This window comes from Myiozetetes cayanensis, unplaced genomic scaffold (assembly GCF_022539395.1).
Source record: "Myiozetetes cayanensis isolate MyiCay16 unplaced genomic scaffold, myiCay2020 scf31, whole genome shotgun sequence".
NCBI lineage: Eukaryota > Metazoa > Chordata > Aves > Passeriformes > Tyrannidae > Myiozetetes > Myiozetetes cayanensis.
This window is the reverse complement of record NW_026087533.1, coordinates 6,379,470-6,442,989: the sequence shown is the minus strand read 5'-3', so window position 1 is coordinate 6,442,989 and position 63,520 is coordinate 6,379,470. Positions and strand designations below refer to the sequence as shown.

The 63,520-nt window shown below is 51.4% G+C and overlaps 3 protein-coding genes across 3 annotated transcripts; 2 read left to right on the top strand and 1 right to left on the bottom strand.

Annotated features, from left to right (window-relative positions):
• The first annotated feature begins 15,378 nt into the window (after positions 1-15,378).
• Positions 15,379-39,941, top strand: EPHA10 (EPH receptor A10). Its single transcript, XM_050326336.1, has 17 exons — positions 15,379-15,476; positions 16,519-16,583; positions 17,800-18,469; positions 24,786-24,941; positions 25,676-26,017; positions 29,474-29,598; positions 31,000-31,162; positions 32,258-32,366; positions 32,458-32,513; positions 32,954-33,079; positions 34,244-34,429; positions 35,111-35,172; positions 35,260-35,463; positions 36,185-36,334; positions 36,536-36,729; positions 36,814-36,978; positions 37,330-39,941. Exons 1-17 carry the CDS (start codon positions 15,383-15,385, stop codon positions 37,442-37,444), a joined length of 2,982 nt encoding a protein of 993 aa, XP_050182293.1. The 5' UTR covers positions 15,379-15,382; the 3' UTR covers positions 37,445-39,941.
• A 6,311-nt stretch (positions 39,942-46,252) lies between these two features.
• Positions 46,253-49,966, bottom strand: CDCA8 (cell division cycle associated 8). The gene is made up of 10 exons (XM_050326380.1): positions 49,885-49,966; positions 49,647-49,775; positions 49,398-49,438; positions 48,837-48,912; positions 48,347-48,486; positions 48,001-48,074; positions 47,590-47,688; positions 47,254-47,380; positions 46,719-46,805; positions 46,253-46,384 (listed from the first exon to the last, which is right to left on the bottom strand). Exons 1-10 carry the CDS (start codon positions 49,964-49,966, stop codon positions 46,328-46,330), a joined length of 912 nt encoding a protein of 303 aa, XP_050182337.1. The 3' UTR covers positions 46,253-46,327.
• Positions 49,967-50,449: 483 nt separating this feature from the next.
• On the top strand, positions 50,450-52,400 carry CUNH1orf109 (chromosome unknown C1orf109 homolog). Its single transcript, XM_050326106.1, is given in 5 exon segments — positions 50,450-50,565; positions 50,567-50,716; positions 50,788-50,982; positions 51,056-51,174; positions 51,546-52,400. Coding segments are annotated over 5 exon segments (648 nt in total). The 3' UTR covers positions 51,614-52,400.
• The last annotated feature ends 11,120 nt before the right edge of the window (positions 52,401-63,520 follow it).

The window sequence follows — 63,520 nt, the reverse complement described above, 5'->3', positions numbered from 1 at the left end:
GGAGTCCCTGGGGAGGGGACTCTGGGCAACGCAGGCCAAGGTGGGACAGGGGTGTGAGGGGGTCTCACCACTGCTGGAGCCAGGAACAGCCCCTGCATGCAGGGAGGAGAGCTCCAGAGGTAAAGGGATTTTCACTGTGGAATTGTTAAATTAACTATTACTTGAATTTTTATTAAATTAGATGCTCTTTTTGTTTTGTTTTTAATTTCACCAGCAAATGATTCTGCATAATTAATGCTGGCTGAGCCTGCTGATTCACTTGCTGCTGCTGCAGGACAGAGCACTTGGTTGCAGCCTGAGCCACATGCTGGTTCCAGGAGCTGCCCTGCAGGAAAGCCACACGTGGCCCTGAGGAGCACTCCTGGCCCTGGGACAGGGAAAGCACTGCATCAGTGCTTGCAATGAAACTGTTAAGTTATATTGACGAGCCTGCTCTCCCCAGGTCTGGGTTGATGCTCCCCATTAACTCTGCCCACAGGGGCTGGGAGTGCCCTGGCTGCAGCTCTGTCAGGTGCAAGTTCTTCATTACTCCATGATGCAAATTGTCATCACATACAACTTGTTTGGATGAGCTTTCTGGAGAACCAGGAGCTCCCGAGCCTGTGAGAGCTGCCTGCCTGACTGGAGCAGAGGAGAATTTTCAGGCTTTTTTCCTTGGTGTATAGTTGTATACTCTGAACACCCTTCAGATGCTGACAGGCTTCCTGAGGTGTGGAGAGAGCACTTCCCTTCCTCCAGGTGTCTAAAGGCAAAAGAAGTGGTAAGTCCACAGGGATTTGGGGTTTTAATCATGAAACAGCATCTTTTAAAACCTACACTGTGAGCAGGGCAGTTGCCTTTATTATTCTGACCATGTTTGGCCAAAATCCTGTGCCTGTTACCAGCTGACCATTCCCCTCTGCTGTGTGGCTGCAGTTGTGGGGAGACAAGTGGAGGGGCAGGGATGGTGGTGGAGCAGTGACAGAGGTGGGACAGGGATTGCTGACAGGGCAGGAACCACCATGCCTGGCTGACTTGGGGACCCCAGGGCTGGCAGGAGGAGCGGCTGGTGGAGCTCTGCAGTGCCTGGCTGTGGATAGCTGGATTTGCAGAAAAACTAAACTCGGCACCAAGCACGTTTCTGAGGGGCACTGTGAAGGTGCTGGCGGTGTTGGGACAGGCTGGTCCTGCAGCCAGTTGGGAATACTGGCAGTGCTGGGCAGCTCTGTTTGGTGCAGAGACTGTGTTTGCTCTACTTGTGCCCTCCGTGGTTAACACTCTGCAAGTAACTTCTTGGCAATGACTCCAATTAGGCCAGCACATCTCCCTGTAATCTTGATCCCTGTTGTGCTGCCAGACTCAATTCAAATTTAATTTGTTGAAAGTGTATATCGGGCAGCTTTTTTACTTAGCACAAAACTGAGGGGAAGGTATCATTGATGGAAAAATAATACAAGTTCATATTCTTCTTACCTTAAGGAAGGAAAAGAGGTGCCAGAAAACTTGGCCAAATTTACATTTTAATGGGAAATGTTCTGACTGCCTGCTCTGGGAGATATAAATTGCTTTCTGGATGGGACCCTGACTTTATATCAAAGTGCAGGGAATTAAATCCAGCAGCCTCTGATGAGATGAAAGGGATATCTGTGGATCCACAGCCCCTTGTTGCCAGCCAGTGGTGAGGGCTGGCCAGGTGCAGGTGGCAGGGTCAGGCCATTGTCCCCATTCTACTGGGGACACAGGCAGGGTGGCTGCTGGGACTGATGGCTCCTGGCTCCAGCAGCTGGAGGTGTCATGCTGGGGGCTGGAGGGCTGTTTGCAGAGAAAACCTGCGTGTTTCAAACCCTGGAGAAACCCTGCCCTGTCAATGTACCCTAGCCTGATAGAGGGAGGACCGGCTCAAAGGGGTCTGTCCTCACTCCCGTGTGGTGAGATGGTGTCTCAGCAGCAGACTACACTGGCACAAGCACCACTCAGGCCATTCCCTCTGGCAGCTGTCCCTCAGGCAGGAGTCCCTCGAAAGCCCATGTCTGGGGCAGCTCTCCGGGGTGTCTCTGCCTTCTTGTCCAGTTGTTCTTCATCAGAGCAGCTCTTGCTTACAGACAGGCTCCAGCAGTGTCTCTGTGGTGCCAGCCTCGTGTCTCAGACCCCCATGCAGCTCAAAGCTGTGCCCAGGAGAAGCTGCTGTTAATTTCTTTGCATCTTAAAGCTCTTTGAAGATGAAAACGTGGTGCAGTGCTGCATAGTCTTATCTCTGGTATAGCCTGTCACCTGCAGCTGTTTCTGGCATATTCACGAGCACAGCAAAGACTTGTCCCTGCTGGGACTGAGTTCCTGGAGTGTGTCCTCTCCCCACACGGTGCTTTTGCAGTTGTCAGAGCAGTTGTGTGCACTGGATGAGATGTAAATTCAGTGTCGTACGGCAAAGGCATCACTCAGACAAGGAGACAACATGCTTATTGGGGATGCTTCCAATCCAATAAAACAAGCAAAATCATCCCTGTTAGAGGCTCAATCAGAGCAGATGTGCTGGCACTCATGAGGCTGCTTCCCTGGGGGAAACAATGTCACTGTCTGGAAAGCAAAGCAGTGATAAATTGTAGGTGACCTTCAGTAATTTGTTGCTGTCTTGTGTAAAACACTGCTGCTCCTCTGGGCCAGTCCTGGGCATCTGCCTGGGATCACAGTAATTCCAATCTTTACCATCTTAATGGGTTTGTTGTGGGTTAGATAATGACAAATGGCTGGGGATGCAGGGGAACACAGAAGCATGTGCTGGGTAGTGGTGGGCTGCACCAATTGCCCTTGTATGGCAGTTTTGGGCGGTGGAGCAGCTGCAGGTGGGTCCCAAGCTGGGATGGGGTCCCTCAGGAAGTGTCTATGAGCCCAGCACTGGAGCCATCCCAGACTCACAGGGCTCTGCAGGTGCAGGGCTCTTTGCCAGCACCAGGCCTGTGCTATGATGGGCAAATTACCTGTAGAATGCCTTTTTAATCCCGAGAGAAATAACTTGATTAGTAATTATTGGTGCAGAACACTTGGGGAGGCTCTGCAGAGGGTGAGGATGGCTGGTTTCACTGGAGCTGCCTGTCAGTTTTGTCACCTAATTATAAGACTGTTCCATGCCGCGATTCTGGACAGACAGAGGAAAAACCCCTCAGCGTAATTGCATTGGTCATATTTTGTAGCCACTAATTACTTGCTTTGCAATTAACATTTTCTCTGGCTGGCTGGGGAGCTGTCACAGCCTTGGCTCATGACACATAGCTCGGAGCTTCCTGTGGCACAGCTTCCAGGGCTCTGGCAGGGAAGGGGATCAGCCCCACAGCACAGGAGGGAGGGCAGGGCTGGCAGTCACTGGCGCCCAGGTGAGGGAAGTGATGGTGTCCAAATCTGTGACAAGGTGCTGGGCCTGGGGCTGATGGCTCCACCTGAGCTCAGTTTGCTCATAAATCAAAACTCTGATGCGAACTTTAGCAGCGTCCATAAATTCTTCATTTATCATTATTAAAGAAGCGTCGATGTTCAAAACCTGATTTATAGCTGGTAATTTAGATTGTGGATTGCCTCTGATACAGTAAATATTCCTGTCCAAAGCCTATCAGGCAGTTTTCTACTTATTGGGAATTAATGACTCATAAAACAGAGCCAGAACAGGTTGTTGGTGTGAGTGAAGGGAAGGCTGTATTTGTTGGGGTTTCCCTCCTGAGGAAGCATGAAGGGACCCCAATAAATAGCTAATTGGGTCCATCCATCCATCCAGCAGGCCCTGGGTTGGGCTGTGCATCACGGTGGGTCCTGGCCCTGTGTGGGATTGGGGGGGCTCAGCTGTGCCAGCCCAATCAGGCTGCACCACCAGGTACTCTCCTCTTAAATCTTACAATACGTATGTTAAACCTCTATTCAGTTCTCTCTGCACTGGCAAAGCTTTGAAATCCCTTATCTCCAGGAAAGACCATCTGCTGCCTCAGCACCATGGATACAGCTTTTGGCAGATGAGAACTTTGGTTTATTATTTTAATTCAGCCCCAGTGCCACAAAGTAATCTATCATGCTGTTTGCAAGGTGTTTCCCTAAGCCTCTGTATGGCTGGTGTTCATTTGGGATGTTGCAGGGATTTTGCATTTGTGCAAGTGCTGCATAATTGTCATGATATGGTGAGAGAGCTCATGCCGTCTGAAACAGCCCTGAGCTGATGTGCTGTGCTGACATTCCTCCATAAAAAAGACATTAAGCCCTAAAATAAAACTCTTCTAACAACTAAATTAATTGGAATCAAAGGTTAAATCAGCAGTTAAATGCAGTTGGAGGCGTGGTGCTGCCATGGGCAATGGGGCTGACTCGGTGGCAGGAGCTGCAGCTCAGATGGCTCAGAGGGGACACAGCTCTGAGAGGGGTTGTACTGAATCATTTGCCCATTTGTTGGTTCCTTTTGGCTTTGCAGATGAAGTTTTGGATCTCAGTGCCTGATTTGTAGGGCTTCTGCTCACCCACTGGGACAAACTTGTAGTTTGGTTAAAACATTACAGAGTGATACAGGTGTGATAGATTGTGCAATGTTATCTCTAATAAGCAATTATACTTCATAATATGAATTAATTAAAACTTTACACTTAAAGCAAATAGCTAATTACAGACCTTTCAGCTTAATAAAGATAGAGTGTGGGAAGGGATAATATAAATGGTAATTATTGAGTTAAGCAGAATGTAATGTGTATCTGTGGCTCGCCTGGGACATCTCAGTCAATACTCAATTACTTCACTGTTCTCTGAAGTCTGCATGGGACCTGAACGCTCAGCTCATGCTCCCCTCCTGTGGCATCATCACCACTGAGATTTGCCCATGGCTGTGGTCAGTGGGTGAGCAGGTTGCAAGGCTGGAGGACACATTTTGTGGGGCCAGTACACTGTGGCAGGTGGCAGCCAGCTCTTGTCTGCGCCTGTGCTGCACCAACCTGCCCACCCTGGCCCAGCCACCCGTTCTGTAGCATGAGCTGCTGGTACAGCTCTGGGCTCCAGCCGTGGACTTTCCTGGGTGCTGCTTCCCAAATCTGCAGAACTTCTTGGGGTTTCTGCCATTGTTCTGTTCTGCAAGGAGGCAGAAGTGTTTGTGGTGTGGGTCTATGCCGTTGGCAGAGCCTCCAGCCCCATGCAGCCTGGCAGCTGGCCGTGCCCTGTGAGACCCTGGCTCCCCTGGCGTGCCTTGATTGAATGTTGTTCCCAGCATCACACAGCCCTTACGGTAATACAGAGGAGAAATTAATTTAGCAAGGCTTGAGGTCAGGTTCTGAGAGTTAACAGTTACGAGGTCAGAAACAGAGAGTTACAGGAGAAAACAAAACACAAACCACAGCCCTGCATGGATTGCAGGGGCCAGGCTGCTGCCTCGGCTCTGGTCTCAGTGCTGCAGGGCTGTGGCAGCTCTGGCCCCATTTTAGTTATGTTTGTGGCCACTGAGAACAGAGGCAATGCCTGGGATGGATGGGAAGCCATCACAGACCCAACTGCCACATTCTCTTCTAGGGATGTCTGGTGAGACTAAACCTTTCTGCAGGCATAGGAGAACCCTGCAGAGGTGACAGTGCTGACCACAGCCATCCTGGCACTGCAACAATGGGCTGACCACTGATGTGAACTTAATGACTGGATGTGAACGTACTGACTGGCAGGCACTGGGACTTGCTGGCTGGGGAACTGGAACTTGATGCAAAGCCAGAGATTTCCAGCTGGAAAATTCTGGCTTGTCTGGGAAAGGCCACTGCGATGCTGCAACACTTGAGCTAGCTGGATTATGTACGGCTCCAAAAAAACATCCGTAAATGGAAAGTGGAATAAAATGTCCCGCAGGTTCCTCAGCAGTGATCTGGGCAGGCCAGAGGAGAGCACTGCAATGAGGCTGGCCCTGAGATTGGGAGGGCAGGATGCAAACCCACTCCAGTCAGATGTGAGACAAGCTGTTGGCCAAAACAGTGAGCTGAAATGAGAACAGGGACACAGGGCAATGAAGGGCTGGGTAAAGGATGGCAGCTGTGGCCAGCTTGAAAGCCTTTGGGTTTGCTGTGTTCAGGGCTCTGTCCTGTCCCTGGACACAGCTGTGGCAGGGAGAAGTGTTGGAGAGATGGTGGCAGAAGAGACATGCCAGCTGCTGACATGGTGGGAATGGGTTCTGCTGGCCCCAAGCCCTGCAGCAGGAGGTGGCACTGCCTCTGTCCCTTCAAAGGCAAAATGCTAATTTCTATCTGAGCAAGAAAAGCCACAAATTGTGTGTCAGTCCCTTCATTTGTGTCCTCCATGCAGTACCCCTGTGAAGGCTTTGAACAGGGATGAAAACTCCCTGTTAAGAAGACACACTGGTTAAATACCTGAGTATGGCATCGGCTGGCAGCTGCTCCAGGCCTGCGGTGGGTATGTCAAAGCCTGGGGTGCCATCAAGGGACCCCAACCATCTGGAGGGGAAGAGCTTTTTTAGAATTACTAGCAAAAAAAGGGCTGTGAGGGAGAATAGCAGACAGGGATGTTTCTGAGAATCTTCTTCAGTCTTTGCTTTCCTTTCCTGGCAATATCAGCAAGCTCTCCAGCACCTCTGCTCTCTAATCTAATCAGTATGAGGGAAACAGGATTTGCCGCAGTGTCTGACCACTTAGATACCCATCAGTAGAGTACATACCAGACATGTTTGTGAGAATAGTCAAAAGCCCTCCCTGCCTGTCCTCCCTACTAGCCTCTGCCATGTACCACCCTCCAAGGGCAAAGTAAAGCACTGGAGTCTGCTGGATAATCAGAGCTATTAGAGGCACTCTTGTGTGCAAGAGGGTGTGAAATGCAGATGGATGGAGGGCCCTGGGGAGCAGGAGAGAACAAGTGGGGATGTGCCCATGTCCCTACTGAGGCTGGGGTGGATGGAGCACAGGCTATGGGTGCTGGCCTGGGGGTCCTGGTGTTCCTGTGCCCTGCTGAGCCACAGGCATCTCTGACTTGCACAGAGCAACTCCCCAAGCTGCGGTCAGTCTCATTGTATTAACAAGGCACTATTGCTGCATTTTAAGTGTGTGCTCCTTGATGTTCTCCTGCCTCTAAATGATCCTGGAAATGTATTGTCTACTTAACTACTTTTTAATTAAAAGTCAGGGATATTAGAAGAAAGAAATCAATTTCTGTCACAATTAAGACTTGGTTTGAACAATTGCAGCGTGTTTCAGAGAAGAATCCTCTCTGGGCTTATTGATCTGTATTGTCATAATGTCTGCATTATTGCCATGGCTCAGACGGTCTTAAATGAATATTTCACCTGAATTATGTATGCTATCTGGCAGGCAGAGGAGGCTGCCTCGTGTCACTCAGAGCCTGAAATGTTCCCTGAGGCCCCATGCCTGCTGATTGGGGCTGGGATGAGCACGTTGTTCCCTAAGGCTCCTCTGTGAGGGTGATGCTTGTGTCAAGGGCCTGGTGGCTGCTAAGCAAGTCGGGCAGTGTCAGGGTTTGCAAGCCCAGGAACCATCTCAAAGCTCAGAGGCAGTCATGGGGCAGCCAGAGGCACCAGCTGAGCAGGAATTGGTAAGTGGCAGTACCCACAGAGCATCCTGCAGCCAGCATGGTGCTGCATTTCCCTAATGGGAGCAGGAGAAGGACCAGGAGTGCAGGTGGCAGAGGCGCTAGAGCCTTCCCCAGCCACAGAAAGCCTCCCTCTCCTTCTCCTTTTCCTCTGCCTCTTCTTGTTCCTCTTCCTCTCTCTCCCTCTGCAGAGAGGGCTGCCAAGAGGTCCCCAGTGCTCTCCACTGTAGAAGTGATGGGAGAGTAGGAGGTTGATTAATCAAAATCTAACATGATGAAGGACCTTTTTAAAGGTAGAAGATGTCCCAGGTATGGTTTCTCTGTCCTTTAAAAGGTCTTGAAAACTAGAGGGTCTTGGAGGAAGGAAAATTGATTTCGCATGGTTTCTCTTATACCTTGGGGCAGAAAGTAAATTCAAAGGGGCCCTACCATGAAAGGTCAGAGTCTGCTGCTGTGGCTGATAATGAGATCTCTCACAGATAAATCCAAACCCCTGGATTTCACCACAGAGGAGCTACTGGTTTAACCCAAGATTTGGGATTAGGAAGAAGAGAAGGCATGTGCTAACCCTTGCTTGCTGTGGAAGCAGAGACAGCAGCAGTAATGCTGCAGTCCCTGTTACCCTGGGCCTGGTGAGCCAGAGAAAACAGGGAGAGAGATGCTCAGAAAAAAAGAGAAGAAGCAGAGAAAAGTGACTAGGATGAACTCTTTACCTCTCTATCCCATTAGCACATTCACCACGGATTGCAAAATCCTGTTAGGCACAGGCAGCCTGCAGAGCTGGAGGCAGCACAGGACCTGTGGCACCAGTGGTGGCTTTGGCTCTGCAGCGGTGCCCGGGCTCTCCCCGCATGCCAGCTGCCCTCAGGATGTCAGGGAGGGCTCCAGCTCAGCCTGCCCCCAGCTCCAAGTGCCTACCCCTCACTCGTAGCCTCTGGCTCCAATCTTTGCTGCTTTTGTGTTTGGGTTCAGTGACCCTCAGGCTCTGTGTTCCTGCCTTTGCTGTGTGACTAATTGGAGAACTGTCTAATCCTGTCCTCCACCGATGTCACCTTTATGCAGCCTGTGATTAAACATGCTGTCAGCTGCTGCTGTTTACAGATAATAATGCTGCTTTCTCTCATTCCTACACTATCAGACTCATTAGGAAGGCTTATGGATAAATTAGTCAGTCTGGGATTGAATAATATCTGAAATGCATGCAACTGAGAACTGCACCCTCCTGCTATGGTTGGTCAGATGTGACGGTGACCTGAACCACTACAAGGGGCAGGGACCCAGCCCCACACCAGGGTGACCCCCAGATCCTGCTCCTAACTGCTGTCCCCATGTGGGCTCTCTTTATGGAGACCTTTTCAGGGGTGAGTGTTCCACTTCTGGTACCAGGCTGGAGACAGCATTAAGTGTCTGATTGATAAAAGCCTCTCTGATGCTTCATTACAGCAGAATCTGCAACACACACAGAAAGAGGCTCTTTTCCCACTCTTATTGCATGAAACAGTTATCCATTCCCAGACAAGGCTCCTGGTAGCTTGGTGCACGGCTGTTTGGATACAGTGGGAACAAACAGCAGCTGCAGATGGGAACAGGTTGTTTCTGCCATTTGTTATTCTTTTCTCTAATTATGATGCAGATTTGATGCTCTCTCCAGCAGTTCTTCCTTTTCTGTTTATTTAAGCAGGATTTTTGTGAACCCAAACCGCAATCTTGCCCTAGGCTTCAAGTGCACCTTAGAGTGGAGCAGAATTTATTGCTTCCCTGAGCTGCAGCCATTTCCCCAACCCCTTTCCACCTCTGGTCAGTACTGAGCCGGGGTGGGAGTAGGACTGAGAGGTGCCACTGAGAAGGGTCGCTCTCTCTATCATCAGGACAGAGCTGGTGGGAGCCCCATGAGAGGTGTCCCAGGGGCTGCTGTGACCAGTGTCAGGCAATCCCTCTGCAGGGTCTGCATCCCGCCCTGGCCGGGTGGTGGGGTAGCAGAGGCACTGCAGGCATGGAAAGCTATCCAACTCTCTGCTGTGCACTGAGCACTCTGTAATTACTGGAGAGCCCTAATGGAGCTGGACACACCATGCTGGTGCCTTATTTAGAGTCCGCCCGAGTGCCAAGTCCTGGAGCGCAAAATGCATCTAGGAATTAGCCCCAGCTGGAGTAAATTGCTAATTATCATTTGCAAAGTGTATTCCCCTCTTCTATCACGGACAAATGAAAAAGACTCACTCTGTGTGACCTCCCTGTCACCCTCACCCTGTGACTGGGGAATAATTGGTAAATGTCTTGTGGTGATTGAGTTATGGAGCGTGTCCTGAAGTGTCTTTCCTCATCAGCATGTCATGCAAGTTGCATCTCTGATTGCCTAATGAGTAAGAGCCAGAACAGCATCACTCCACGGAAATCCACGGCAGCTCAGTGCCACAGCTTCAGTGCCTTCATTGTTAAAGGGCATTTACTGCTAGATTATTGAGGGGCCAGAAAGTTAGAAACCTTGGTAATTTTAAATAGTGATCAGCACAACGACTTAAACATAAAAAAAAGCTCTTAATGAATAGGGGAAACACCATGAAACTGGGGAATCCAGGCCTGAGGTGCACTGGCACTTTGGGGTTCCCCTTTGGCATGTTCACCTCAGGAGCAGCATGAACCAGTCTTTCACTTAGTCTTCAAATTAACCAGGGTTTGGGTTGCAGATTCAGCACAGTTCTGCTTGAAGCCACCAAAGGAGGCCTGGGAAGAGCTCAGGATGTGGGGGAGCCTGGCACCAGGGCAGCCACTGATCTCTGCTGTGGCCACTCTGGAACTTCTTCCCTGGTGCTCAAGGCCAGATGGTCACCTCATCAGCCACACGACCAGCAGATCTAACCTGTCTGAAATGCCTCCGATCATGAGTGATGGCCACACACTGCAGATCCCTTCGTGAAACGTAACCAGCCTGTGGTAGGATCATTTCCAATGCCACTGAAAATGAAAATCCTGATGACAGCACTTCAAACAGAACTGCTGCAAATCTCTGTAAGTGGTTTTAATGAAACCAGACAGGAAAAAAGGGAGAGCAAATCAAAAGTAGGACAACTCCTCTGTTCAAATTCATATCAAAATTACTTTAGTGGTTGTTTGCACCGTTATACTTGAGGTACATCCTCATTCCTCCCTCGGCTCTCAGAGGCTCACTCTGAGCTCTCACTCTGCACCTCTGCCCTTCAAGCAGTGTAAGTGAAGCCACAGAGCAGAGGGGCAGGCTAAGGGGGAAGAAGTCTGCCAGGATGCTGGCATCCTGCCCTATGCTTAGCAGTGCTAGCAAAGCATCTCTGCAGGGCAGGACCTGCCTTCCTGGAGAGCTGGGGCTCCCTCTGGTCAGGCCCCCCAGCACGACTCTGCTGTGCACGTCTCCATCATGAAGGTCTGCCTGTGCTGGCTGCCAGCAGTGAAGGGGCAGAGCAGCTCCGGAGGCTCTGGGTCCCACTGGGGATGGGGTGGAATTGGCCCAGGTGCTTGTGCTCACTGGCCATGGGAGCATAGCAGGTCAGTGTTTCTGGCCATGCTGCTCAGAAGTGACTGAATGGGGAGAGTAGGACACAGTCCCAAATTCACTATGTTTACTTTAAGTAATAAGACATTAATTAGCACTGGATTACCATTGGATTCCTCTGGAGCTCTAAATTACTTTTCTATTGGCACCAAACAGCTTCCTCTTGCTCAGTGCCATCCAGGCAAACATCAGCACTGTGGTCACTGGCCTGTCAGTAGTGACTGGGCCAGGGCACTGGGGGAGACCCACTCCTGCAGAGTGGTCCCTCTTCCCTCTCTCTCCCCTTGGGCAGCCTCTGGCTTACTGTAGTGGGAGGCACAGCACGGCATCGACCCCGGCCCTTCCACTGCTCCCAGGACATGATCCGCTGGGGGAGATCCCACACATGCTTTTCCACACAGTGCATGCTTCAATGTGCCCTTCAGGCTCTGTCACAAGACTGCAGTGCCTGGATGCCTTCTGTCTGGTTCTAATTATTAGTGTATGGTAATTTGTCTCTGGTTGAGTTGGAACTTAATGTCGAGTGGATCCATGCCCCAGCCAAAGGGTGGGTTCATACTGATGATGACAGAATGGGGTATGACTTATATAAGTGTAATGATCTTATGCTGCCTGGAGCTCTGAATTTTCTCAGTATATGACGAATGTGAGGCATTTAAAAAAATTAGACAGTTACTCTATTTTACATTATTTTCTGGAACGTGGATCTCTGTGGGCTGCCTGGAAATCCGTTAGCAAGAAACGTAAAGACACTTAAAGGCATTTACCCAGATTAGCTGCCTTTATGCAATTGAGGGTCTTTTATGTGATTACCTTAAAAGCTAAAGAGCTGCTGAAAAACATTTATAGTGCAGAGATCCTGAAGCAAAGAGTACACATCTGACAGAAAGACTGAGCTGTTAAAAACAACTCTACAGCTCTGGTTGCTTTGTATTTGGAGACAAACAACCTAGAAGGTAGAAGGGTTTTCCCTTTGCAGCTATGAGGCTGAGCTGTGCAGCTTTGAACATGAGATTTATGGGGAAGCTTTACATTAGCTTTCATTTTCACTGATTTCTGCCAGGTTGCAGGAGAGCAAGTGAGGGATCGGCTGGCACTGGCTGTGATGGAGCACTGTGCCCCTGGGAAGCGGAGTTTGAGCCCTGGGATCAGCTGGGAGTGGTGGGCTGGGGAGATGCCAGTGGGACCAGGTTATCTGAGCCACTTTCCTCAGCAGGGTATTCCCTAATGTCGTACACACTTGTGCTGTAATGCTGTTGCCTCCTCTGCTCTGGCTCTGCCTATGCCACAGCAGAAGCCACGAAAGTCCTGGAGCATGCTTCTGTGACATGACCAAAGAGTACAAAATTGTGCAAATCTCTTGTTTTCCATTGTAGGAAAATCCTTTCAAGTGTGGAAGAGAAAGGAGAAGTGCAAAAGCTTCCATGAGGTTTCTGCCTCCTTTGTCTTTTTCCAAGGATTGCTCTTCCAGCCATCCATTAAGGCCTGCATCCGCCCAGCTCCTTTGTCCTTTCGCATAAAAAGTAATTTGTCAGCAAAAGAAACAAAGTTTTGTTTCTCAGTCCAGATCTGGCTGTCCTCCCACTGAGACTTTCAGCTCTTTATCTCAGGAATTGATGGTCTTGGATTCTGATTCTCTTTCCTTGGTGTTTATATTGATTTTTTTTTTCCCAGGAGGGTTATTTTCACTGTGGTGTCAAAACTACCTTTCTGTCTCTACTTACAGCAGGTAATATCTCAGCTCAGCCAATTACATGTTTTCTGGGCTGGCCTCACTCTTTCTTTGCACAAGTTCTCCTGGCAATCTGGAGCCTGGATGACCCGGTGTCTTTGCTTTCCTGTTTGTCTCCACAGTATCATCCTGTAGTTATGGCAGCACCTGGGAGTAGGTCAGGGCAGCAGCACAGAGCTGGATGTGAGCAGCAGAGGTGACAAACAATCTGAGTATTCATCTTCCTTCACCTGCAGAAACTGGCCCCTGTCGTGCCACTGGTGCTCTAGGAGCTGTCTGCTGTGCCATCCCAGGGACAGCACCTCTCTGCTGTGTCCCCTGATCCCCAGGTCCTGCTCCCTGGCTCATCTCTGGGCTCAGACGCCTGGCCCTGCTCATCTCCTTTTGTCTGATAGTGAAGAAATCCAATAGTCTCCATTAAAGGCTGCTCTGTTTCCTTCACCCCAGCAATGGCTTTTAGTCATCTGGTGTTGCCAAAGAAAAACTCATGAGATAATTTCCCCAAAACAATATGATACTTCAAAGTCTTGATTAAAATATCTCTGGCTCTTCTAAAATGAAGATTTTATAAGTGCTTGGAATAATATTTCAGATAAGTGGAAAGGCATGTACTGTGTTTGCATGACAGACCCTTCTTCTAGTGAAACATATCTAACAAACATCAAATCCTCCATATACATCCAAAATCCTCTTTCCTGCTTGGCTCCTCACTGACAGGAAAGTGTACAAGCCTGCGGGGCTTGGCAGTGAATGGAGCTGTCCCAGGGGCTTGGACCGATTTGCTTCATGGCATTGATACCTTCCACTGTCCCAGCATCGAGACCCAGCGTGTGAATACAGGAGCTGCTGTGCCTGAAGGCGGGCAAGCAAGATCCTTTATATTACACTGTGAGAGTTGTGTGTCATATTAGAGCAATCTGGCTTTAAAGGGCATCTTTCAAGCACAAACTAGCTTTTTCCCACACTTGACTGATCACACAAATAACCGTGATTAAAGGTCAAGTGCCTCGGTTTTTCTATTTTACTCCTTAAAAATTTATATGCGAAAGAAAACCTAGAAGTTAACATAGCATGAAATTGTTATGCAGTTCTAAGCCTTTAACGACAACTAAATATCACTTTTCTTCCTGGGTGGCTTGAGAAATCTCCAGTAATAATGGGTCACTTCTTCTGGTTTCCACTTGAGGAAGATTATAAATAAACTCTGTCTTTTGCTTCCCTGCCCTGTAACGTGATGGAGAGAGAGTTTTGATCATATGAACCTGTGCCCCCAGCCATCAGGGCTGTTCCAGGAGCTGATGGGCTGTGGTCGCACAAGGGGAGCAGATCAGGCTCCAAGGGCTGCTGCAGCAGCACCCAAAGCATCCGGCCCACCTTGACCTCGCATAGATGGGAAAAGCATTGACAAATGGGGACTTTGTCACCAGTCAGGTTAACAGGGAGAGAAAAGGTAGTAACTCTCTGCAGAGGGGCTGAGAAATGAAGGGAGGGCTGGAAATACCCTCTGGCTCCAGGTGTCCAGCTGGGCTTGGCCTGTGGTCTGAGCATGCACCCCTGTGAGCAGGGGCCATGCACAGGGTGCCATAGCCCGACTGGGCTGAGTCAGATGCAGGTTCAATATTTTTACTCCAGACTTGCAATGTTTTATATTTGACAGCACATAATCACAGCAAAGGGAACATCCCACAGGAACAAATGTTGCCACATAAGCAAGCTTTTGTGTCACGGTATTCACCATCAGGTGGGAAGCTGGCAGGCGTTCAGCCTGACTAAACTTTGCAGGGACCTGCAACACCTACAATTAGCGGTAATCAAACCCTGTCAAGTTCCTCCTCCAGAGCAGGAGGCCGTGGGCCTGGTGGCATGTACCTAGGCTGCAGTGAGCCAGGAATTGCCACCCCCAGCTCAGGCAGCATTCCCGCAGCCTCCTGGTGCCGCGCCTGCTGCCACAGCACTGTCCTTGGTGCGGGTCTGGCAGGACCTACTCTGCCTGGGTCTGCCTTTTCCCAGGGTTTCTGGCCACTTCTGCTTTTACAGCAGCTGCTGGGTTTGAAGGACCTCGAGATGAAGCTGTGAATCAAATTTCAACCCAGAAAGGCAGGATAGAGGGCTCCATATAAAACTGACATTCCCAGGCATCGTTTGCAGGCTAGGGCAGGAATGAGATTTACCCCGCTGCTCTCCTGGGCCCTGTGCTGCAGAAAAGAACTGCCACCATCAGGGAGCAAATAATTTGGGGGTTGGGGGCGGCCCAGCACTGCTAATTGTGGCCGCAGCGTCTCAGCATCAGCAAGGGCTGCCCGTGCCTCGCAGTCCTTTGGTTTCCATGGGGCGGGAAGCCTCTGCCCTGGGCAGCAGCTGCACGCAGCCCAAAGCTCTAGCCCGTGGCGTGCCGCCTGTGCCGGCAGAGGCGACCCCGGAGCCGGGGCCGGGGTCTCGTCCGCTGGGACCGGACCGGGCCGCCGGCCCCAACCACGCCCCTTCCCGCCGATTGGCCAAGACGGACGAGGCCCCGCCCCGGGGCGGGCTCACCTGGCGGGGGCGGGGCACGGAGCTCGGCGGCGGCGGCGCGGGGGGCGCGGGGCTGGGGCGCCATGGAGACGGGGCTGTCGCTGCTCCTGCTCCCGCTGCTCCTGCTCCCGCTGCCCCCGCTGCTCCTGCCGCTGCCCCGCGCCGCCGCTGAGCAGGGTGAGCCGGGCGGGGCGAGGGCCGCTCCCGTGTCCCCGCTGCTCCGGCACCGCCGTGTCCCCCGTGCCCGGCGGGCTCGGCGCGCGCGTGCCGCCGCCTCGGACCCGACGTTGTTCGCCCTCGGCGGGTCGGGCTGCGCGTTGCGGTACCGGGAGAGGCCGGCTCGGCTCGGTGGCGGGGACGCTCCGGGACCGGCCAGCCGGGTCGTGGGGCGGATGTGCCGCCGCTCTCCGGGGCGCGGGGACCTGCGGGAGGAGCGGGAGAGGGCGGGCGGATCCCCGCGGAGTGGCCGGGTCAGCCCGGGCCGTCCCGGTTCCCGCGATCACCGGAGGCGCTGGGCGGAACCGGCAGCGCGGCGCCGCTGTCGGTACCGCGACAGGCACACGGTTCGAGCCCCGCGGTCTGTCTGCGCGGCGATGCCCTGCCACGGACGGACCCGCCCGGCCCCGGCCCCGGCCCCGGGAAGAGCGTCCCGGAGCCCTCCGAGCGAAACGACCGCCGGGGACGCACTGCTGCGCCCCGCGTTACTGGTGTCGGAGCCCGAGACGAGACTCAATCTGCCGGTCCGGGGCTGTGGCTGTTTGCCGACTGGCAATGTGGAAGCATCGTGAAGCTGTGAATCGAGGGAAATAGCTCTTCCTATCAAAGAAAGAATTGGCTGTTTCGTGGAAAAAGGGTGTCGTCTGCCAGGGAGATCCCTTTCAGAGCAGCCGGCGATACCTTTCAGGGCCAGGATCCACACACTACAGACACGGCACAGTGGCGAGGTTGGCTGTGGTGTCAGAGGGCTCATCCCTGGGATGGCACCCTCGTTGGGGCACTGGTCAGCTACCTGCGAGGTTGTTCTGGGTGTGCAGTGAGAGCTCTGCAGCGTATGGTACTAACACGGTGACGACATGGCTTGTGGAGCCAGGGCTGTAGTTGCTCCTGCACCCTGGGACCCAGGACAGCATGGCACTGATCTTCGCAGTGGAGTGACTGGGTGGGTTTTACCGGCGTTTCTTGTGTCAGTGGGTTTGCTTACATGTTGTCTTCCCTGCAGTTGTCCTGCTGGACTCAAAGGAATCTCAGGCAGAGCTGGGCTGGACCTCGCACCCGTCGAACGGGGTAAGCACAATGGTGGGACTGTCCCCCTGCACCACCTGAGAGGGTCTTTTGGCCTCTTGGTGCTCAGCAGCATTTGAAGTCCTGTAGTATGAGCACTTCGCTTACACGGAGCTGGGGCAGGGACTGGCAGCCCTGGGGTCTCTGCATTCCAAGAGCAATGGGCAACTTGCCATGATCAGCACCAGGCAGCCTGGGGAGCAGAGAGGTGTTGGCTGTATGGGTAATGCAACTGGTATGGAGTCCCTCCTCGAAATGGATTTTACACTCCTAAGACAAGCAGATGAACACCGACCAGTTACAGCGTTGTGTTGTGGTTTGCACACCAGCATGAGGTCTTGGGATCAGTCCAGGCCTTGGAATCTGAGGGCTGTGGCTAGGGGAGTTGTCAGGAGCTCTGTGTCACGTAAGGTTCATTTGATCAGACCCTGGCTTTGCTGCTGGTGTCGGTCTACAGCTGCTTTTCTGGAATGAAAACAAAGTGTTCAGAGGGAACAGTGATAGATCCTGGAGTCATCTGTGTGGCCCAGCTGTTTGTCTGCAGAAGAAACTCTGTTTTGGGTACATTTTGGCTATTTTGCATAAATTTACCCCCAGAAAGAATTGCTTTGGGAAACTGCCAGGTCGTCATTCAGGCTGTGAGGGTTGAATCATCATTTCACTGATCAGAATCTCTGCTGGTAGCTTTGGGGAAACACCATTTCACTTGCAGTCAGACGATTTGTCCTGTTCCAGCTAAAACTTCTTCTGGCAGAGAAGCTGCTACTGCTGTCCTCTCATATGATGGTGTGACTAGTGTCACATCTTCTTGGACATCTTGGACTTCTCTGGGTGGCCCACGTGGCATTACATTGTGTAGTAATGCTGTCTGGATGTCCCCTTCCACAGACAGAAAATCTAAGGAGCCTGTGGGAGATGAAGGCCTCTGGCTCCTCAGTGGATGATGTATCCAGAACCAGGCTTTGTTTTCCAAGGTCTGCTGGCAGTGCTGCCTTTCTGGTTATGTCTTTGTGTTTGCATCTCTGCAGAAAGCTCTGGTGTTTAGTGGTCCAGCAGCTGGGTTACTGCAGCTAGTGGGTTTGGCAGGCTGAGGACTTCCAGTGCCTACGACATAATGGCCTGTGGTTGGGAGGCTTGTGATGGTGATATTTATATGGGTTGGTGTGTCTCTGCCAGGGCAGCTCCTGATCTGTTACAGCCCTTTGTGTTTTCTCCCCAGTGGGAAGAGATCAGTGGTGTGGACGAGAACTACAAGCCGATACGCACATACCAGGTGTGCAATGTCATGGAACCGAACCAGAACAATTGGCTGCAGACAGGCTGGATCGCCAGGCGCGATGGCCAGAGGATCTTCATCGAGCTGAAGTTCACCCTGCGAGACTGCAACAGCATCCCTGGCGTGATGAGCACCTGCAAGGAGACTTTCAACTTGTACTATGTCGAGTCTGACTCTGACCTGGGCCAGAGCGTCCATGAGAGCAAGCACACCAAGATCGACACCATCGCTGCTGATGAGAGCTTCACGCAGGGGGACCTGGGCGAGCGCAAGATGAAGCTGAACACTGAATTGAGGGAGATAGGGCACCTGAGCAAGAGAGGCTTCCACCTGGGCTTCCAGGATGTGGGCGCCTGTGTGGCGCTGGTCTCCGTGCGGGTCTATTACAAGAAATGCCTCACTACCGTGCAGAACTTGGCTGTGTTCCCAGACACAGTGGCAGAGACGGCCTTTGCAACGTTGGTGGAAGTTAAGGGCACTTGTGTCGCTCATGCTGAAGTGGACGTGGATAATCCCCCCCGGATGCACTGCAGCACTGAGGGCGAGTGGCTGGTCCCCATAGGGAAATGCACATGCAGCCCTGGCTTTGAGGAGAAGGACGGGGGATGCAGAGGTAAAGGTGGCTGTTGGTGTCCTCTGGCAGTTTTTTATCTGTGTCAGTCTGTGCTGCTGCCAGACCACTCAGTGCCTGAGCACAGCTTGGACAAGTGGAATTGCCTATTGTCAGCAATATGTTTCTTTAGGCAATGGCAGCTCCCCAGCGAACCACCAGACCTTCATTTGGAGGGTGGTGCTTGGGAACGTGGGACAGGCTGTCTGGGGCTGCTCTGCAGCACCGTGCTGGCTGGGCAGACGTGCCAGAACTCTGTATGCCATCAGGCATTTCCCACAGCTTTATCTCTAATGTTAAAATTAATCTAGAACATTAACATCGCTGTTGTCGTGCTTTGGACACTGTTTAATAATTTGGTGACTTTGCAGCTCAGAAGGTTACGTTTAATAACAGCTGTAAAAATGGATATACCCATGCCTTAATGGGTGTCCCACTAACCAGCCTGGGTCTGTGACTGCTGCTATCTCACTTTTGAAGGCAGGTGAGAGCCAGGTGTGCGATCAGCCCTGAATGTGGGATACTGGCTGCTGTGCTCCTCCTTGGAGTGTGTGAGTTCTGAACAGAGAGAGTTCCAGGGCTAATGCTGTCCATGGGCACCTTACTGCCAGCTGGGACCTGGCAGAGGGGATGAGTTCTTCAGTAAAACATGGCACAAAAGACCCTTTGCTGCCCATGCCTGGTGTCCAAGTGATACCTTGGACCTCTCCTTTTTCACCTCAAAAAAAAATTGAGAGAAAACAGCTAAATAAATCCCAGACAGGTAGAGTTCCCCTGCATTTAAAGCGGATGGTGCAGTAGCAGAGTGAGCTTTTCCAGCAGAATCGGGTCTGCCCCTCAGGAACAACTTGAGGCTTTTCAGTTTTACACTGTACTGATGGTGCCTCCTTCTTCCAGGCAGTGGGATGCTCTTCCCAGAGCTCTGGACTGTGGCTTCTCCTTAAGAAGACCTTATTAAAGCTATCGAATTGAAATCTCTGCTGTTGATTGCTTCAGTGGCTGCATGGCAGCTTGCCATGCTTTCCCCATCTGTTTCAAGTGGGGATTTACGTAGCAAGTCCCAGAAGGCTTTTGCTAATGTTTCAGGTTTCTCTGTGTTGAGTTTAAATAATTCATATTCTCAGAGGAAAAATATTTGAAGTAATTTAATGGACATAATTAAGTTTTTCTCCCCTTTCACAGAAAGCAGGTCATTAGTCACTCTCTGTGGAGCAGCATCTGATGTCTGCTCAAATATCAGAAAATAGTTTTTAAGGGTTGAAAGTTTTGTGTTTGTTTTACAGCCCTGTATTAGCACAGTGCTAAGTGAATAGCTTTAAAAGCTTTCTGATGAAAGCAGCTAGGGCTACGGAAATTCTTCAGTGAGGACAAAAGCCTATGAGCTGGAGGCAGGTGGATACAGTGGGAGTTTGGGGTAAGGCAATGGCACAGCACATCGGGTTCCACCACTTTGGTCTCATAGCTGTGGCTTTGGAGAGCTCAGCAGGTATGAGCCTTCTGGCCCGTGAAACTTCTTGGCCACAGTCTCTGTCACAGCTCTTGTGGGCCTGAGAGGTCTGGGTGGTGGACCGGAGGTGATGGGGGTTTTGCTGCTGCTGGTGCCCATGGCATGGCAGGGCCAGGGTCGCGCTGGCGGGTGGTGGTGGCAGCAGGGCTGCGGCGCTGACGGCAGCTGCAGCGCAACTGGGGGATGCAGGAAGTGAACTGGTGAAGGCATTTGAACTCGGTCAGAGCTGGCATCCCTATAACCCTGATTTAAGTGCCAAAAGCATCCTGGGCCAAGATAACGTTTGTGCCCTCACTGTGAAATTAGGAGATGAATTAAAACTAATAGGCCTTCAGACCCTGCTAATTCCTGCTGCAGGAAAGCCAAGCTTTTCCCTGTCCATCCTCCTGTCCTGCACCACTGCTCCAAAGGGGCTCTGACAGGTTTGCGTGCTCTGATGAATCATTTTGGCGGTCGGTGGAGCGCAGCCATCTCTGGGGTGGGACTGCACAGCGTTAGTGTCTGTTTAACATCCACTCACGAAGAAGAGGAGAGCTTTGTCACTGTAAATGCACTCAGGATGCTTGTCTCATCTGACATATCTCTGTAGCCAGATGCTACGCTTACTCTGACCAGAAAACCCATTCCCAGCATATGTGCTGCAGGCGAGTGGGCAGTCCTGATGATCCCCTGCCCATCCATGTTTTGTTTTTTCTTGGCTTCTTGGCTTTGATGTCTTTTTACCCTTAATTTTTCCAGGTGAGAGCTGTAGTCCTTTTGAGCCATTTGCTTTGTGGTGTGTTGCAATACCTTTTGTGTAAATGAAACAGTGATGTGGACAATCTACCTGATGTTTGCCTGTAGTCTCCTACTTCATCTTTTCCATGCAATTCCTAGTAATATCTGCAAGGAGAATTTCAACAAAGCCTGAGCTTAATATTTACCAGCCAGTTGTTGCAAATGAGACAACTCCAACCATGAATTAACATGATAAAGGCCAGTTACCAGAAATAGTTGCCAGCCACTCTTTTTTGACAGAAACATAAATTGGAGCTGGGGACATCACAGGGGTTGTGAGGTGGGATCAGGGCTGCACAGTGAGCAGGGACTGTGAGAGGCAATCTGTGCCTGTCGCTGGAGTAATAATCACCATGGAAATTTGTACTTCAGTTTCCTGTCTGAGCTACATTTTGGCTTTCTCCTCTTGAGTGTCGTGCTCTAGTAGAACATGGCTGGAGCCCCTTTGTGACCCGGGCAAAGTGACAGTCCAAAGGGGTGGAGAGCTTTCTGCTGAATGAATCTGGAATATCTGTCCGCCCTGCCCATCAGTGACACCTCTTGCAGCAGCCATAATACTGGATGGTGGGTGCTGTTTCCCATCAGCCATGCTTGTGGAACACCTGTGTAAAATAGGCTCTCTCTTCAGTCTCTGGGGAGTAATTATCAGGCTTGGAGATATTTATCATTTGGGATTACGTTTTACATCACTGGTTCACAGTATGTCTGAAATAATTATGGCTATGGAAATCATGGCAGAGCCAGACACAAATTGCTCCGTGACAATTTCAGAGCAAACTACTCCAAAAATTATAAGCATCACAAGTAGATTGCAGAATTCCAGTCAGGTGAAGGCTATGGATACCTAACTGCTGGATGTACATACTGGATATGCTGTTGTAATCCTGTGGGGACGTGTCTTGCCCTCAGCTGAGGTGATTTGTGTAAGCCAAAGTGCTCGGCAGGTGCGGGGTGTCCTGGAGAGGCCGGTCAGCCAGTCCTTCTGTGGGAATGGTTTAGTGGATCCATTAGGGAACTGAGAGAGACAACAGTAAATTGCACTTGGCTCAGCGGATGTACCTGCTTCAGTGTGTCCTTGAGGAACACTCCGGCATAAATAGCAACAAGGTTCTGTCAGTCCTGGCTGGATTCAGCAAATGCACTTTGTTAGATATTTCAAGACTGTTTTACTAAACATTCTTGTGTATTTAATTTTCTTCTGGACTAAATCACTGAATTTAACTTCAGCTGGTAAGAGTTCACTGTATAGAAGGTGTAAAAGTAAATTGAGCCAGGGCAAAACCACGACAGGGATGCACAAAGATCTTGCCACTGGACACAGGTTTTCATTTTAGTGCTCTTCAAGTTATTTAACAAGGGCAAAAATTACAGAGTAGCACTGTCTAAAGATGTCAGAGTTACTGGGAACATGTTGGACCATAGGCTACTAGAAAGTAATATTTAAAAGCACTTATTAAAAACCCCCAAACTGCGTGGAAGACAAGGTGCTTTTGGATTCTCTCAAGTGAGACAGCCCAAAATTCCCATTCTGGCAGGCATGGAACCAAGGTGAGAGAAGCCAGAGACCTGACTCAGTGCTCTGATCGATCATTCCTCTTGCTGACTTTGTTCCTCTCGCACTGGTGTGGAGATTGGACATGATTGCTGTCCCTCCTCTCCGCAGGGCTGCGGGGCATTGCTCTGCCTGCGGTATTGATCACAGCTGGTGCAGTGAGACCAGGCAAGATCATAAACCCAGCGTGGAGAGGGCAGGATGTTTGTCAGTAAGGCTCTTTGGCAAGCTCAATACACCCTGAAACTCTGTTCCCCCAGTGTTTTACAAGGTGCCCTGTCTGGTTTGGGCAGTGTGTCCTTATCCGCAGGTGCTGGCTGGCAGTGTTTGTCCCTCCTTCGGGCTGCTGCCCTGCTCCCTGTCCCTGTCCCTGAGACACCTCTCCTCTGAAGCACTGATGAAATATTTGGAACATAATAAACAGTGACTTGCTTGGCTTGAGAATGGAATTAAGATAGATGAAAGCTGGCTGTGCTGGCCCAGTCCGGTGAGGGGTCAGCAGGAACCAGGGCTCTTGGGAGAGATGTGTTGGGAACAACTTTGCTGACAATGGTGAGGTTGCAGGTTGGAGTGTTGCTCACTGAGGGCTGGATGCAAGTCTGAGAGCTTGGAGGGACCCAGTTCTCCCAGTCTGCCCTATTCCAGGAGGGCTTGTCAGGCTGCTGGGGCACCTCGGCCCCCAGGTGCTGTTCTAGTTCTCACTGTGGCACCCTCCAGTGCTGGCTGCGTGTTCTCCCAGGTGTGGCTTTTCTAAAGATCCTTTTTATGAATGCCTACTTCGACAGAGAAGATTAACACACATTAAAGCAGATGAACTTTGTCAAATACAATTCCATGACAAAAACTAGAAAGAAATTGATTTTGGAAGACAACCAAGTTGTAGTGTTAATTATAAATACCAGTATAGGTGTTTTGAGTGAGGCCACAGTCGTTATTGATAGACGCTGGCACACACAGCAGTTCTACTGCTGGCAGGACTTTGCTGGGGAGGGAAAATGAAAACTGTCCTGTGCCACAGGAGTAGGAAACCATACATTCTCCAGCTCTACATCCTCAATTGTCCCTGCTCTCCCTATGGCACAGGCTGGAAGTCAAAGAGGACGTTGCTGTTTCTTGACAGAGACATCCACTCCTATCTGAGGAGCCGTGTCAGATGAAGTGGTAAGAGGAGCCCTTCACATGGTTGCTTTGTGCTGGGTAATCAGTCAACCTGCAGCACAAATCAATGTGGATGGTTCTGCTGCTGGTTTGACTGTGTGTGCAGTGTTACATCAGAGGGGGAACATGCTCTCTCTGTCAGTCATGTGGATCAGGCACGCCTTGAGGAGCTTCTGTGGTCAGCAGTGGTGGAGCTGGAGAGAGATGATTGATCCGTCTGACCCATATGGCTGCTTCTCTTTGCCTCTGGGAGAATGAATTATTGAATTTTATTGTTTAACAATTTAGTTGTGGTAGTACCAGAGGACAAGGAACAGGATAGAAAATAGTGTACAAAAAAGAGAATTTCATTCTATAAATTGATGACCTGATCTCTCGAAAGCTGTCATGAACCCACTGCAGAAATGAGCGCTGTAAAATGACAAGGAAACCTAAACCAGCTGGAGACCAAGAAAAATACTCGTAGGACGAGGTGGAAGAGGGTGGGAGTTTGTCTGAAAAAAGAAACGGAGACACACACATGATGCATCACATGGGCTGGGTGCCTTTGTTCTTCTCAAGGGCAAGTTTTGGACAGCCAAGGAACAAAATTAGCAAGTAAAGCCCACGACTCCTTGTGGGATGTGCTTGCATGGGGTTGTGGTGCCTGTTCCTGGGACGTGCAAATCAGGGCATTTTGTGACATTATTGATGACAGATACTTAGGTAAAGTTACTTCTGACTGTTAGAAAAGAGGGAGTAACAGTCTGAAAGATGCTTCTAAATGGAAACCTTCAGATTCCTACGATGAAATGTCAGAATTGTGTGACAGGCACATCTGAGGGATGGGGGCTCTGGGCTTAGCACTTGAGTCCCATCATGTTTGTAAACAGGATTGATTTTCCTGTCCTGCCTGGCGCAGTGATATTTCTGCTCTGTGTTGTGGTCAGTGCTGCTTAACTAAACGAAAAAGCACACTCTGTCTCCATTCTATGAATGTAATATTAGTTTTGATTTGGTTTCTCAAGTCTAAAGAGGGAGCTGGAAGTTTTGGGAATAATTTTAATGGTTGATAGGTTTTCCTGGTTTGTCTAGTGCCCTAGGTAGGGAATGACATTTACTATGGAAGTCAGTGCAGAGCTACCCAAATGTCTCTTCTGGCTCAAACCATTGCACACCTTGCTTGGTGCCAGAATCATGTAAGTGCTCAAGGAAAGCTTAGAGGGTGGTGTCTGCTGACCAGTGGCAGCAAAGGATGTCCCAGGAAACAGGGAAATGCAGTCATCAGACATGTTCCCAGTCAGACTGTGGTGCTCTTTCCATAACTCCCTCTCTCTCTCTTTCAGCTTGCCTTCCAGGATTTTACAAGGTCTCCCTCCATCTCCCTCTCTGCTCTCCATGCCCTGAGCACAGCTTCACGCATGAGGAAGCCTCCACGTTCTGTTCGTGCCAAAAGAACTACTCTAGGTCTCCATCAGACCCACCATCTGCATCCTGCACACGTACGTCTCACCGGAGCGGCCACTCCTTGTGGCGAGGGAACAGGGTTCAGGCACTGTGTCTGTCCTACAGCACGGTGTCCAGGGCTGTCCCAGGCTGTCCCCCACCTGCACTGTGTCCTCCCCTGTGGGAGCATATCCCTGGGGATCCTGTCTGCACCAGAGTGCTGCTGCAGTGGGGAGGAGGTGGAGGGGCTGTCCCTGTGCCACAGAGCTCGCAGGCTGAGGCTGCAGTCTGATGAGACAGGTGCACGGTCAGGTTCTCAGACTCCCTGGTAAAACTGGGGCACAGTCATTTAGTTGCCACAGTTCACAGATTTTAATTAAATGGCCTCTAGTTAATTGGATTGGACTCCAGCTGCTTCGGTGATGGATGCTGTCCAGCTGCTGGCACAGCAACGAGGAGCCCTCCAGCTCTGCTGAGCGTGGCTGGGCAGTGTCCGACCGGTGGTGCGCTCCTGGGCCCCTGGGCCGAAACCTGGGGAGGTGCTGGGTCCAGCGGGGTGCTTCACACGCGGTGTGAGCTGTGGCTTGTGGTGCACACACGTCACTCCAGCAGGGATCCTCTATCCCATGTCCCACTGCTGCACGCACCAGTGCCTCCATGACCTCTTGTGCCATCCCGTGCTGTGACTGTCCGGGCCCACACTCTCATGGTCTGCCAGCCTGTGCTGCTGCTCGCAGAGGGCCTGTAGGTTTGTCCTGGCACCTGTGCAAAGACACTCTTCTGTTTCCAGGCCCACCCTCTGCCCCGAGGAACCTGGTGTACAGCCTGCGGCAGTCGTCACTGGTGCTGGAGTGGAGTGCCCCAGCCGATGCTGGCGGCCGCAGCGACCTGACCTACAGCCTGTGGTGCGGACGGTGCCCGGCGGTGCTGCAGGGCCGCTGTGAGCAATGTGGCAGCAGCGTGGGCTTCGTGCCGCAGCAGACGGGGCTGGTGGACCGCACCGTCACCCTGGTGAACCTGCTGCCTCACGTCAACTACACCATCCGCGTGGCGGCTGTCAACGGCGTCTCGGGCGTCAGCCCTGTCACGGGGCAGCCCTACGCTGAGGTCAACGTCTCCACCGGCCACGCAGGTACGGCTGCAGGCAGGGCTGGGCGGGGCTGTGGCACACACAGACTGCGGTCGGTGCTTTGCCCCCGCTGCACCAAGGGGCGGTGGCTGGCCCTGTTCTGCTCTGGCACGTCACCCCTGGGCTGTGTGGGTCTGCTCCAAAGACATGTTGGTGGCTTTGCTGCTGGGAGAACACGGGGTCTGGAGGTGGTGTGGGGACTGTTCTCAGGCTCCACAGGCCTGTGCTGTGGCAGTGCCCCGATTCCACTCAGTTAACCCCGGTGACACAGGCGTGGTGCTCAGTGGTGGCAGAGGGGTGGACAAAGACTGACGCATGGCACTCTCAGGGGGTTATGGCACATGCCATGGGGAGGCAAGGAGTGAGTGTGGTGACAGCCTGGGCTGCAAAGGGGTGAGCCTGCTCCATATCCGGCTGCAGATGAATTTACAGATCACAGAAAAATACCTTTGATGAAGCAACATTTTCAGCCCATTCACAAAAAATCCTCCTTAAACCAGATAAATCAAATGTTGGCTATCCTTTGGAAACAAAAAAATTTATTTTCTCTCTTTATCCTGCACTGGTCTCTGGACACAATTTCCTATCATAATTGTTCCCTTACATTTCCCATTTGGCATTTCTGTTCCCTCAGGTAAGGGGAAGCAGGCTCCTGGCTGCCTGTGGATGGGGCCCTGGCCAGAGGGGTCAGTCCTTTCCTGGCTGTTGGCTGTGCCGAAGGACAGTCAGCTCTGGCTTGTTGTATCCTTGTCCATTCCCCTGCAGTTACATTATTAATTTGCATGAAAACCCTTTGCCAAACCACAGTTAATGGAAACAGATGATCCTCACATACCTCTTGGCAGGAATTGGCCAACAATTTCATCTGAAGAGATTAAACTTTGATCTTATTATAAATAATTTCCCACCACTTGATCAAATGTTTTTGTGCATGTTATTGCTTTCTCTTCCCTCATACCATAATCCCCTTGGATTTGTTGGGGGATGCTGTGCTGCAGACTGCTCCTCAGCAGAAGTGTCATTTCTCATTAGGATCTTGGCTGTTCAAGGATGGATTTTGTTCTGGGAAGATCTTCTGCCTCCCAAACTCAGGCCAGTGAGCCAGTGAACAGGCTGGGGAAGAGTGAGCTTAGTAGGGTGAGGTCTAATAATGAGTCGTTCCTCCAGTCTGGTGCAGACAGAGGGACCAGTGCTCTGGAGCTGTCTCCTTGCCTGGGGCTCCAGATTTGATCTTGACACAAGAGGCCAGCAAATACCCTGTCCTCTTAGGAGCAAAGCAGCAAGTCGGTGATGCCAGCCTGTACCTTGGCTGCTCAGAGCAGCTTTTCCCCTTGGGAAGGGGGAATCTCAGCCTTCTTACTCAACATTGTATACTCCTGAGGGAACTGAAATATGCATAAAGAATGTGGATAATTAATCCTGTAATCTGTTCAAAGTCAGTTCTCTCGTTGAGCTGTCAAGTCTCCAGATGCAGATGGTGGCTTGGAATTACCTGAGCAGCTGAGGCTCATGAAGTTTCTTCGAATGTGACAGTTTTTGCTGCTGAAAGTGTCCCCTCCTGGGCAATGCCAGGCTGGGGCTGCCCTGTCTTACAGGCACCTGGTGCCCTGGCTCCTCTTGCCTTGGCACCCTGGGCAAGGAGTGATGGTGATGGTTAACCTGTGCCCATTGGCAAAGACGGGGAGAAGGTGGGGAGAAGGTCTTCTGGAGAGGCAGCTATGCAGATGAGTTTGCCTGTAAGACCCCACTGTGAGGAGGGGACCCTGTGCAGGCAGGACATGGAGCCATGGCTGGCACAGATGGCATGTGGAGCTGCTCTGCAGAGTCTCTCCTGGAGACTCTCCTGGAGTCCCAACCCTGTAGCCCCTCGTCATTAGAGCCCACCACAGAAATGCCAGATGGGGCCAGAGGTCAAGAGAAAGGAGACTCCAGGGATGCCTGAACAGCAATGACTTCCATGGGGGCTGTCATGCCGTGATCTTGGAAGTCATTTGCAGCAGCAGAGGGGCTCTGGCTGCAGATATACATGTTCAGAGGAAAAATTAAACAAGAAACAAGACCCTATTTAGCCCCTCTAATCCAGCTCTGAGTGCAGATCTGTGCTGCCCTTCCCCTCCAGCGGTCACCAGAGGGTACTGGCCGTCATTCCGTGTATTTGCAGGGAAAAGAAGAGATGCAATTTAGTCTGCAGGAGGCAAAATTAATACTGTGTTTTTTCTAATCTGGCCCCAGCATGAGACTAAATAAAAGTGTTTGAGGAGTGAGCAGAGCTGTTCACCTGCAGGAGCAGAGCTGCATTAGCCATGTAAATGTGCACTCTGGGCCTGTGTCATTTGTATTTCTGGCAGAGATCGGTTCCTGCCTTAAAGAGCTTTTAAATCTGCTGCAGATTAATAATGCAGCCAGTGCTTGAATGCATCCTTCTTCCTGAGAGTGGAGAAGGCATTTGGGTTGGAATTCAGTCCTCTGAAGCAGATTTCCCTGCACTGGGGCTGGTGCAGTGCCCAGGGAGCAGTGGGGCCATGGGCTGAGCCGGTTCCAGGGCGAGGGTCTGCACTCCTGGGGCTTTTGCCCTGCACTCCTAGGGTTTTGCCCTGAAAGAGCTGCATGCTGACTCGAGAGGCAGCTTCTCTGGTTTGGAATGGAGAACTCTGAGGTGGGAGCTGCCTGGGACGGTGCCCAGGGCATGTTCTGTTTTTGGATGTTAGTAACTGGAGAGGGAGGGGAGAGATGGCTCTGTCCAGCACAAGCAGGGCAGGGTGCAGAGGTGTTTGATACCCCTTGCTGAGGGCAGGTTTTGGATGCAGTGGATCATTCCAGGGAAGGACAAGGTGCCACATCTAGTTTTATGCCTGTTCTGCTGCTGCGCTGGTTAATCAAGAGGAGAAAACCCACGTACAGGGGAATGGAGTTTATAAAATCAGGCAGAGTGGTGAATAATTTAATGTTTGCTTTTTCAGAATAGAGACAATGTTAGGGGACCTTAAAATATTGATGGGAAACACATTTTTTTCACAGTGTGAAATGCTTTATAGCCTGTGTGATTTTCTTTAATGCTTTTTAAACCTGTTTGAGGCTGGTGCCTGCTTTTCTGGCATGTACCATGGGCTCTGCTCTACAGCTTGTTCCTGAGTGAGTGGGATTTTTCCTGATGACTTTGTTAACAGTCAAGACCATGCGTTCAGGTCTCTCCAGTCCATTTGCTGGATTCAGAGATACAGGAGGGCATTTGTGTGATATTTTATTGATGAGAATCGTATAACATAGCAAGGATCACTTAGCTTAGTTTACAGGAGCAGGACTCAAGGCAAGAGTTGGGGGAACCTTCACCACAGGTGGGTGTTGCCAGTGCCGGCCCTTTTCCACCACACACACAGAGCATTACTGACCTTCCTGCCATGCTTCATGCTGGGGCTGAGCTCACTCCCTGTTCCTTACTCCTTTCCTCTGCTTTTTCAGCACCAACTCCTGTCACTGACATCCGCACAGATAAAGTAGAGCAGAAGAGCGTCTCCTTGTCATGGCAGGAGCCAGGCTTCCTGACCGCCAACGGCACCGAGTATGAGGTCAAGTACTATGAGAAGGTACGTGCTGGGCACCAGCTCAGGCTCTAGTTGTGCCCTGGTTGACTCTGGGTCCTTCCCTTGCCAGCCAGGTCTGCTCTCAATGGCACAGTACAGGTGCTATATGTGCCCCCCATCCCGGTCCCCGTCACCCACCCACCATGTGACACCATCTAGACAGGACTGTGACACCGCAGCGAATTCCTACATCCTTGAGGAGATGACCTCTGTGTTCCCAGCCTGCTCTTCGGGACAGTGTTGGATCTTGTGGTCTGCACTGGTTTAGAACCGAGGGCCATGAACCTGCTGCTGTAGTGAGCTGTGAGTGGTCCTTCACATAGGAGGAGGCCCAACAAACCTTTTCATGATAGTCTCTTGGTTTTAAAAATTGCTGCTTCTTGACAGGTACAGTGGGTTGGGAGTTTTAGAAGAAATACCAGTGGGCAGAGCAAGGACAAGGCTCTAAATCAAAATAAATGCAGTTTATGACACAATGCTGCAAATTACCTTATCTGCGTGTGCTCAGGCTCATTATGGAGCTGATGGCATGTCAGGCACGCTGCGCAGGTGACATGCCAGTGTTCTGTATTTAGAAACCAGCTACCGTGAAGCTGATTCATATTAATGTGATTTTCAGCATCTGATAGATTTGAGAGGAGGGATCTGTGGGGGAGGGCAAATGCTGGAGCCCGAGACGGTAATTCCTGTGCAAATGGGCTGCAGCAACACAATAGTTGGGGTATGAAATGAGGATCCATCCTACTTGGGTAGGAAATTTAACTATAGTTTAGCAATTGTTCACTGAAATGAGGCTCTTGATGCTGACATGAAAATCAACTTAGTTCCTAATCTTTGCTTTTAAAGCTTTTGCTTTAACTGGAGATTCAAGAGGAGAAGTGTATCAAATGGAAAACACATTTGGTAGCAATGTGAGTGGTGCAGTGAGCGACTGCTGCCTGTGCCGGACCATGGGGCTGGGACTCTGCCCGTGCTTGTGCCAGACCATGGCCTGGGATGCTCCTCGGGGCTCCACCTGCCAGCTGTGATACCTCAGTGTTTGCCAGTCTATGTGGATTTACTCCAGGGCTCAAGTGGCTGCAGCAGGGGAGTGGGAAGGGACCAGACAGTGCCACAGCTGAGCCCTGGTGCAGGGGGAAGGAGCTGTGCAGGATGGCACAGCTGCTCTCCACCTCCCCATCCTCTCCCTGTTCTCTTAGCATCTCATCCAGCTCTGGCTGCCATTTCCTATGACCTTCCCATGTAATTTCTGAGACATCCAGTGAAGATATTGTTTCTGTTGGAGCTTGGCTGCTTGGACAGGCTTCCTGATGGGGCCCAGAGGCAAGGATGTGGCTGTGCTGTGCCAGCTCTGCAGCACAGCTGTCAGTCCAGCTCCATCTCAGGTATCTTATTATTTCACAGGATCAGAGAGATCAAAGTTACTCAACTGTGAAAACCACATCAACGGCCGTGACGGTCAATAACCTGAAGCCTGGTACCCTCTATATCTTCCAAATCCGAACATCTTCCTCTCCAGATTATGGGAGCTACAACCCTGGCATTGAAGTGGAGACGCTGGCAGAGTGTAAGTGCAGCAGGGCTCGTGTCCCTGTCCCTGTCAGGGCTCTGAGCTGGGCCATGGGGATGCTGCGTTCACATCTCCCGTTCCAGCTGCTCCTGGTTTTATGGAGCAGCACCTGTTCCTCTGGTTCTGCTGCTCCAGGTCTAAGGGCATGTACTGCCCAACAACCTGCTTTCCTTGCATTTTCATGTTGGATTTTAATGAGTTTGGTCTTGGCACCCTGCCTGTCCTGGAAGTTCCTGTCCTGGCTTTTCTCAGTGCAGCATCAGCGAGGGCAGCTGCTCTCTAGTGTGGGGACTGGGACAGTTTCTGTTCTTTGGCTGAGATGGTCCAAAAATATGCTTAACATGTGACTGCTCCCCCTTCCCTTCCACCTTGCTACTGTCCTGGCTCAGTAGGCTTGTCCTCTGCTTGGCTGGTTTAGGGCAGCCAGCATCATTATTGTCTGCTGGGGCTTTTCCTTTTCAGTTTCCATTCATAACTGTGGTCCAGAAGCATCTTGTTTCACTAAAGAGGGCTGGAGGGGGGATGCTGGGCTTCAGCACAATCCCCCACCTTGGCTGGAAGTGCAGGCTTGAGCTGGCTGACTCAGTACGACTCGTGCAGATTGTGTTTAACAGGGCTTTAAATTGCCTCCATTTGCCACACAGAAGACATTTCAGAATGAATTGAACCCAATAAAAATTTTATAGAGAATGTAGCTTTTTAATACCCCTGTTTGCAAAGGCAGGAGGAGAAGGGCTAATGTGATGAAGGAAAACTATTTGTAAGCCATAAATTTTGATATGTCCCTCTGATAAACAGGAATCCTCCTCAGCTCTGATTAACAAAATCAGGAGCTGGTGCAGCAGTGCTGGATTGCTCCGTCTGTGCCTGCAGCACTGCCCAGCTTGTTGGGCTGATCCCACCAGCCTGAGTTCATAAAGCTGAACCAGAATATGAATTGTTGTGAGGATGGTGAAAAGCAGGTGGGTGGCTGGTCCCACGGCCCTGCTGGCTGGAGGATGTGGGCAGGCCATGGGAGCAATGACCAGGGTAGTCCCCCTCCTCAGACTGCCCCAGGGCACGTAGCTGACCGGCACTGCTTCCCTCCCACAGTGACAGTGGCCTCCAGTGAGCAGAACCCCGTCCTCATCATAGTAGTGGTGGCCATTGCAGGACTGACAGTGCTGGTATCCACAGTGATCGGTGTGATGGTCTGGAGGAGGTGAGTGGGGCTGGGTACGGACCAGGGGGGTTCCAGCTGGGCCAAGGGTCTGCTGCCCAGGTGCTGGAGTACATCTTCATTCTCTTTGCAGGCAGTGTGGGTACAGCAAAGCCAGCCAGGATGGGGACGAGGAGCTGTACTTCCACTGTAAGTGGCTAGTGCGACTGTGGGGATCCCTGAATTTATTGCTGTTAATAACCCAGCTTCCACCCAAGCAGCCCTGAGTCCTCACTTTTGAAGTGTAGTCATCCTGCATTATCCCAGAGCAGGGGCTGGCACAGTGAGGCTCTCCAGGGACTGTGGGCTTTTCAATTGGCTTTGGAAGGTGGGAGCTGCACCCGAGCAAAGGGACCGCTCTCCTTTACCCAGGGGTTGTGACAGTGGAGCAGAGCAGTTTGGTTCACCTAATCTAAAAAAAAATTTCTTAGAGACCTTAGAGCTGAGTCTTTTTCTTTGCTTACAGAAAGGTGGCATGTTGGTCCTGCCCATAGCCCTGGAGATGGATAAGCTGGGAGAGTGTTTCCCAGGATGGGTGGGGGGAAGCTCTGCTGAGCCCTTCTCATCTGCTCTTTTTGCCTTTCCTGCAGTTAAAATACCAACCAGGAGGACGTACATTGACCCTGACACCTGTGAAGACCCCATGCAGGCTGTGCACCTCTTTGCCAAGGAGCTGGATAATGCCAGCATAAAAATTGAGAGAATCATCCGGACAGGCAAGTTCTGCAGGGTGGTGGCCGTGCCAGGGGCTGTGCTGATGCCCAGCCAGAGCACTCCCCTCTCGCCCCTGGCATGCCAGGCCATGGCAGTGCTGTGACATTGCTCCTGTCTCAGGGGTACCTGCCTGCAGTGGAGATTAGGAGTAGTGGTGAGGATTTTGTCTGGGACTTGGTTCCACATTCCTGGTGTTTTCCTGAGGCACTGAGCACAGCCAAACGAGTGCCATGTGGACCAGCAAGCATCAGCAATTATCTGCATCTGGGCAGTTTGACAGCAACATGAAAACTATTTATAAATATGTGAACCTAATGATTTATCGATTTTCATCAACTTCACTGCCTAAAACTTAAAAGCAAATTAAAATCCCCTGGCTGGGCCTTAGAGCCTTAATGGCTACTGTGTGCCAGAACGTGGGAAACACGATCATTCTTTGTCATTTCTTTTCCTAAGAGAAATTCAGCTGCAGCAGCAGCAGAGGTGGAGAAAGGGAGGAGGGAAGGGCTCTTCCTGCAGCTGAAGGACAGTTTGAAGGGGAGAGGACACTGAGGAGGAAACAAGGTTATCTCTGAGCTGTGGCGTGGAGCAGCTCAGACGAATCCTGTACCTTTCAGAATCAAACTGGTGTTTGAAAAATCAAGAAATAAATTAGTCAGGAAGACATTTAAATCTAAGGAGTTTGGGGGGGGGGTGTTTTTTTCACTGCTGACCCAACAAGAACCTGATTTTCAAATCAATAAAGCCATTCATAGCTGCACACTTTTTACTGTAAAGCCAATATTGGCTTTTTATGTTGGGAATTCCATAGCTCCTGTTGTGGAGTGTGTGGCTCTGCAGTGGGATGTTCTGCCTTAAGCACTGCAGGAGCCCTCTGGCCCTGCTGTGCTTGGCTCCTTGGGAAGAAGGCCCTGCACATGTCAAACTGGGAAGGCAGGGCAGCCAGGCTCTGGAGCATGAGTTCAGTGACAAGGGGTTAATCCTCTTTCCGTGGGATAAAACACAGTATGCACTGGAGCAGAGGGTAGAGGGAACACCTGAGAGGCTCTGGAGAAGGCCAAGGGTCAGCAGCCATGCAGAGGAGTGGTGTGATCCAGGGCAGGTCCTCGGCAAGGCCAGGTGCTGAGCAGCCATGGATCTCTTTAACCCATCTCTCTGCTGCACAGGAGAGTTCGGGGAGATGTGCCGGGGGTGCCTGAAGCTGCCCAGCAAGAGAGAGCTGCCTGTGGCCATCCAGACGCTACGGGCAGGCTGCTCAGAGAAGCAGCAGCGCTCCTTCCTGGCCGAGGCATGCACCATGGGCCAGTTTGACCACTCCAACGTCATCCGCCTGGAGGGGGTCATCACCAGAGGTATGTGGGTCCCGGGAGGCTCCTGTGCAGGAATGAATTTATGCTGCTGCATTGGAGCAGTGACCTGATGCTGGAGGCCCAGTTGGCTCCTGGGAGATCAGGTATTCCCACATGTATCATCTGGTTTCACATTTTGATGATTAATAGAATGTTTCCAGCTAGATTAATAAATGCAGGTAGTGGGACTGGCTTAGCAACCGAACCTGTGGACTTTTAATAAAAGCAAATTGAAGTGAGATTCTGTCAGTAAAACAGATGAGACTGACTGCTCTGGCTCTCTCCCATGAGTGTGTGTGCTGAACCAGGCTCTGGATGCAGCAGTTAAATGGATATTCATGTAAATCCAAAGGAACTGGAGCATGTGTGCTAACTAGGCTTTTTATTAGGAAAGGAAGTATTCTGTCTGAGCTGGCTGCTTTTGCTTTCATTGGGCTGGCTGTCCTTTGTGATGTGGTTCAGAGTTTTGATGAAAGGAATTTCTGATACTGGAATCCAGTAGGATCCTAGCTGGGAATGACAGGAAAGCCTTGGACCCACTGCTCCTTGCAACCTGGCCAAGATAAAGTCCTTGCCTTCTCCAAGGCAATGGAGGGATTGGCACCTGGATTTCTAACCTCTGCGGTGTCCAAACTGCCTGAGTGATGGTAGCATTCACACCGTGCTCCTTGTCTGTCTGTGCAGGGAGCACCATGATGATAGTGATGGAGTACATGGGGAACGGCCTGCTGGACTCCTTTCTCAGGGTGAGTGCTGGGGGGTCTGCCCAGCTCAGGCTCTGATGGCTGTGTCCCCATTGCTCACCTTTGGCTTTTCCTCCTCTGCTCTCAAAGAAACATGAGGGGCAGTTCACGGGCTCGCAGCTCATCTGCATGCTGCAGGGCATTGCCTCTGGCATGGCGTACCTGGCAGAGATGGGCTACGTGCACAAAAGCCTGGCTGCGCACAAGGTCCTTGTGAGCAGCAGCCTGGTGTGCAAGATCACTGGGTTCAGAAGGCCACAGGAAGATAAGATGGAAACCATCTTCTCCACCATGGTGAGCTGCATTTCCACATTCACTTGTCAACACTTTTTCTAAGCACCCATTTCCTTCCTCAGGTATGAGCAGGGCCTCTGCACCTTCAGCTTCTTTCTCAGATAGAAATCCAATGTGTTTGGGCAGAGAACTGCACAGCAGCAGCCCAGCACCACGCCTACTCCAGCTGCAGCCGTGCTACATGGCCATGCCCTGGGTGTGCCGTGGGTATGGAGCCTCCTGCGGAGCCACAGAATGGAGAGCCCAGCAGGAGCACTGGCTTTTCCCACTGTGCTGCAGCAGGGCTGTGGCTTTGGGGTCAAGGTCTCCCTGCTGTTAATTACATTTAGCAGTGGTCTTTGTCACCTGCTTTCCCAAGTGTGTCCAGAGGGCTCTGCAGATGCCAGGATGGGGATGGTTCATTACAGGAGAACAAGTCAGGGCAAAGGGACTTGTGTTTGTGCGGCTCTGAGGTGGTTTTCATTAAATATTAATGTATAAAATGCCATCAGCTCTTCCTGGGGACACTATCCTCTCCCATTAATATTTCAGGACTTACATTCCCATGTAGTGTACAGTTGCGCTGCCATTTTAAACAAATTGAGGGAAAAGTTTTCTCTTAGTACTAAACATGCTCGTGGCACGTGGGTTTGTGGTGCCAGGCAGGGCACGTTGACCAATAAATGGCCGCCTGGGAATCCCGCTGGGCAAGCACATCATTCCTGCCCTTCTGCCTGTCCAGTGTGGGAAGAGCCTGGTGCTGTGGTCAGCCCCCGAGGCCGTCCAGTATCACCACTTCAGCCCGGCCAGCGACGTGTGGAGCTTCGGCATCGTCATGTGGGAAGTGATGTCCTATGGCGAGAGACCCTACTGGGACATGTCCCACCAGGACGTGAGTCTCCTGCGGCTGCGCGGTTGATGATGGTGTGGTGATTGCTGATGGTGTGTGGTGGCTTTGCAGCACACAGAGGAGCTGCTGCTGCTCCTGGGCAGGGTGTGAGGAGGGAGGTTTATCCCAGAGTTTGCCCCAGAGTTTGCCTTTGATCTGCATTGCAGCACCTGACGCCAGCCCCTCATGTCCTCCTCGCTGCAGGTGATGAAGGCTGTGGAGGATGGGTTCCGCCTGCCTGCCCCAGTGAACTGCCAGCCACCCCTCCACCAGCTGATGCTCGAATGCTGGCAGAAGGACCGCAGCCAGAGGCCCAAGTTCTCCCACATCCACAATGTCCTCAGCAAGTTGCTGCAGAGTCTGGAGACCCCGAAGTGCCCCAGCTCCACGTGCCCCAGGTGACCACTCTCTTGCCGTGCCTGCCCATCCCCCTGCTGCCGTGCCGTGCCCCACTCCCTCCTCACCCCTTGCTCTGTTGTCAGGTCCCATGGCACATCCATCCCTTTCTCCGAGCGAACCTTCTCAGGCTTCCCATCTTTCAGCTCTGTAGGCGAGTGGCTGGAAACGATAGAAATGGGCAGGTACAAAGACAACTTCACTGCTGCGGGCTACTGCTACCTGGAGTCTGTGGCCAGGATGACAGCCCAGTAAGTGACCTGGTTTCCTGGCTGTAACCTCATGTCACAGGCACAGCGAGATCAGTGTTTCCTTCCCCTGCCAGAGAGCAGAGCCAAATCCAGTGTGATTTACTGATAAGCTGTTGTGCCACAGCACAGGGTGGCGGGGTTGGAGCTGTCCCACACTTGGCATGCTGCAGGCTCCTGTTAGCCCGGGATTCCTGGTCAGCGTCAGTATTGCTTCAGCTGGGACAAAAGGTTGGGGATTTCTTACTCCTGCATGTCTGGAACCTGTGCTGCCCTTGCATGGGAGCAGTCAGTGTCAGGGCACGTGGCAGTCAGGCCTAGTTGGTCCTGGCTGATGTGAGGCTTACTTTGCAGAGATGTCCTCAGCCTGGGGATCACGGTGGTGGAGCACCAGAAGACCATCCTGAGTGGGATCCAGACCCTCCGGGCCCAGGTGATCCAGATGCACGGCCAAGGAGTGCAGGTGTGAAGCAGTGCCCTGCAAAGCTGCAGAGCACCAGCCTGGCACTCCTGGGGAGGAGTGGCCCACTGGCCCCAACTGGCCCTGTCTGTGAAACCTGGTGGTCTCAGGTGGGCTGTGGGAATATCTGGGTGCTGCCAAATACGTCATTCCATGTAGCAAGAGAGCAGGGCTTCCGTCCCCTGAGCCGGGGCAACCCAGGATTCCTGGGATAGTACGCTGTGCTTGGGTGGACATGGCTCTCCCCGGCACTGCTTTGTAAGGTGAATCAAACCATATTGATGCCGTTTTAGGTAGTAATTGAGTTCACAGAGTGGGATGGACTTTTGTGCACTGTCTTAATCCAGAGCTGATGTTTCTGTATCTAGCATTCTGCTAGTGAATCCATGGATACTTTTATACAACCTGACAGATCCCAGCAACCCCATAAGGAGCTTTTATTGCTTTTACTTCTAGAGAGCAGAGCACAGCTCTCACCCAGCTCCCAACTCCTGGGAGGTGACTTTCCCCATCTGTGCTGAAGGGAAGTCTTTCCCAGCCACATCCCTTCTCTGAGAGTTACTTCACTGAGTGTTTGACACCTCAGTTGGTGTCTCCGGTAAAGAGTAGAGCAAATGGTGCTGCATCCAAACAATCCAGGGCACATCAGGCAGTCCAGGGCACATCCACATTTTGTTTTGTGAGCACAGTGCCGTCTGCCTGCCTGGCACACTGGCAGCTCCCACGGCTGCAGCCTGATCCCTGACAAAGACATAAATAGCATCTCCTTAATAATACAATTTCCTTGAAGTGAGCTCATTAAATGTGTCTTTGCAGCCCTGTACAGAGTTCTGTAGGGGTTTTATTATCATCTGTAAGTATTGCAAGGGAAATATTAATGCTAAAAGGCAAAGATTTACAAAGGGGGTGAAGACTGTAGGAGATGCTCTTAGTGTGGCTAGAAATCTGCTCCAGTCAGACCTTCCGGTTAGCCTGCTCCCAGAGGATGGGGATCCAAATCAGGATTGAGTGCAGGGCTCTGAGGCAGCCCCTTGGGGCCAGCATGGTGATTCCTCTGCCCGTACACGCTGTGAGCAAAACAAGCTCTCTCCTTCCCACCTCCTCTGTAGTTCCAACAACACTCCCCAATGTCTCCTGGTTAGTGTTTTTAGCAGGAGTAAATTAAGTCTGGCCCATGTCCAGTCAGGTTGGTCACTTGCCATCCCACTGTTTCCTACCCTGAAGAGCTCTGCATTTGGTGAAATGCCCAATCCCAAGGATCAAGTGCAATTTGTGTGTTCTTCATGTTTACATTTTATCTGTAGAGAAAGTATATTACAGGTCTCTAGGCAAGGGGTTGAACCAGCTTTATTCCAGATCCTTTCCCCCTCTCCCTGCTCATCCTGTCAGTTGGGATACAGGAGCTACACTGGGAAGTCACTGTTGGAGGAGCTGGCTCCAGGCTGGTGCAGCTGCTTTCAAGGAAGCTTGGAGACATGCAGGACTTGGTGATGAGGTGATAGTGCCTCAGTCTGGGAAACACACCTGGCCATGAGCAGGCAGTGATGTGTGCCCTCAAACCCTCCAGGACAGAAGCTGTCTGCAGAGTTAGGAATGCGAGGAGGGGACAGCTGTGGATGCCACCCATGGCTGCGCTCAGAGCTGCTGGGATCTGCTCCTCTGTCTCTATGGATGCTACCCAGCTGAAAAGAGATAAACCTCAGCACAATTATCTGTAGTCATGGCCTTTTCCCTGGGCTGCAGTGGCTGGTGGTTGGCTGGGGGCCATGGGTCCTGTGGGAAACAGCCGTGCAAGCAGGGGTCCCACAGGAGATGAGTTATGGGATGGGCTCTAACTTGGCAGGAACATGGGTCATTGGCTTTCCCAACCTCTCCTTCAAGAAAGGAAAGGAAAGCCCACAATGGAAACGTGCTCCTAGCCCAGTTTCTTGCAACAATAAACACTTCTAATTGAGCTCCTCACCAACATGGAATAACAAAATTAGTAGATTAGGCTATAGATTGTTGTTATGATTTTAAAATTAACTTGCGTCCTCTCAGACCCTCTCCTTGGGGAAGTGGTATAATTGAAATAATTAACAGTGCTGTTTTGGAGCTGCTCAACCAAGGGAAATGCCTCAAAATGATTCTGGTCTCTTCCCATCCAACCTCTGGCACAGCGCAAGGCTCCTGCCTCCTCCCCAATACTGTGGGAGCAACTGCAACACCCCCCTCACATGAAACCAAACAGGAATCAAGTTGGTTCATCTCCAGATGCTTTTATATTCATTAGCCACCTGTTAAATACTGTAAATACCCACTCAAGAAGTCAATATATATTTTTATAAGCTTGAGATAAATGTAATATAATATCACAAGGGACACTGTGTGCATCTCATGTTTAGACTATAGTCAGACATCTCCAGGGAATCTCAGTTGGTTTGGAATATTTAATAATAATAATAATAATAGTAATAATAATAGTAATAAAAATCTATTGACATTTTTGTTAATTTTGTATTTATTGAACCATGACTGAAGATGGCAATAAAAAGATATCTAAATACCTGAGTAAAACCAATCCTGCCTTGGCTTGTCTATGTGAGTTATTTCAGTATTATGTGGGGAAGTGCCACTTTAGCAAGGGTGGCAGATAAGGGACAGTTTTAATAACAGCTAGGTGTGAAGTGATGTCTTGTTGGTTTTTTTTTCTTGTGTATGCCAAGATGTGAGCCTGTGCTCCAGCTGTAGAGTGGCCAGAAGGGGTGATTTCTTGCTACTGACAGTTCATAGTGGGGACAAAAACATCTACTTTGCTTTGCTAGTGTGTGTTGTGTGAACAGAAAGGTGCATGGCCTGGCCTGTGGGGACAGATGCTGTTTGGGCAGGTGGGAGTCCCTCCCATCACCCTAAGGACCAGATAACCATGGAAGTGCTTGCAGTGTGAATCTGTCAGTTCAAATGCAATGGTCAGTCTGATGCAGGTGCTGGTGTGTAAGTGTGGGGATGCTGTAGGAAAATGCTGCAGAGTTCCTGTGAGCAAGCCATGTAATTAATTGTTCAACTGAGTAAATGAAAACTGTGTGTGGCCAGCACATTAAATGCAAACTCTGCACAATGATATCTAGAAATTATTTGATGTGACTCTCACTCGTTCACACCTCTTCTCTTTTTCCCAGGCTGTTCAATGCCAAGGAACAGGCACAGGAGCCCAGGTCGGTGCAGTGATAGCAGTGACAGCTGCTGGGAAAGGACTGAATGGGTACTTAGAATGGGTGAAGTCTATTTGCCTTCTGTTGGTCAATTAATTCAGGCAGCGTTAGCTCGGAGCCTGGCCAGGGCTGTACTGGCACTATAAAGAAATAATTAGAGCTCTGGAGCAAGGTGATGAACAGCGGATTCTCAGTCACAGCCAAGCAGAGGCAGATTTTACCCAGTTATTGGCAGCTGTGCCTCCTGTGGGCTGTGGCAATGGATTTGTCTCTCTTCTGTGACCTTCCTGGCACCCTCTCGGCTGGAGGCTGTGGGACACCTCGTGTCCTGGATGCACTGGGGGCTGGCACCCCCCTGTGCCAGCCCTGCACCAGCCTTGCACCCTGCTCATCCCCACACTGTACCGGAGGATGCAGCTCTGGTGACAAAGAGGGATCAATAAGCTGTTATGTCTCAGCCAGGGAATCCCAAGGTGCAGCAGTGTTCAGTCAGGGATGGCCTCAGCACTTGGCAGGTGCTGCTCATATGGAGGATTTTTTAAAATAAAACTTTCATTGCTGATGAGAGCAGCTGCCAGTGTCCGGTCAGCCCCACTGGTGGCTCCACATTTTGAGACAGGCAGAGGAGGAGCCAGGGCTTCTCCTCTTGTCCCTCACTCCCACTCAGCAACCTCAGACACAAAATCCATCATCCTCCCTGCTCTTCTTCTGGCCATTCACTGCAGCCAGGCTGCACAGCTCTGTCTCTGCTGTGATGGCTGGTGAGGCCAGGACAAGCCATTGCAGCCGTGACAGCAGCATGCTGAGGTCAGACAAGCCCAGCCTTCCTGGCGTGTCCCTGTGCCCAGGGAATGTTAAAAGAGCCTGGCTCTGGAGGAAGAGCAAGGTTTGAATACAAATGATGGCTAATTATCAGGAAAAGCAGGTGCCATCTATCATCATAATCAGCAATCTCTCAGTTCAAGTGTCACCTGGACAGATCCTTGTTTCCTCCTCATATTTATCTCCCGTGGTCTCAGTGTGCCTGAAGAGCACTGCACAGGCTGAGACACGGCCAGACCCCTCAGCTCCTCCTGCCTCACAAAAGATGAGCTCCCAGTGCCCCACCAGGCTGCCCCCAGTGCCGTGCGCCCACCTCGGCCAGGGACAAGGTGGGTGCACTTGTGCCAGCTGTTGAGGGATGCCAGGGGTGAGGCAAGTGCTGGGGTTTGTGGCACGTCCCAGTTGAGGCGGCCTTGGCACAGGGCTGGGTGACCTAGACACGGTGCTAGGAGACACTGGCACAGGTCTGGGTGCAATCCAGCAGCACCCACCACCCCATGGGTGACTGCAGTTGCCTCTCCATTTGTGTCTGCCTGCTGACAGCAGGGACATCTGCACAGCAGCAACAGCCACCTGGAAGGCACAGAAGACATTTAATTGCACAATTATAAATGTCTTTTGCCTTTTTATCTCACCGAGGCTGACAAGCACCTTCAGCATCAAACAAAGAGCTGCTGTTATCGCTCGGCACAGCGGCTGCTCCTGGGCAGCTGCCACCCCTGAAGGGGCACGGACAAAAGCAGAGGAGCTGTGCTGTCAGCAGGTCTGTATTGGTCCCAGAGCCACTGCTGTGGCACAGGTTTGGCCATCACTGGGGGAGCAGGAGCTGGTCTTTTCCTGTCACCTCTGGTCCCTTCTTCATAATGACAAGTTCCTGGGGGAATGGGGCATCTCTGTTCACTGGGGGCTTAATAGAGTGCTCAGGTGTGATGGGGCAGCAGTGGGGCAGCAGCCAGGATGAGAGGACAGTGGGGCCACATGCGCCCAGTTTCCCAAGCATGGAGGTGGTCGGGCTGTCCCTCCAGCCAGCTGTAGGGATGGTACTCAGCCCTGGGGGTTTATGCTGTGAAATATTTTTAAGTGAATTCTATTAAATGCCAGGAGACAAAGAGATTAATAGGGCAATGAAAAGGCTTTTTGTGAGATTTAGGTGCTCCTGGGTGATGGCAATTATGTGTTGGATAAATGGTGGTTTGTGACTGTAAATACAGGTTCTCAGGGTAATGGAATTTACATCAGGAATGCTGTACATCCCCAGGGAAAAACAGGCTCAGGGACCCCCAGAAGGATAAGAGTTTCCCTGAGCCTGTTAAAATCATTGCTAACAGTGTTGTCTCACCTGATGAGAGGCGGGTGGCTCTGTCTCACAGCAATGCATAAATCCCTGCTTTGCCTCGCAGGGAACAGGATGTGTCAGGTATCACATCACACTGCATCAAAACGCCAAGTGGCACAATGAATCAAGCTCCCCAAAATAGAACCTTCTTCTAGAAATAAGCTTGTCACTGTCAATTTAAACTCTTGCCAAAGAAGCATGATTTGATACAAGTTTCTTTTGCCAGCGATTTACAGAAATGTGTGGGTTTGATCACTATTTATAACAGCAGGAGTCTAAAGGGAGAGCGGAAGGTGTCTCTATCCAAATGTGCAACAGGAAACCCAGATCCTTAATGCAGCTCCTATACAGTAGATCTGGGAAGAGAGAGCACAAAGCACAATCCACTCTGTCCACTGAAGGAAAAGGAGCATTTCCTCCATTTCCACTTCCCCAACACCGAAGTGGTGACACAGCAAGACTGCTGCCTGCCCTGTCCAGAGCACTGGCCCCTGCACTTCACCAGCCTGAAGGGTTCTAAGGGGTTATTTAGAGACAAAAACTTCCAGAACTCTGCAGGGAGGGAAGGGATCCTGCCTGGTCACCACACTGCAAGAAAGGTGTCAGTCTGGCAGCCTCGGGAAGGGCGTTTATCTGGGAAGAGCCCTGATGAGCCGTGCATGGGCACTAATCCCAAGGGCTCCCTTATTCCATCATTGGGGAATGAGGCAGTGACTTGCTCCTGGGCTGTATTCCCGCAAGACAAAACCCTGCCATGCCCCCAGTGCTGCACAGACAGGTGCCACCAGCCCTGCCTAGGGAACCCAAACTGTTTCAAACAGATAATTTGTTTTCATTAGACACGTGCTGATGTGTCAGCCCCAGTGTCCCTGACACAGGTCGACAGCTGTCCTCAGGAATGCTTTAACTGCGTTTTCCTCACTTTGCACAGCTCTTACCTAATGCGCTCTGGCTTCATTAGATTAGACAACTCTCATCCCTTGGATGTTGTCATGTTTTCAGATGGCTTCAATCAGCACCTCCCAGGGTCTGGCTATTTCCGGATACAATAAAGCTAAACCTCATCCAGGCTGGTGAGTAATGGAGGTGCATCTCCCACCCCCACCCAACCTGGCTTTAAATATGCCTGGCTGACAGCCCCTCGATGCTGGCAGAACACAATTAAGCCTCTTGTCTTGCAGACATCGTCCGCAGTTACACACAGCTCAGGAGGAAGAGCTCAGCAATAGCAACCAGGTTTCTAATGATCTTGTCATAGAGAACAGCACAGAGAGATAAATGAAAGAGGGAGGGAACAGCCAAGATCAAAACTCGGATTTCCACATGTCCAGAGCACGGCAGGTTGCGGCCTGGCCATGTTTGTCTCCTTAGACCCACGCTGGCACAGCACTTGGGGTACAGGGACATTTGTCCTTTTTATGACAGAGAATGAAATGCAGAGGAACAGAGCCTGAGCCCAACCAGCACCAGGTCTGAGGACTTCTCTCCTGAGCATCTCCAGGCATGGCTGCTCGTAAATGCCATTTTGCAGAAGCAACTTCCCCTGGGAATCCCCAGGATCCTTCAATGGCTTGTGTCTCCACTGCCTAGCTGCAAAGCAGCCACAGCCTCAGGAAGTGAACCAAGGTGGGAAGGAACCAGCTGGACCCTGGATTCAGGGCAGAGATGTGCTCTGCTCCATTCTCTTGAGGAGGGCTGACAGCTCCAGGATGGTTCCTGTGCTGTGGGATCAGCTCAGCCTTCTGCTCCCCAGCACACTGGTCCCCAGCATACCAGTCCTAGATGAGGGTTATCCTTCCCCAGATGCTCCCCTGGCAGTGGAATTGCCCTGTCTTCTTATCATGAGCCACCACAATACCTGCATTGATTCCTTCTACCCCACAGGCGGTATTTTGACTTCTGGAATTCATCTTACCTAGCAAGGGACTCGAAATGTATCCCAGACAATTTCCTCTCCTCATTTTTAATAATCTCTTTCAGCCTTAAATTAGTTTGTGAAAATATGTATTGAGATGATAGGCTTTTTATCACAGCTAATGGACAATATTCATCACCCCTGTGTCCTACTCCTCACAACACATGTACATTCCTTGCAGCAGTCCTGCATCAATTTTAACAGCACTTAATTCATTACAACCCCATCACTGCATGTGCGTGCTCCCCTCAACAATGTCACCAGCGATTTGTCACCCAGATCCCTGTGAGCAGCTCTGGTCTTGCCCTACGGAGCCACAGTCACTCCTCAAGCCGTGGGACGGGATGGAATGGGCCCATTCGAGCATGGAAGGTGGAAGATACTGCCCTGTCCCCCACTCTGAAAACCTCCGGGAGGTGGAAGAGTAGAAGCAAAAAGACCTTTTCTGCCCATGATCCCTTTGTCTGCTCGCTGGGCACAGCAAGGCTGAGCCAAAATGCTGGGGCTGTGCTGGCACATCCTTCCATCCTGAGCCCTGGTGAAATCAAAGGGGAATGCTGGGGACAGAAAGACAAAGCAGGAGCGTCTAAGTGGGCTCGAGCCATGCCCTGAGCACTGTCCTGGTCGAGGCTCCCGCTGGCCACATGCTCCAGACAGGGGCATTTCCAAGTGCACCTTCCATCTGGCATTGATTACTGTCCAATTTCTTGTGCCTTCATTTGCAGTCAGCAGAGGCAGCCGACTGACACTGAGGGAGAACGACTCCTCAGATCCCATCAATCAAGTGCCATCAGGATCCAGCTCCTCAGGCTCCTGGACCACAAGGTCACCCTCTGTGGGAGATAAGCTTTCCAGCCGAAGCACAGCCCTGCTCCTGCCCCCTTCCCACCGCAGCCCCGCCTCTGCCGCATGGTGGATGGGGAGAGACCCTGAACTGCAGGCTGCTCACTGACCTCTGTATCCTGCCTCAGGGCTCTCAGACCATTTCAGGGATAAGTGGGAAGAAAATTCACAATATTTTTTTATTTCAGAAAATAGTTAAATACACAGAAATATCCAATGGCACCAGATGCAGAGCTTTCCCCCAGGGCAGTGTTCAGCTGGGGGCTGTAGCCAGGTCCCAGCCCCACTCAGGGAGGAGTTCACAACAGTAGCTGAGACCTTACTGCCATTCCCAGTTACTACCCCCTAGGAAAGGAGATAAATTCAAATTGTGTATGAAGCCCCTGTGCTGCCCTGCTCAGCGCAGCCCTGAACTCTGCACCATGAGCAGGGCTTATTTTTAGAAAAAAAAAATCCTAAGCAGCGTTAGAGAAGCAAAGTTCTTTGCTCTGAATGCTCTTAACTTGCCAATCAACAGCCTTTCTGCCCACTTGCTGGTCTGCAAACCCAAGAGAACTGTGCCATGGTCTCAGCCTTAAAGGAAACAAAGACTGGTTTTTCCTCCAAAATTAAAAAAAAAAAAAAGGCAATTTATTTTGATTCCACTACATACAGTCCATATTATAGATAGAAAAACTAGCTCTTAGCTTCCATTCCGTAAATTAATGGAAGGAACACAAATTAGAAGGACTAAATGAAGGTAGCAGTCCTAAATGTAAAATGTATTTGCAGAGGGATGTCATTGCTCACTGACTTCCATCTACGGGTTTCTTTGCCTCACTGCAAGCCTGTGCGAGACAAACCTGGAGAGAAAGAGAAATCAGTCAGTGCTCAGACAATGGTACAGCCCACAACCACCCACAGCTCTGGCCTAACGGAGAACTCTCTGTTTTTCAGAGCACTGACAAGTTTCCTTCCCCAATGTGTATTCAGCCAGATGTGATGTAAAGCCCCTCCCTCTCCTTCCAAGCTCTGTGCTGCTTCTTCACCTCTGACATAAGCCAAAATACAAGACAAGGCTGGGCAGGGAATCAGGTTTCTATTGCAGCTCAGCAGTCCCCTGACCAATGACAGAGTGACAGCACTGCCTTACAGCTTCAGGTTCAGGTCATGACCGCCAAAAACATCCAGACTTACTGACAACTTCTTCATGAGCCCTCGGGCCTTGGGGTTCAGCTGAAGAAAATTCTTCTTGGTCAAATCCTTTGCTGTCAAACGTATGCTCTGTGGAAACAAACGCAAATCTTAGGCTTTCTTTTGGTCAGCTGCAGCAGTATGAGGCAGGAAAAAAAAAATAGAAGTAATTAAGATCTAAACATAATAAGAGACCACAGACAGGCAGAGAACTACATTCAGGTTGACCAAAAGCTCAACTCACACCTTCCTTGCAGTGCATTAATGCATTCCTGCCACTACTGCTACTTTAAGTGTTACTTGAATGCACAGCAAAACATCCTTCTATTCTGTTTTGACCAGTGTAAGCAGCTCCCTCTTCTGACTAAGAGTCTCTTAAGGTTCTTTTTAAGCTTGATCAATCCCCTGACAAACTGCAGTGGCACAGCTAAAGAGACATAAGTGGATGAACTGAAGCTGGTGAGGCACCAAGAGGTTCAAAGCTTCAGCCTCGCCTGTACATCCCTCCAGCCCCTGCAGGTGAAATGTCAGGAATTACCTCCCCTCCACCCAGGGGCAGGGTCAGGAAGGCGTCCCCAGTGTCGGCGAGGGGGCTGCCGTTGGCAGAGATGGTGTAAACGCGCTCGTTGAGAGCAGGAGTGCGCAAACCCGGCGTCTTGAACACCCTGAAACAAGAAGTTATTAGTGAGCACTATTTGCTCAAAGCACTTCTAGTCAAAGTCTTTCATTTCATGTTCAAAGAGATGCTAAAGATTGTGTGGCAAACAAGTGGCACAAAGCAAACGGCATATAACAGATTATAACAGAGATAGGAGGGAAAGAGATTTATTTTCTCTGTTAACAGATCAACAGAGAAACCTAACAGAATACAAACCTAGAATCAAATCTGGGTGTGATCATGGAGGTACCTCCCCGAGTGCAGAAATCACCCATTCTCCCAGTAGCTGGAGTGATAAAGCTGGTTTTGCTTGATCTGTTAAAAGGAAATAAACATCTGCTCATAACATGACCTTTAACAAATTGTAGAAGCACTTATCAGAGGCTTAAACGAGGTGATCACCACAAAACCCAGGGGTTCTCACTAATCAGTGACCCGCAAAGTTGGGGACAGCTGGTCCTCACGGGAGAGGCAGTTGTCCTTCCTTCATTCACTCTCAGATTGTCAATTTTTTAGTGTAACATGGCACAACTCCCCGACCCCCTGCTGAACCAAACTCCATCCCAGAAAAGATATTTACAGTCTCATTCGGCATTTCTGGCGATGAAAGAGAGATATCCCCATTACCTCTTGCTCATGCGCTTCACTCTCGCTGAGCGGGGTCTTCTGGACACGGGCGGCTTTTTGGTGGACGCCTTCACCTGAAGCAACATCACCCACCAGGTCAGTTACTTCCCTCTCAAGGGACAGCTGAGTCCACACAAACAGACACTTCCAGGCAAAATGCTCGGTCTCCTCCCGGCACAAGAGCCCAGAACAAACACCATTCAAGCCTTCGTGACCTTCCCCTATTGTTAGAATTCTCAGGGAAACTGTTTGAAGTCTCCCTCAGAGCATCCTGGACAGCCCTAGTAATCAGCTCAGTCAGAAATTTACATCCTGGGGATAGTCATCCCACAGAATAGCTATTTACCTTTGCAGTTCTTGGATTCACATTCTCAGACTCTGTCTCTGAAGGACACTGGCTGTCAACTCTGGATTTCTTTGGTAGAGGAAGTGATGGAGGCTCTGCTTCCTCCTCGATGGCTTCAACACTCCTTTTGGATTTCTCCACTAGAAAGAGAAAGTATTATCTAGGTAAATAATAACTTTAAATTATTACTTGGCAGCAGAGCCAAACAGCGAACAACTACACTCACTTCTGGCAAAAATTTGTTTCTAAAGTCCAAATTCCAGTGCAATCCCAATGGTTTGCAGAGCACTACTTTGAATTACTTTGAATGCTTTTATATTTTATAAATTTATTTTAAATTAGACCTACTGCAGGTACTAGGGGTAAAAGTAAGATTATTTTTCTGTTTTAAATATATTGAGGGATGTGAGTAAGATCTGAATTATTATTCACATTAAGGAACCATGACATGCTTCCACCTCACCAATGGCCTCACAACGCTCCAACTGACCTTTCTTGACGATTTCAAACTGAGAATTGATAACTTCTGCTGTCCGCTTGTCTATTTCTGCTATTTCCAAGTCTGCCTAAAATTAAAAACAGTTGTGACACCATTAGGATTGTTGGCAACACAGAGTTCTGGTAACCTGTAGAGCAAAACCCTAATTATTTTACAGCCAGAACAGCTCCACGTTTGCTGTTCTGCTCAAACTGGGCCCTTTCAGGTTATCCTGGAGATGACAAGACACTCTCAGGACTCAGTGCCTGGTTTGGCAGCTGCAGCTGTGCCTCACATATGCCCTGCTGCTCAACCAGTGTGGAAATGCTTTAATTTACTGCAAAATGTATGTGCTTCCAGGGGTCTGGTAGTGGAATTCAGCAGGTAAGGAAAGGACAACACAGAGCAGCAGGAGGGAGCAAATCCTACATCAGATACATGGGCATTTCCTACTGTTAAGTCTTAAAATAGAATTTGTGTAAAGATTAATGTAACTTTTGCTCTTGCAATGCTCTGGAATGTTGTTACAGCCCGAGGAGCCCCTGCAATGGTGTGTTTCTGCTGGAAACCTACCATGGCCACCTCCTCCAGTGCCTTTCCACTTCCTTCTTTACCTGGAACGAAAATATTTCAGACCAATCAGGTCAAGTCCGGGACAGTGCAAAAACCAGCTCAAAGCAGTTTTCACCCTCAGAGAGCGGGAGCGACGCTCCCGGGCAGCCCGCGGGCCGCCCCCGCCGGGGATCTCCGGGCTCAGCAGACCCCAGCTGCTCCCTTACTCCCGCCGGGGTTTGTTATCCGAGGGAGCGCCAGCCCAGTTACCGAAGTATTCGAGCCAGTTCATCTGGCGCAGCTCCAGCGGCAGCCGCAGGATCTCCATGTCGTACAGCTTCTCCACCTCCTTCACCAGCCGCTCGCCGTCCGCCCGCAGCCGCTCCAGACGCTGGTTCACTGCAGGGACACGCGGCGTCAGCCCCGGCGATGCCGTTCCCTCCCCCGTTCCCGTCCCCGTTCCCTCCCCCGGCCCCGGCCCCGTCCCCGTTCCCGTTCCCGTTCCTACCCTCGCAGTCGAAATCCTTCAGGAATGCCGCGAGTTTCCTGCTGCGCGAGCTCGAGCCGCCCTTCTTCCTCGCGGGAGCCATGGCGGGACGGGGCTGCGCTTGGTGCCGCTCTTGGTGCCGCGCTCGGGGCCGGGGATCGCTCGCTCGGTCGCTCGGTGTCGGCGCCGGTCTCGGTGTCTCGGTGAGGCCCCGCTCGGTGTGGGGGTCCCGGATCCCCGCTCGGTGTGGGCGTCCCGGGCCGATCCCCGCTCGGTGTGGGGGTCCCGGGCCGATCCCCGCTCGGTGTGGAGGTCCCGGGCCGATCCCCGCTCGGTGTGGGGTCCCGGATCCCCGCTCGGTGTGGGGGTCCCGGGCCGATCCCCGCTCGGTGTGGAGGGTCCCGGGCCGATCCCCGCTCGGTGTGGAGGGTCCCGGATCCCCGCTCGGTGTGGAGGGTCCCGGGCCGATCCCCGCTCGGTGCCGCTCCCTCTCTCTGAGTCGGGCGCGAGCGCGTTCGAACCAACCGCCGTCCCCAAGCAGCCAATGGGGTGGTGGCGGCGCGGGGTGATGACGCAGGGCGGGGCGATGGCGGCGCCGGTGGCGATGGCGGCGATGGCGGCGGTGGCGGCCGCGCTCCGGGACTCGGGCGGCGGCGGCGGCGGAGCGGGCGGGGGCGGCGGACGGGCGGCCCTGTCCGCCTGGGCCTGCTGCTGGCGCGCTGGGCGCGCTGGCGGCGCAGATGCGGGCGGCGCGGCGGCTGCCGTGGGGAGCGGCGCCGCTCGGTGCGTTCCCGGAGCTGCGGGCGCGGCTGTGGCGGAAGCTAGGCGCGGCGGCCGAGGCGCTGCTGAGCAGCTCGAAGGGCGGCGGTGAGGGGGCCCGGGTGCCGGGGCCGGGGCGGGCGCGGGGCGCGGGCCCTGCTGACCGCGCGGTGCCCGCAGGGTGCAGCTCCGGGAGGCGCGGGACGCCGCGGGCGCCGCTGCCGCCGCCGTGCTGCGGGTGTACGAGGAGCGGGCGACCGAGCTGGGGCTGGAGGGGGCCCTGCGGCGAGGACCGCGCTGCCCGTCGCTGGCCGACGTGCTGGAGGGGCTGCAGGACGTGGAGCGCTACTACCGGCACCTGTATCCTTCCCGGGGGGCTCTTGGCAGCGCTGGGGGGGATGTTCTCTCGTTGGTGTCCTTACCGGGCACGAAGGTACTTGGAGAGCAAGCTGCTCCTGCAGCGCCTCAGCTGTGACAGCCTGACAGACATGGAAGCCCTGCCACAGTCCTGGGAGAGGATTTTGGAGCACCACAAGGAAGACGTTGTTCAAGGTAGTTCCATGTGCACACACCCGAGGGTCTTTTCCTGGCGCTCGGTGCTGTTGTCCCTGCCCTGGTGACAGCACACAGGCCTGGCCATGGTGGCTGTGCTGGGCTCAGTAGCAGCAGGTGATCCTGCTCAGTTGATCTTTGTGACCTGGTCTGAGATCTTGGTCAGCTTTAGTTGAAAGTGCTCACCATCACAGCTGGGCACAGCTGGAAGCAACATCCTCACAGTGTAACAAGGGCTTAGTGATCCATTTCACTGCTCAGTCAGTTTTACTTACACTTTATTGCCTTTAGAAACAGCATAAGTTTAGGGGGTACAGAATATAGGTAAAGTGCCTTAAGACAACAAGATTATTGTTTTCTCTCTGACTCAGATACTCTCCTGAAGGTCTCGCTGTTTGTGGAGAACCATCAAGAGCTGATCTGCTCACCTATCTCCTGACAGAGCAGCAGGGACTGGCACTGACCAGCTTCTGCCAGCTTGGTGTGTTCTGGAATGCTGCAAAGGGGATGAGGAACTGAGGGAGCTCTGCAGATGCTTTCCAGAAGCTGAATGACTGGATTCTTGGCCTCAGCAGGAAATGCTTGGACTGTCCTGTTTTCAAGTGGAAATGGACTTGGTGTCTGAAGAAGAGGCTGAGCTGAACAAACCATGAGGATAGAAGGGAGTCACTTCCAGCTGTGGAACTTTCATTCTCCTGCAGCAGATGTTTTGTATCATGGAAAAAATGCTGAGACTTACTGGCATGAGGTGCTGCAGATGCATGAGTGTAACAGAGATTCCCTTAGGCTGATGCTGTGTAAGAAAGATGTTTGAGTCCTGTCCTTAGAAATAAAGAAAATATCTCAGATCAGGGCTTACAAACACTGGGCACTATGTGCCTCTGAGCAGTATGTTTGTGTTCATTCCAAACACAAGGAGGAGGAGGGAGCAAATCTGTTTTGAAAATGTAATTATGGAGGTGTACAGACGCCTGAGTTCTGACACGGGCAGTTTTGAAGGGTGTCAGAGTATGCTGCTCTGATACCTCTGCCAGGGCCCACTGAAATCAGTCTTGAAACTTCACTGTCTGGTGGCAGCAGCTGCTGACACTTCAGAGACATCTTCTGTTGCCCATGGCACTGATCCTCTCATTCCCGGGAAGCGGTGGGATGTTTCTCTCTAAATAACGTATTTGGTAAGAAACGGGAGTTTCTCTGGGAAAGCCAATAAAGAATCGTATTGGACACATTGTGGGTGTGTTTGTGCTCCCGTTTCTGTCTCCAACCTGGGGAGTCCCTGCGGCCACCTGAGGGCACTGTGTGACCTGCGGAGAGGGGCGTGCAGGGCTCGTGGGAGCAGATCGGGGTGCAAGAGGAGATCGGGGTGCTGGGAGGAGCGGCGTGGGAAGGGAGGCTGCTGGCTGCAGGGCCAGGGCTGCCAGTGTCCCTGTCAGGGACAGGGACTTCACGGGATGGGGCTTCACGTGCAGTTCTAATTGCAAATAAAAGCACCTTCCCCCTCCCGGAGCTGTGTCCTGGCCAAGGGAGCTGACATTTAGCCAGGGTGGATGCAAGGTGGGTTCTGCTCCTGCTGGGGCGGGGGCTGGAGGTCCTACTGGGGGCTCACTTGGCTGTAGAGCCTTGTGCTCCTTACACAGGCTGATGGCTGCAGGGTGAGTTGGGGGTGTTACGTTTTCTCAGGCCTTGATGTATCATCATCACAAACCAGTAGATCACGGTGTGTGTGGATGCAGAATTTTCTTTACATGTGCACATGCTTCACAGCCCTTCAACACCCCTTTTCTGTCAGCCTCTGTCCAGGACATCTGCACAAAGAACAAATGGATTTAAATTCTGGAAGGTGTTCAGCACAGTTCAGTGGTGGCCCTTCTGCTTCCCCCAGATGTTTGGCCCCTGATGTCTGTCTTTGGGCTAACAACAGCCCTGCTAAAAGTGCTGAAGGAGCTTTCTGCACTGTAAGTGGCTATACCCTAACTGACTGACTGAAATGGGGTGAAAGAGGTGCTCATTGAAGTTTTGGTGTGATTAATTGCTCCGTGCTGTTCCTGGCTGATGGGCCATGTCATCAGTTGCATTTGTCTGCAGTGTTCTGAAGGGTGCGAGTGAACCTCCTCATCAGAGCGCTCTAATGGGGATCAGCTGTGGGCTCGTTCCGTTCCAGATCCGGATGTTCAGTCAGGATGGCTGCCAGGGTCCCCATTGCTAGCAAGGGCATTTTCCATGTGTGTGGGACTTCCTTCAGTCAGTATTCGTCTGGGAGTCTCTGGGGGTTCGAGGGTTCAGTCAGGATGAGCATTCAGTCTTTCAGCATTGCACTTGACAGCAGGCAGGTGGAAAGGCCACTTTTCTTCCTCCCATGCCTGGAATCCTGCACAGCTGAGTGAGACACTTAGGCACAGGGATGTGATTGGGTGCCAGATTTCAGCACCTTCCCGAGTCCTGGGACGGGAGGGAGGTGAGTGAGAACAGGACCCGCTGTTCCAGCTGCCCGGGAATGGAACGCAGAGCCAGGGGCTCCAGCCTGTGCCGTACCTAAGTGAGGCCGTGGGTAAGGGCAGCACCAAGGGCTCTGAGGTCAACTGGTAAAATATACCTAATCATAAAAATAGCTCCAGGTACCTTTATTTTTGGAGCAGAGCTTTCAAAGTGTTCTTGCATGGAGGTCTGTCTTTGAGGAATGCAATAAAATGCAGTTAGCAGCTGGAACTACCTTGTTAAAGGAAAATTGTCAGGAAACACAAAGCTCACACTTTGATTTTCAGCTTTACCTCCTGCTAACTCCATTGGAAAATAGTTATTCTTCACTTACAGGGAAAGCACAAACTATATTCAGTTACTAAAGTCGAACGCCCGCAAACATTTATAGGGAGCACCTGACTTACATCTTGTTGGTTTGTTTCTTCCCCCAGGGTGAGCGTTGACTTCTGCTGCAGCAGGGCCTGTGCACAGTTCTGCTCAGAAAAGGGACCTGCTGTGAGTAATGCCAGACTTCCACAAGAAACACCAAAGCTCTGCTTCAGCATAAGCTCATGGATTTCAAACAGATTCCAAAACTGAGTGTATTACAAGGGTTCCACAGTTAGGGAAAAGACAAAGAATTTGGCACGTGAACTGAAGTGTAAAGTGACTCTGGAGGCAGAAATATGTGATAAAAAGCTTTGTGATTCATTTAATAAACCAAGCATGGGTTTCACGAGCCCCTGTGGTTTTTGTGCTTATTCTTTGAGACTTTCATCTTGGCCTGAAGCAGAACTCCTTTGTGACTTTGCAGGGCCCAAGGGGGCTGCCTGGGTGTTTATCTGCCTTGAAACAAAGCAAACATCCTCCCGGCCCATTAACTGTGTGTGCCACTCTGTTCCCCTCACCCAGGTCTCTTGAGTGTTTCTCTAGTGCTCCTGACTTTGTCACAGCCTTTGTCCTATTGAGCTGTTGATTAGCTCCAAGGGGGACAAAACCTGCTGATCGATGGATGTATGGTGAGTGGGGACACGTGGCAAGGAAGCGGTGATGTGCTTTGCTGAGGTGGGACATGCTCAGCACAGGGTCCGTGTCTGCCCTTGCAAGTTCAGGCATGAGCTGTTACCTGGCCAGCTCTTTGCCACTGTGGTCTGGCCCTTAAGCCTTTCACCTCCTGCAGACCCTCTAGGGCTGCAGCAAAGCCATCTCTGAGGTTCAGTGGTCCTCCACCCCCAGCGTGCCACAGCCACCTCCTCACTGGGGCTGATGTGGGATGGCTCTCTGCTCTCTGGTCTTTTTCTCTGCAGCCTAGACAGTCTCTAAGCCACCTGGGGAAGGCAGAATGAAGAACATCAAGCCAGTAAGTCTCCTAATCATTCTGCTATGTGAGGAATGAATCCAAGAGCCTTTGCACACTATTAATCTTTTCCAATTCTTAAGAAAGCAAATGATCTCCTCCTGCTCCCATAAATTCAACCTCTCTCTCCTGCTTCCCCCCACAGTGTTTGAACTGTTTGCCAAGAGCTTTATTAAAACCTACAAGATACAGTTTTGTTCCTAACTGAATCCCAAACAACTGTTTTAGGTGGAGAAGAAACATTTGGTGCTGTCAGCTTTAGAGCATTTTTGTGGGTAGTCCATGGCCACTTGTCAACTGGGGACCAGCCTCAGCCCCACACTGAGCCCAATGAGACCTGTGCTCTGCTTTCCTGAGGTCAGGAGATGAATTCAAGCTGGTCAAACCACACAGCCTTATGCCCAAAAGCACCTGGCAGTGACTCGTACAGGAGTAGCAGAAGGGATATTCCCCTGGACTCAGCGTGGTCCAGTGGCACCTCACCCTCCCTGTGCCATGGCCATTCTCTGCAGTGTGCCAGTAGCCCTGGGACAAACTGTACTGGCAGTTGCCAGGCCCTGGCAGCTTTTCTGCTACCCCATCGCCTACCCTGACTGGCTTCTGCCACAAACCCTCCACCTGTCCCATTGGCATGGCCCAGCCAGTGCCTCTGCTGTGGGTGCGGAGCAGCAGGTGCTGGTGTGAACAGAGAAGCTGCAGCCAGTGGCTGTGGGTGTGCTGGGAGCAATGTGGCGAGGGCGGCAGGTCCCGTGGGGGCAGCCCAGGTGGGGTGCACACCAGGGCTCTGCCAGCTGCTGTGCATCACCACCGGTCCTTGGCACCACGTACAGTGTGCCACAGAATTCTCCCGTTTATCTCCTAACATTCCCTCAGTCTGAAACCCATCAACCAGTGCTGAGAGAAAACATTCACAGAGAAAGCCAAAGCAGAAGTGAGCAAAGCTGTTCCTTTGGCTGGATTCTTCCAGCTCCTCATGTCCTGCTACTTGGTTTGAGCAAGAGCAGCCTCCTCCTGGCCTGTGCACCTGAGCTGTGAAGAGAGGACAGAAATCTCTAGATCTCTAGAGTCCCTGCTGCCCTCTGTGCAAGTTCCATCTGGGGAGCCAGGAGCCCTTGTGGGCTGAGCCCTGGAGCAGCAGGGTTGGGGCAGATGGCCCCCATCCTGTGCTACATTGCAGCTGGGGTCCCACACTCCCCTGCCTGTGGTGCAGGGTGACAGGGAACCAGGCGTGTGAAAAAAACCCTGAGGGGAATAATCCAGCCCAGCTTTCGCTGGACACGGCTCTCCCAGCTCTGAAAGGCTTTTTGGTTGAGTTTAATGAGATTAGTCTGTAAGCTCTGGAGATGTCAGCCTGCTGGCAGCTCCGTGTTCAGTAGTTCCTTGTGCGCCAGGGAATGATGTTGCTCGTTTCATTGGCCTTGACTTCACTGGTTCAGGCTGCTGCTCTGCTTCTCAATTAGCTGCATCTGCACGGCAGTAATGATCTGGAGGTCAGACAGCCTGGAGTGGGGGTGCTGAAAAGTTCACCCATGTGGAAGGGAGATCTCCATGGGCTCAGCACCCAACTGGACCTCTGTGCCCTCCAGGAGCCCTGCCAGGATCCAGTCCCCCCTTATCACTGCAGCAGTGACACTGTACAGCTTGTTCCGCTGCTGGAGAGTGTGTGCTCCTGAAAGCTCCGGTTTGGGTCTGTGCTGACATTATTGAAGCTACTGGTAATAAAACATGTCACTACAGGGGCCAGGGCCACATCTGATCCTGCAGAGGGAAAGTGAAAAGCCAAACAAAACCCAAAACCTCCAAAGAGCTGTAACCAAGCACATGCTAATGGGGAGGATTGGATTTCCAAGGGTGCAGATCCTGGTCCTGCTGCCCTACCATGATGAGAGGCACCTCCTGGCCCTGCTGCGCTGGCTCTGCAGTGGGGACAAATGGCACACGGGAGTCACAGCTTCCCGGTGCCACATCCTTGTGCAAGTGTTGAACCCTCCCAGTGCAGGGAACTGCAAATAAATGCTGTTGATGACTCTGCCATCCCGTCAGGGATTAGGACATGCTGGAGCAATTTGCATGGGGATGAAACTTGGAAGAAATGGCAAAGCTGAGGGAATACGATATTATTTATTATTGCCAGTTGCAAGGGAACAGCAGCAGCCTCCAAGCTTGTATAACACTGGAACATGACTATTATTAGAATGGAAAGTTAGCAAGCAATTAGCTAATTGCAATTCACATTGTCTGTTGGCAATTATAAGGAGAACATTATAAACCCCAACAGATGGAACTCAAATGGGTCAGTCTCTCTCTCTTTTATTTTTTTTTCTTTTTAATTTTTATTTTTTCCATCCCCAAGGGCATTTGCTATGAACTAAACTCAGGTTCTCAGTAAGGTTCATGTAGACAGCCAGCTCATGAGTCAACATGTGGCAGGGTCCCCACAGGCAGCCGTCCTGTCCTGCCCTTCCCAAATGGGACATCTTTGAGGCTGGAGAGTTCAGCTAATGGCTCTCTGGTTTCAGTAATTTACTCTCTGTGGTGATGTTTTTTTAGTGAGAAAAAGTGGGGAGCAGAGAAATCCAGCTGCATAGAAATCCATAGAAATCCACTGCTGAAGAAACATGTATTTCTTCTCATCCAGTTGTTCATGACTCTGTACAGCTTCAGGTAATACCTTCTCTCTCCAGCAGTGACATAAACTGTTGGTGCCTCTCTGAGCCTGATTTCCAAATCTTTGGAGGTTGTTTGAGGGATTTGCATTCCCTGTTGAGGCTGAGTCAGAATAGGGATCTTTGCAAAGATGAGCAGAGGAGGAGGCAGCACTCTGCTTCCCCTCTCCTGTCGTAGGAGATACCAGCAGAGCAGCTCCCATGGGGCAGAGATTATCTCATCACTGTTGTTAGAAATGCCTGAGTGATGCAGCACCAGGACATGATGGATGGGTGAAACATAAGCCCTGGACTCGAGGGATGGCTCAGCACACGGTTTACATCTGTTTGAACCAAAAGCAGATGCTCCTACCTGTGCCATTCTGTTACCCCCGGGTGGATTTTGTGCTCCATGATGTGACGGGTGTCTGCTGAGTGGCTGAGAAATAATCACTGACCTGTGAAGCATTTCTCTGCTGAAGCATGTCAAGGTCCAAGCTGTGTACAGATCAGTGTGTTTAAGGCCAGAGGCATTCAAGGGGCACACAAGAAGGCCCAGGACCCTGAGTGTTGCAGTCTGCCGTGTTCCTCAGGTGTACAGCACATGCAGGACTGTGGCAGCAATGCTGCTCTGACATCGGAACTGGTTCTGCATCTCAGATTTCTTTTTAGAGTAGGGAACAATACAGACAGATTTGACCCTAAAAGAAAGCATCCCAGGAGATATCCTAAGGAAACACTTGGATAAGAACCTTGTATCTACAGTCGGATATTCTGTAGCCAGGAAGGAGCTTTGCCCCTTCTCCTCCCTGAATGTTGGTGACACCAATGACTCCAGCAGAAGAACATCCTTGTTTCAGGTCAAGCTGATACAGACACAGAGACAGCTGGGGAATCTGAAACAGATTAAACACAGTGATATGAGTTTCATAAATAGCAGTACAAACCCACTGCACACCTTCTGCTGATATTAAACAGGGAATGGATTGGAATTCATCTCTGAGCAAATGCATTATAATGAAATGGAAACATCAGGTTTTACTTACGACGCCCAGGTTTCCCATGGGAGGCAGTTTATGCAGTGCCCATTTATTAAAGACAAATGCTATCATTTCAAACATATCTCATGGAGAGCAGGGGACGGGCTGATGCAGGGGAGCAGTAACTGGAGATGGAGCTTTGCATTTACAAGCCGTTGTTTTCAGCAGGCTCTGCGTGTTCCCGCACGTGTGATGAAAGCTGCCGGGTGCCCCGGTGTCCTCTGAGAGCTCTGGTCCGGCCCCCCACCATGTGCAGCCCAACTAGGAGACGAGTGCCACGACCCTGGCAGGACACGCTGGACTTTAATGTGTATTTAACAGCAGGCAGAAAGATAATCCAGTTATCTGGAGTCAGGCAGTCACGGGCTAAAATAAGAAGGTAGAATGTGGGGCCCAGCCCCAGTGGGCAGCTCTGCCCAGAGTGCTGAGCTCTGATCTCCACTCCAAGAGTCCCCCAGAAGGAGAGCTAGGTCCTGACGGTGTCCACCGGGGCTGGAGAGGACCTTGGCCAAGGAGGAGCAGGGACAAGGATTATCACCTCTGCCCACGGACAGAGGACATCCTACACGTCACTTCCTCATGGGTCCTGAGGCTCTGGGGTCTCTTATCTGGGGTCCTCACTCAAAAAGCCTCAAAGGAGTCTGCCTTTTGGAGGGAGATCCTCCCCTCTTTAACCTGTCTCTTTTGAGGCCCACTGGGGTGAGCACCCCCTAGTCACCAGCCTGATGCTCCTTCCTTTCGTGAGTGAGTGGTTCTGAGCCTAAGGGCAAATGCTGAACAGTAACAACTGCTGTTATAGTTACATCTGAAGGTAACTTTGGTATTCACCTGGTGTTCAGTCAATTCATTGAAAAAGTATATGAAATCTGAAATTATTCTGGATACATCCTGGCACCCCAACAAGATGGTGCTGCTTGTTCTTTGTTTTTGAAATCAGAAGACCAGGACAGGCCTGTCCTTTCTGGGTAGTAGCAGGTAAAAAACCCACATGCCTCAAGAAGCAAAATTCCACTCTTTGCGTGTAGGAGAACTTTCTGGCTCAATGCAGTATGACATTTGCAACCATTTAATTTGAATAAATTCCACTTTTATACTCCATCCAGCTTTTAGTACATCAGCCAAAGCATTTGTAAGGAACAGAATGTAAATCCTAACTGTGTTTTCCCTCCCATGTGATCATCACTGATCTGACATCTAATCCACTGTTCCTTTTGCTTTCAGAGCTCCCAGAGAGCAGCAGGTCAGTCCCTGGAGTCCTGGGAGGAGCTGTGGGATCCTTTCGGGTAGCCAGTGGCTCTGGAGGAGGAGTCTGGGATCTCTGCCTGTTCCTCATGCTGGGTGCTGGGTAGGGAGGCAGATCCCACAGCACTGCACAGCGGGGGCTGTCAGGGAGGAAACGTGGCCTGTAGTTCAGGGAGGAATATTGACATTGCTGCAGAAGTGACCCATCCAGTGAGCACTGTCGACACTGGGGAACCTCCGGTCTCAGTATAGGCTGAGGTAAAGGTTCTGGGCTCAAGAGCCATCACTTGGCAACCCTTAATGGGAATATCAAACCTTCTTCCTCAAAACTGCCTGTTCCAGGTGCCTTGTTCCTGGGAATGTAGCTGGAGGAAGATATCCATCTGTGCTGAGCCTGCCTGACCCCTGCATGGAGTGGAATAACCCCCCAAAAAGCAAATGACATCTGACAAGGGATCTCTTAACTGCCTTATCCTCCCAACTCCACATCTGGAGGGAGAGCAAGAGGGCAGGGAAGTGCACTGCCTGCCTGCCTGTACTGTGCAGACAGGCTGGTGACAGCTCAGCAATGTAAATGATGCATAATAAGCCCTAAATAAAGTGCGAGGAACATGTTTGGGATCAGTAAATCCATTCTGACAAGAAGAAGCAAAGGAATGAAATCCCTTTTCCTAAACAGACTGGTAAGTTATGGCCTAAATGTAATCTAGTCCCACTGAAAAATGGCTCCTGAAGATTTATGGTTGGGGTCTCCCTGCACCGATCCACAGGGACACATGCAAGCGGGTACCAGGGAATAGGGGCAAGGAGCCCTGGGGAGGAGGAGACTTGGGAATGGGGGCCGCATTCCCCTCCTTGAATGCTCAGGTTCCATCAAATGCACTTTCTCCACTCACATTTACAGCCAAGTCCGTCCCATTTCCCGCTGCATTCCCCCATCAGCCATTTATCATCTTCAAGGGGTAGCTGCAGCCAAACGTTTCCCTGACCTTCAACAGCCCTGTGGATGTGTCTTCTCTGCTTAAGTGGGAGACTTACGATAAGCTCAGGGTCTCTTAAACATGCCTGCTCCAAATAAACACAGCAGGATGATGGGTTACAGGCTGCATTGGCCAGCTGAGAGAAGGGGACTCTCTTCACAGTTTTGTTGGTGCTAGAGAGTCACTTGTCCTCACACGATGCTGGGTGGCCAGAGAGCCCACTGGGCCACTTGAGCACCCCTCACAGACCATAATCAAAGGTAAACAGCACCAGAGCAGTCATGGTGCAGCAGCGGTGCCAGGAGGAGCCTGCGGGATAGGGGATATGGAGCAAAGGGCTCCTTGGCTGCTCCTGGGGAACAGAGAAAGCTCCATGCAAAGCATGATCTGATGCATGTTCCATGCAAAGCACAGTCCGATCCAGCTTGCTTTAGTTTTGCTCTGTTAATTCCCCACAGATATTTGTGCCCACTCCCTCTGCTGAGATACCTGCACCAGCAGGTCTGTACTTCGCAGGGAAAATGCAATTTTTGTACCTGTGCCCACCCCGGGAGATGCTGAGGCTGTGTCTGTGGGTGCCTGGGTCAGCCACAGGGAATGGTCTTCCCTGGACTTCACGGGGAAGCTGTGAGTTTTTAAGCAGTTTCTTTATGTTCTTTGTTGCCTTTTCATTTGAACAGGGGCCAAAAAGGTGGGATCCAGATTGCAGGTGTGTTCCTGGTACCTCTTTCTGTTTGGGGGCTGCTGTTCCTGGTCTTTGTGGGCTGCAGTGAGGTTCTCTCACAGTCCCTGGGTCTTGGGGATCACAGTCTACCCAGGCTCTGCAGTTTGGGTGCTGTGTGCCAGGCAGCTGTCCCATGACACTGGGCTGCATAGCTAGCATGAGATGCAGGCTTGGAGTGCAGGAGGCTGCCAGGACACCTCACCAGATGCAGATCATCTCTTTGTTCCTTGGAAAACCACAAAAAAGTTTCTCTCTTCACAGTTCAGTGATGCCCAGACAAAGATGACGTGAAATCTGTGGGAAGACTTATTTTATTACAATATAGGAATGCACAGAGCCAGATGTTTAAGCTTAACTGTAGCTCCTCCATGCGAGCCCTGCTGCCCCTGCTCAGGGAGTCGCTTGCAGGGTGAGGTACAATGTTCTAAACGTGTTTGCTGCTGTGCAAGAGCTCCAAGAGCTGCTTGGAGTCAGGGCAATGCCACAACAGGTCCCCTGGATCCCTTTGTGCCACAGGGCCTGGTGTAGAGGTGGTGATACTGGTGCAGTGGAAGGGCAGGTGCCCCTTGGTGACCCCACCCACGACATGCAGGAGCAGCCCTCGGTCTCTACCCAGCCCCTGCAGGTGCTGCTCTGTGGGTTCCCAGGGCACACAGCCTCTCCATGGTCTTCTGAGGTCAAACCCTGTGCCTAATTTGCTGGTTTTCTCTGCTGCTTCTCAGCTGGGTCCAAAGGATCCAAGTCCCAGCCACAGATGTATCCTGGCAGGAGCCGAGAGCCGGCAGCTGTTTTGCAACAGCCCAGGATAGCCTCCCCAGCCCGCCAGCCTCTGAGTCAGCCAGTGCAGGGGCTCCGGGTCCCCAGGCTGGAACAGGCAAGCAGGGCTCACACGCATGTCCAGCCTGGCAGCCTTGTTTGTTTCCCCAGCAGTCAGATTTCATCTTTTCCACCTCCACGCTGCCAGCACAGCCCTTATCCGCTGTCCTGACACCTCCAGGCTTTATTTCCAGCTGAACCACGCTGCCTCCATATGTGCTCCTGCCGCTGGCTGCTGGTTATTAAGCCGATGCTGTTGTTGGTCCTCCTGCCTCCATTCAGAAGTTGGCAGTCCTTAAAAGCTCATTCATCTTAGGAGCCTAGTGGCAATTACAGCCTCATCCCACAGGATGGGTTAACTCCTGCTCTCCCGCCAACCAAGGGGCAGCAGTCGGGCCTGGTTCTGATTAACGTGATGCTGAAAATCCAGCGTGTTCCCCACACTGCCTGGGGAGACACTGAGATGGCTGTGGAAAGGGGGAAAATGGTGAAACTGCCTGGACGCAGGAGACGTGCTGGATTATTATGACCAAAACCCAATTCTGCACAGGGCTGCAGGCATCATGTCCCCTCACTGGGAAGGACAGAACCCCCACAGCCCCCACAGCCAGACAGTGACTGCAGGAATGATGGAAGTGGATGCATGTATTTCCCCAGTAGACCTTGTAACATTAAATTGGAAAATCATAAATCTGATCCCCACTTATTGACTGCCCACCTGTCAGAGTATTCCTGTGTGTTGGAGGAAGAATTGCAAATGTTTGTGGAGAATTTCAGGGACTGTTCCCTGGCAGGTTTGGGCTGTGAGTAAGGAATAACAATTCACTACCTGTAGAAGTGCAAGGCTCACACTGATTCCCCCATTCCCAGTGACAAGAGGGTCTACTCCCCTGGGTGACTACGTTGTTAACAAAAAACTCCAGCAAATCAAATTCTCTGAATCGGCCCTGGGTACAAAACTCTCAAAGCACGTGGATTATAATGACCAGGAAAGAGTGAGCCAAGGGTTTGTGGCCCCTGAGCAGATCATTTGCAAATTCTCCTGCTCCAGAGAAGTCAGAACTAATGATAAAAAAGTATTTTTT

Coding starts and splice junctions, on each gene's coding strand:
- EPHA10 (XM_050326336.1), top strand. CDS start 15,383: ATGGAGACGGGGCTGTCGCTGCTCCTGCTCCCGCTGCTCCTGCTCCCG. Junction 18,470..24,785: donor GAAGGACGGGGGATGCAGAG/GTAAAGGTGGCT, acceptor TCTCTCTTTCAG/CTTGCCTTCCAGGATTTTAC. Junction 24,942..25,675: donor ACCATCTGCATCCTGCACAC/GTACGTCTCACC, acceptor TTCTGTTTCCAG/GCCCACCCTCTGCCCCGAGG.
- CDCA8 (XM_050326380.1), bottom strand. CDS start 49,966: ATGGCTCCCGCGAGGAAGAAGGGCGGCTCGAGCTCGCGCAGCAGGAAA. Junction 47,689..48,000: donor GTGAAGCGCATGAGCAAGAG/GTAATGGGGATA, acceptor TCCTTTTAACAG/ATCAAGCAAAACCAGCTTTA. Junction 46,806..47,253: donor TGCCCCTGGGTGGAGGGGAG/GTAATTCCTGAC, acceptor TTGTTTCCACAG/AGCATACGTTTGACAGCAAA.